This window comes from Pelmatolapia mariae, linkage group LG22 (genome assembly GCF_036321145.2).
Source record: "Pelmatolapia mariae isolate MD_Pm_ZW linkage group LG22, Pm_UMD_F_2, whole genome shotgun sequence".
Lineage (NCBI taxonomy): Eukaryota > Metazoa > Chordata > Actinopteri > Cichliformes > Cichlidae > Pelmatolapia > Pelmatolapia mariae.
In genome coordinates this window covers 3,810,481-3,882,569 of record NC_086245.2, presented here as the reverse complement: position 1 = coordinate 3,882,569, position 72,089 = coordinate 3,810,481, and the positions used below count along the sequence as shown (strand labels likewise).

General features: G+C 41.2%; 2 protein-coding genes across 2 annotated transcripts; both read left to right on the top strand.

Moving 5' to 3' along the window:
• Positions 1 to 30,879: 30,879 nt before the first annotated feature.
• LOC134619918 (CD209 antigen-like protein E) lies at positions 30,880 to 35,755 on the top strand. Its single transcript, XM_063465685.1, has 7 exons — positions 30,880 to 31,042; positions 31,368 to 31,484; positions 32,049 to 32,117; positions 32,198 to 32,302; positions 33,164 to 33,303; positions 34,800 to 34,906; positions 35,635 to 35,755. The coding sequence occupies exons 1-7, from the start codon at positions 30,880 to 30,882 to the stop codon at positions 35,753 to 35,755; spliced, it is 822 nt and encodes a 273-aa protein (XP_063321755.1).
• Positions 35,756 to 42,333: 6,578 nt separating this feature from the next.
• Positions 42,334 to 50,337, top strand: LOC134619917 (natural killer cells antigen CD94-like). The gene is made up of 6 exons (XM_063465684.1): positions 42,334 to 42,478; positions 43,807 to 43,920; positions 47,146 to 47,214; positions 48,769 to 48,908; positions 49,139 to 49,248; positions 49,978 to 50,337. The coding sequence occupies exons 1-6, from the start codon at positions 42,334 to 42,336 to the stop codon at positions 50,093 to 50,095; spliced, it is 696 nt and encodes a 231-aa protein (XP_063321754.1). The 3' UTR covers positions 50,096 to 50,337.
• The last annotated feature ends 21,752 nt before the right edge of the window (positions 50,338 to 72,089 follow it).

The following is a 72,089-nucleotide window of genomic DNA, read 5'->3' as shown; positions in this document are numbered from 1 at the left end:
TTTGGGTGCAGATAGTACAGGCTTTAACATATTCTCGGGCATCCTGGGCTAAAGATGGCCACCAGAAAGTGCGTTCCAGAAAGGCGATGGTGCGTTGGATTCCAGGGTGACATGAAAATCTTGCTGTGTGGGCCCATTGGAGCACCTGGGACCGTATGGACGAAGGGACATAGAGCCGCCCCGGGGGTCCTGTCCCTGGATCAGGTTCGGTACGCTGGGCCTGCCGCACCATCGACTCAATCTCCCAAGTGAGGCCTCCTATGACACAGCCCGGCGTCCTCCCGATCCCCCTCAGAGGATGAAAACTGATGTGATAAAGCATCTGGTTTGACATTTTGGGACCCAGACCCGTAAGTAATGGAGAAATTGAAACGGGTGAAGAAAAGCGCCCACCTGGCTTGACGTGCGTTGAGGCATTTTGCTGCCTGAAGGTAGGCGAGGTTCTTGTGGTCGGTCCACACAATGAAAGGCTGTGCCGTCCCCTCCAGCCAGTGCCGCCACTCCTCCAGTGCCAGTTTGATGGTGAGTAGCTCCCTGTCGCCAACATCGTAGTTTCGCTCTGCGGGTGAAAGCCGACGAGAGAAGTAAGTGCATGGATGGAGTTTACCTTCAGTCTTCTGAGAGAGGATGGCCCCCACTCCTGTATCTGAGGCATCCACCTCCACGATGAAGGGTTGGTTGAGATCCGGCTGGGAGAGGATGGGGGCGGAGGCAAAACGTTGTTTCAGATGATTGAACGCCTCCGTGGCTCCCTGTCCCCACTGGAACAGAACCTTAGGGGAAGTGAGGTAAGTAAGAGGTGAGACAATTTTGCTTAAGTCACGGATGAAACGATGATAGAAATTTGCAAACCCCAAAAAACGTTGAAGCTGTTTGTGGTTTGGGGGTGTGGGCCACTCCAAAACTGTTCTGACCTTTCCAGGGTCAATTATGAATCCAAGGAAAGAAACAGTGTTTACATGAAACTCACACTTCTCTGCTTTGACAAAAAGGCGGTTTTGCAACAATCTTTGTAATACCAGTTTGACATGTCTTTCATGCTCTGACACTGACCTGGAGAAGATGAGTGTATCGTCTAGGTAGACGAAAACAAAGTGGTTGATGAAGTCTGAGGATGTCATTCACGAGAGCTTGGAAGACTGCCGGGGCATTTGTTAATCCAAAAGGCATGACAAGATATTCAAAGTGTCCCAGGTGGGTGTTGAAGGCCGTCTTCCACTCATCCCCCTCCCTAATGCAAACCAAATGGTAAGCAGCTCAACAAAGAAAGCAATCTGGGCATCGTCGCTGGCATACGTTTTGTTCTGCTGGCGGAAAAACAGGGAGACTTGGGCAAGAAAACCCGAACATTTCTCCAGCTCACCTGTAAACGGCTCAGGACTTGGCATCATCCTCCCCGGGGCTTCTAGCCAAGCAGCGGGAGGGTCGGGGGGTGTAGCAGCGGCCTGGGGACTCGGAGATGGCGAGGGACTTACACGCAGAGATGGATTTACGCTTGGAGAGGGTGGGCTTACCAGGGGTGTGCGCTGGGCGAGAGCCTGTGTGAGGGTGGAGAGCTCTTTATTAATATGGTGGAGCATCTTCTTGTGCCGCTCCAGCAGGGCTTCCTGAGTGAGGAGAGCCCGTTGAACAGGGTCAGAATCCACTGAGTCCATAGTGGCTGGATTGTTCTGTCACAGATTATTAGGCAGAGGACTCACTCGCAGGACTCTGAAGTTTAGAGAGAAGGTGAGGGTTTATTTACAGTGTGGCACCAAGTGAGAATATCTACATATATACAGTGAGACAGATAACACGGGGCTCCAGGGGGTGGAGGGGGGTCCGAGGGGAAGGTCCAAGGCGGGGTACATACACAACTCACTCTGAATGTCCACTCCAAAATGCTCACGCTCACTCATACACATCCACAGAAATCCAGACGGCAGGGAAGACGGGCAGGGAATCTAGAAGGCCTGTACACAGAGAAAAACAACGTTAGGAGGAAACGCTAGGTGATCACAAGGAATACTTCCAAAGGCTAGGCTACACTGATGCTAGGTAGTGTGACGATCCAGCGAGGAAGCAGCCTCTCTTGCCATCTTAAGTAGTCTGCCAGGATCAGTGTGAATGAGCCACAGGTGTGTGTTCAGGGCGGGTTCAGAGGCGGGGTATCAAGGTCCATTTCCGCCCTGGTGGGAGAGGCGAAGACAAAAAACACACACCACGACCTTTCCAGATCTTGAGAACCATGACAATTTATGTCTCTTCTCAAACAGGAATTTGTCAATGAACTGAACATGAGAGGAGAGTCCTGGATTGGTCTGAGAGCCAAACAGACATCAGGAGGATCTAAATGGGAATGGGTGGACGGATCAGCGCTGACACAAAGGTGAGACATTAGTTTGTTTCTATTCCAGAGTTATTATTTAGAAGTGAAACATTGATGTTTTGGAAGATAGATCAGCAATACATGAGTTGAGCTATTTTCCAACAGCCCCACAAACTGAATGTAAAGAAAAGCAGAAATCCTTCTTTGAATGAACAGCTGTGCTTGAACTCTCTTCATCTGCAGTCTGTGATGACGTTCAGTTACAACAAGTCAGTTTGAAGAAATCAGGATTGAAAAATGTTCAAAGCAGCGACCGACACATTTCACTTTGTTCAATTTGTCTTCATGTTTTTTGTGCTGTAATGTTTCTTTTCTCACAGAACAAAAACTGTTTCAGAGAATTCCTGTCTCTTCTTCTTTGGTGTTTGTAAAACTTCAGAACATATGAAGGAAGAAGCTTCAGTAAATATGACCTGATAGACACACATTTCAAAGTGATGTCTGTAAACAGCTGACAAAACAGTTTCAAACAGCAGAAAGTCAGCTCTGACTTCTTTTTATTCTCCATTTTTACAGCAGGAAGATTTCATATTCATCAAAGCTTGAAAGCTGTTTTAGTGTGCATGATGATTCTCAGAGAAAAGTCTAAAGGAGGGAAAGTGGGCGAGAAACCTGGGAAAGAAATACAGCAAATATTGGAAATATTCCAAAAGAGACTCATATTTATATGAATGTGACAATAGTTATGAGTTTAGTCCAGTTTAATATCAGATTTGATCTCTCTGACAGGTTCTGGGCAGAAGGACATGAAATTCCTGGTTACGGTTACCATGGAGTCTGCTGTGACAGTGATGGGAAATGGACACAGTCACCTGGATATAATTTTGGTAATCATGTTTCTAAGACCTGGATGTGTGAGAAATGAGTTTGGTGCTTTGATGTAAATGTTTAAATAATCCAACCAAAGACACCTCACTATGAAATGTCCTGCATGAGCCTCAGACTCAGCTCACAGTTTTTACTTGTTCATTCTGCATCATATATTGATTACATATATTGTCCCTCTGTGCTCTGTGCTGTACAGTAAGGTTGGAAGTCATTCATCAGTCTGTTGTTCCTAAAACTACAGTAAATGTTCAGCAAAAAATATGTTTAATAAGAATTCTAAAGATTCTGATCAGTTGGAATATCAGAAGGACAGTTTTATACCTCTGTATATGTGAACATAAAGAAATGAAACCTAAATTTAATTGTGTTATGTGAGTCATTTATCCTAATGATAAATGACTCACATAACACAATTAAATTTAGATGTAATATTGCATTCAATATGGAAGTTGTCTTTCAATTTTTTTGTAAGATGCAAGATGGAAACCAAATGTTTCACATAAGGTTTTCTGTGTTGATGACTTTGTATAGTTGCTTTTGGACTACAGCATTAGGTCATCCCACAAGTGTGTTGTTCTTTTACAATAAACAGCAAAAATCAGAAAGTGTGTTTGGATTGACAACAATTGTGATGACACATTATAACCTGTTATAAAAGTTCTGCCCCTGCTTTGATCAAATGTGGGTTACTGCTGGTTAGTTAGTGTGACTTCATACAAACCTGTGTGTTACACCAGTGGAAGAAGCTTTTTCCTTCATCAGTCTTCTTGTTTCTTACTATAGGGGTGAACAGCTACACTAACACTCTCTGGCTCTATGCTGCCCCCCTGTGGTGACAGTTGTAGTCAGTGTTGGTATGAAATGTTTGAAAGCTTCAGCACCACAGACAGCTACAGGCAGCTCCACTCTCTCTGTACCATGTCTTTCTTAAACGGGAATAACAAAATAGAAACAATAGAATAAAATAATAAAAGGCCAATTCAAACATGAAATAGACACAGCGGTCTGCAGCATCAGAAGAAGTGACACAAACAGGTGCTGAGATGAAGTGAACATAGAGCAGCATCATTATTTTTCAGACTAGTGGATGTGAAATAATACATACAAATATTTAGATATTTATTTTACTGCATGTTCACCACACACACACACACACACACACACACACACACACACACACACACACACATACATACATACATACACATATATATATATATATATATATATATATATATATATATTTATAAATACACATTTGGATAGCGTAATGGCTAGACTACACGCCTCTGGAGCGGAGATCAAGTTCCATTCCTGCCTCCTGGGTTGTCTTTATCCAGTAAGGGTCCTAAGGCTAGACCTAAGCGAGCCTACCGCAGACATGAGCAAGACAGATACTTATGCTACCAGCAAGTAAACCTGGCGGAAGGGGTATGGGCTCAAATTGTGGTCATAAATATTTTGTACTTGTAAATCAGTTTTGTATGTGTAAAAATAATTTGTGTGTGTGTAAAAAAGATTTGTGTGTGGACTTAGCCAAAAAATACATGTGAATCTCTGCAAGTTACAAGTACGAATTTTGACCCTACTTTTCTTCCTTTGATCTGATTGGCCAATGCCATGTCAATCACAAATTTAACTATCCAATCAGAGAACAGATGGGTTTGGCTATTGGAGGGGTGCTTTATGGAGCTTCAGGTCCTTGAAGGGAATAAATGCCCTTTTACATGCCAGCCCAGCGTTTTCCTTCATCACCATGAAGGAAAACAGTCTGTGGTCGTCCGAGTTTGGTGATTTTTGTGTCACAGGTTTACGTGCTTAAGTCATACAGAATAGATATCAGAGCCTTAAATAGGCTGACTTCTTCTAAATGGGTCAAGCTGGGCAGAAAGTATACAAACACATAACATCCTTGTAAAATATGATGTACAGTGGTTCCTGTTATGTGACGACTGTGTGCAGGCAGGAAAAGGACCCAAAGTGAAGACTCCGGAGACAAAAGGTGAACTCAAAACAGCTTTAATGCTGAACTCCAAAAAGTAACAAAACTGAGACTCCAAGGTAAACTTATACAACCAGAACACACAGCTAGATAAGGGGAGATCGCGACACCGACAAACTGAAACACAGGGCTTAAATACACAGAGGGAGCACTCAGGGAATGGGCAACTGGAGGGAAACACAGCTGGGGCAAATCAGGCCTAACGAGACAAAGGAAGCACAACCAGACGCATTTACATGAGACACAGAATTTCAAAGTAAAACAGGAAACATAACACAGACTGAGCTTACAGACACAGACTCACAGGCAGGCACTACAGAGGGAACAGAGACGTGGGACCAGGGCAGACACAGACACTGACTGGACACGGGGATATAGCAACTAAGGATTACACAGAGACATAAACCATAAGACAGATCTCTAACAAAGAAACCAAAGACAAGAAATGATAAATAATATAATAAACTCAAAACCCTGGGTCAACAACCCAGGCATCCTAACAGTCCCTCGCTATAACGTGGTTCACCTTCCGCGGCCTCGCTGTTTCGTGGATAATTTTTTGCTGGGCTGTAGACCAGTGTCAATCAAATGCATTCAGCTTGTCAAATTTACACAAATCTTTGATCGCTAGCAGTGTGACTCTGAAGTGTTGCACAGTATATTTGTAATTTTTCTCCCCAACAATGTCGACGAAACATTTTGCACCATCAAAGGCAACCGTGGGTACTTTTGGTTTCATTCTATAGTACTGGACTTATTTTTCTACAAAGGTTTGAACTTTGAGAGTGTTTAAACAAGAGAGAAAAGTGTGAAAAGGTTCATGTCTGTCTGAGAAAAGTGTAATGAGTGAAGTGAGGGGTTTTACAGCCTTAAAACATCTATAATATTGTAAAAAATAAAGGTAGCTAAAGTTGGATTTCACTTATCGTGGGTTATTTTTTAGAATGTAACTAGTGCGATAAACACTGTAACACTATAGATCAACTTACCTCAGAATGTATAAAGCATATAAACAATTACAGCAATATGATGCAACAAACACAGCAGTACTACTAATCCAAAATACTCAAAGCTTCATAGAACTGAAACAAACATTTATTTTTAGCTCCATTCTGCTGCTGATACATACTTTAGGTTTCTGAATATTAAACTTGTTGCTGCCTTTCATAGTGTGTAACTTGAAGGCCCTGAGTACTTTCTCCCACACTGAAAACACTGGAATGATAACATTATTTGAACATTACCTAATAAGACTGATTCAGGAGAGACAATTAGTTATGTTAAACTTTCCTAGCAGTCCTTCACAAACAGGGAACAGTCTGTCTATTCTCTCCATCTGTCAGCTGCTGCTGGCTCTTCCTCCTCCTCTTCCTCACACACTGCTGAGTTTGTCCTGGTGGATCATCAGGGGTGCAAAGCCTCACAGATGATGTGCAGCAGTGGGTCCCTCAGTCTGTCCTCACTCTGGACACTTGCAGTTGTCACACAAGGAAATCAAATGTGTGATAAGCTGCAGGATTCAAACACAAGTGTAACTTATAAATACATGTTCATACTTTTATTCCACAATCAGAGAGAAAGAAAAAGAGAGAGAGTGCAGGACAGACAGACAGGTGACAGTCTCAGGTGTATACACTGCTACAAAACAGCACAAGAGAAGGAGGATTTAGTGTTTGTGTTATTACGAGTGCTAAACAAGAAGAGTTCCCAGATGGTGCAGTGGACACATGTGTGACTCCTGTGATTAAAGCATCTTTCTTTCAGCTTAACGAGTGAACCGTCAGCTCGTTCAAACACACGTTAAAGTCCGTTTGGCTCGACACCACCGAACAGAGGCAGCAATATAACATAGCTAAGATTAACAGTGCAGTGAATCCTGCTTGTGCCGTGATATTCAGGACTGCAAACCGAGCAGCATCACTGACTTTCAGCTTGTTGTGTTTGTGGATATATGACTGACTTTAATTATCCATAAAATCATCACATTCTCTGTAAGATTAAGGTCGACTATTGAACGGTGTATATTTTAAAGTAAAGGATTTAAAACCAAGCTGACGCTGAAAGTACAAAAATCACTAATGTCACATAACTTTGCCGACATGTGGCCAACAGTAATGTTTTAATGTTCTTCATTATTAAACATTCGCACATAAATAAGTGACATGATATTCAGTACTTACTTTTGACAGTTCACTCTTCGGCCGCTCCCTTCTGCCGTATTTTGCGGCAAAATTATCCACACCCACTGCCGCGCTATGAATTGTGGGATATATGGGACCACGAAGCGTGCACCGGACCACGCTTGATATTTGGGGAAATCGACGGCGCATTTGGAGTACGCATTTGGAGTACACTTCGGATTGGGACAGCCATCGTCACGTCGCTGTGACGTAATAGGTCTCAAAATGCGTACTGCGGAGCGTGCGGTCGCTGGATTGGACACAGCCATAGATGTACCTAATAAAACACTTCAGCCTCCCCCACCAACAAACTGGATGGAGAGGTGGTCAGAGACGAAGGAATGTCTTTGATCATGCTGCTTGAACTCAGACTTACAAATTTAAGCAACACAATGACAACATTTAACAATTTGACTCCAACAGCGCTGTAACTAAGTTTAAGAATATAATCCACCCACTGTTATCATCTTCAATGCCCTGTACCAACATAGAGCAGAGCAGCTATCTGAACGCTACTCCAACAGAGGTCGATTATCTTGTTAATAATTTTACCTCCTCACTACGTACGACTCTGGATACTGTAGCTCCGGTGAAAACTAAGGCCTCAAATCAGAAGTACCTGACTCCGTGGTATAATTCTCAAACACTTAGTTAAAGCAGATAACTCGTAAGCTGGAGAGGAAATGGCGTGTCACAAATTTAGAGGATCATCATTTAGCCTGGAGAAATAGTTTGCTGCTTTATAAGAAAGCCCTCCGCAAAGCCAGAACATCTTACTGATCGCCACTTTAATCTTAAATATGATCAACTCATCTCTAATAATCAGCTATGTACCACAGGCCTTCAAGGTGGCTGTAGTTAAACCCTTACTTAAAAAGCATCTCTAGACCCAGCTGTCTTAGCTAATTATAGGCCAATCTCCAACCTTCCTTTCATATCAAACATCCTTGAAAGAGTAGTTGTCAAACAGCTAACAGATCATCTGCAGAGGAATGGCTTATTTGAAGAGTTTCAGTCAGGTTTCAGAGCTCATCACAGCACAGAAACAGCTTTAGTGAAGGTTACAAATGATCTTCTTATGGCCTCTGACAGTGGACTCATCTCTGTGCTTGTCCTGCTAGACCTTTGATACTGTCGACCATAATATCCTATTAGAGCGATTAGAACATGCTGTAGGTATTACAGGTACTGCACTGCAGTGGTTTGTATCATATCTATCTAATAGACTCCAATTTGTGCATGCAAATGGAGAGTCCTCTTCACACACTCAGGTCAATTATGGTGTTCCACAGGGTTCAGTGCTAGGACCAATTCTGTTTACATTATACATGCTTCCCCTAGGCAGTATTAGTGCTGGGCGATATGATGATATATATCGTGTGGACAATAGAAAAGTGTCTATCGTGCCATTTGTCTTCTATCGTTTCTATCGTTTCTAACCTAATTTTATAAATTATTACATAAAATATACCATTAACCCTTTAAAACCGGTCGGCGCAGGCACACTCCGTTTTGCCTAACTATTTTTAAATCCCGGTAGAACTGCAACCACATAAGCTAGTGCAATAATTTTTTTGCATATGAAACCGGAGGAGTTGTACTTACATCTTATGCTATTAGCTTGTCCTAAGTCACGGTTTCCTTCCACATACAGCTTTGCAAAAACTGCATAAAAAGCGCTTGCAGCAACAAAAACTTAATATTCCAGAAGCACACTTTGCCGATCCAATCTGTCACGGTTCTGGGTCAATTTTGACCCAGCTTTTTCTGTTTCTATTTTGTTTTTCTAAACATATGATTTGTTGGGGTTTTGAGTTGTGCTTTTGTATTTAGGGTTATTCTTGGTTTTGTTCCTTTTACATTACTTGGTGTTCTGGCCTTTAGTTCAAGTCACTGTCGTCTCTGTTTCATGTGTTATATTCTTTCTGTCGGCCTTCTGGTGTGTAGTCTGCGTCTTTGTGATTTGTTTCTTGCTTCCTGTTTTATTTTGAAGGATTGTGTCTTATGTCAGTGTGTCCAGCTTTGCTCCTCCTGTCTCGTTAGTCCTATTTCTCCCAGCTGTGTCTCCCTCCTGTTGCCCATTCACTGATTACTACCCTGTGTATATTAGCCCTGTGTTTTCCTCTGCTCAGTGTCGCGTCGTACCCTCAGATTATGCCTGTGTGTTTTTGGTCTCAGTAGTCTATGTTCACTCCATGTTTTGTTTAGTCACCAGCAATAAAGCTGAGGTTTTTGAGTTTCAATTTAGTGTCTGAGTCCTGCATTTGGATCCACCTCTCCATCCGCCTGCACACAGATCCCTGACACAATCAGCTGTTCATAACACTTCCTACGTTGGAATAGACGTCAGCGCTGTCACTACCCGATCCGTACCGGAAACCCAATCGGTACCCCGCATGCGCGAAAGGTGTCTACTTACGGTCGAAGCGTTTTACGATAGTTACGGGTCAGAGTATCTGTTAAGATGTTAAGAATAATAAGTATCTCTTAAAATGTTTCCAATAATGAAACATTTCAATATAATGTAGACAAAAACGAAAAATAAAAAGATAGTTACGGATCAGGACTCCCCGATCCTTACTGCGCATGTGCAAAGATTGGAATAGTGATGATGATGTCCGCTATCACAGTCAGTAAACACTTCATCTGGCTGATGAATCTTCACGTGACATATTACAAAGTCTGTATTATTAACTCTGTAATTAGGGGCCATTCTTCTTATTTTATGGTGCTGTTGTTCAATCGGGGGACGCTCTCTGTTGAGGAGAAAAGCATGAATTTGTTTGTATACGGATTATCCATTGTTTAAATGTCCAGGTAGTCAAAAAGGAGGAAGAGCCATTGAGAAATGCTAGGAGCTAACTGGGTACTAAGTGATGTAAGATCTGCGCATGCGGGGTACCGATCGGGTTTCCGGTACGGATCGGGTAGCGACAAGCGCGAACGATCGCATGTCCGCCATTAGATGCCCGAAACCGGAAGTGACTTCATTTTCACGGAAAATGTAGGGTTTTTTTTTTTTTTTTACCTTCAGGGCCTTATAAGCCTATACTGGTGTTTTTAAAAGTTATGTTTGACTTTATGTTTTTCTGATAAGTTTCTGGGATGCATAGAACTCAAATTACAATGTTGGAAATAGTTTATTTTGATGCACATGCTGCTTTTTTGCAAATTTGAATTATAATATTTATTTTCATTTTTCCTGCAGTATATAAAAATTAGTGTATCTCAAAAATAAAACTATGAAGACACTCAAAATAAATTTCTCGTGGTTGGAAACTATTTTGTGCAACTTTTTTGTATTTACATTTTTGAGGGATAAGCCTCTTACATTTCTCTAACTAGAAATATATGTAAAAAACAAAACAAAAACGATTTTCAATTTTTTGTAGTTTATTGCACTTTTTTGTAATTTATGTAGTTCAGGAATTGAGGAGGTAGACCAAAATAATGACCACTGATCCGGCCGGGTGCAATTAGACGGCATTTTAATGAATACACGCAGCGTGGAGCCAACACTGTACAGATTCAGTGTTGAACTCTCTTACAACAAGAAGTCAAAGGCTTTATAGGGGGAAATAGTACAGCCCCCCTTCTGTTGCCAGGCAGAAACCAAACAAAGCATACGTCAACTCAAAACCACAATGACTTTTAACATAGTTTAAAAAGAACATCGTCTCGTCTCCATCCAGGTGCCTTCCTGTTGTCCCCGGACGCTCGCCTTCACTGTCGCTTGTCTCTAGAACATCCTGCACCTGCTTCTTCATCAAACAGTCACATATGCACGCACAATTTTTGCAGTTGCAAGCAAAACATAAGATTAACTTTTACCTATATAACTGAGTCTATCTACGATGTGTGTGTGTGTGTATGTGTCAGCCTCTGCTTGCACTTTGTTTCACCTCTCAGCTCCCCAGCTAGACCTTAACCTTTCCACTAGACAGAAGGCCAGCACAACTGAAACTATGTGTGTGCCGATCTTGACTTATATGTAAAATGTATAAAACAAATGTTCCAATCCAATACAACTACTTAAAGCTTAATCAGCGATAAATGCATAAAAAATAACCTGCTCTTAACTTGCACTTAGACTCTGGTTTCAGTTTCGCTTCTGCAGAAGCATGCCCTGCAGACGTGTTTCCTGTCAGCCTGCCACTCCGCCTGTCACCCACTGAAGACTATGTGTAAGAATATAAAAACATTCAAAAACCTTTAAATTATAGATTCAACTCAACAATTTAAAGTGGTTCTTCTTGGACCTAGAATAAAGACTTATATAATACCAATATATTTGAACATCTGAATGCATCTAAATGCAACATCACTATTAATAATGAAATGGTAATGATGATTATAAAAATAACAACAAATAATAGCAGTAAAATATTTCTCCTCTTGACAGTTTCTGGGATGCATAGAACTCAAATTACAATGTTGGAAATAGTTTATTTTGATGCACATGCTGCTTTTTTGCAAATTTGAATTATAATATTTATTTTCATTTTTCCTGCAGTATATATAAAAATTAGTGTATCTCAAAAATAAAACTATGAAGACACTCAAAATAAATTTCTCGTGGTTGGAAACTATTTTGTGCAACTTTTTTGTATTTACATTTTTGAGGGATAAGCCTCTTACATTTCTCTAACTAGAAATATATGTAAAAAACAAAACAAAAACGATTTTCAATTTTTTGTAGTTTATTGCACTTTTTTGTAATTTATGTAGTTACTATGAACTTAATGCATACATATGATTAAAATTTGGGCTATAACGGTTGTATTGATATATAGCAACTTGAAATGCTCCCACAAATGGCACTACAGCATGTAAAAATATAAAGATAAGCTCTGGCGGACTTGGTTCTATGGTAGGTCTTAAAGGGTTAAATTGCCCGTGGCAAATATATTAGTGTTGTCTTCTTACTATACATACTCTTAACTTTATGCAAGAGAAAATAAAGTATAAAAAAATTATATTTTTGCAAATAAATTCCGTCTTGTGGTTTTGCGACATGGTGCTGCTTTACGTGCACCCGGATTTGCAACATGCTTTACTGTAACTCAAAACGATGGACGTGCGACAGGTTGCAGTTTCATGCCTGGACATGCAACAGGCAGAGACAGCTACACAGGCAGCCCAAGAAGAAGCACTTTTACCGAAAAGAGGGGGTACGTCTGTGATTTGTTTGCATTTTGGGTTCAACAGCACCAACACGTAGCAGAAGACGCCCATTTGCAAGCTATGCTATAAAACTATTCCTGCACCCGATGGCAACACAACAAATCTCTTCTATCACCTACAGAAGGTCCACGAAAGAATACTCAAGACGGGAGCAAGTTGGAAAAAGGAAAACTATAGCCAGCTGAAGATACAGCAGTGTCTTTTCATGCCATATGAAAAAACGTCCCAGCGCCATAAACAAATCACAGGAGCCATCTCGCGTTACATTTATAAAGGCATGGCCCCTGCTTATGTAGTTGAGAAGGACAGCTTTCGTGACCTCGTCAAAGTCCTTGATCCGAGGTACGCTATGCCCGGTCGTAAGCACTTCAGTAAAGTCGAGTTGCCTCGCTTATATGACGCATGTCGGGCCAAAGTAGAGAAGGATGTTTGCAGTGTCGTGCATTATGCCTTGACGACTGACCTATGGACGAGCAGAGATATGCAGCCCTACATGAGCGTAACCATCCATTTCATTAACAAAGACTGCACCCTCTGCACTCTCTGTTTACAGACTGCGTACTTTCCAGATGACCACAGGTCAGGTGGTATATCGTGATATATATCGTTATCGTGATATAAAATAATTCATATTGTGATAAATATTTTTTCCATATCGCCCAGCACTAGGCAGTATCATCAAAAGACATAGCATACATTTTCACTGCTATGCAGATGACACGCAGCTCTATCTGTCCATGAAGCCAGGTAACACACACCAATTAGTTAAACTGCAGGAATGTCTTAAAGACATAAAGACCTGGATGGCCGCTAACTTTCTGCTTCTTAATTCAGATCAAACTGAGGTTATTGTACTCGGCCCTGAAAATCTTAGAAATATGGTATCTAACCAGATTCTTACTCTGGATGGTATTACCTTGGCCTCCAGTAACACGCCAAGAGTGATTTTTTACCAAGACATGTCCTTCACTGCACATAATAAACAAATATGTAAGACTGCTTTCTTCCATTTGCGCAACATCTCTAAAATTAGAAATATCCTGTCTCAGAGTGACGCTGAAAAACTAGTTCATGCATTTATTACTTCCAGGCTGGACTACTGTAATTCATTATTATCAGGAAGTCCTAAAAACTCGCTGAAAAGTCTTCAGTTAATCCAAAATGCTGCAGCAAGAGTCCTGACAGGGACTAGAAAGAGAGAGCAGATTTCTCCTGTATTGGCTTCCCTTCATTGGCTTCCTGTTAAATCCAGAATTCAAAATCCTGCTCCTCACATACAAGGTCTTAAATAATCAGACCCCATCTTATCTTAATGACCTTGTAGTACCATATCACCCTATTAGAGCACTTCACTCTCACACTGCAGGCTTACTTGTTGTTCCTAGAGTATTTAAAAGTAGAATGGGAGGCAGAGCCTTCAGTTTTCAGGCCCCTCTTCTGTGGAACCAGCTTCCAGTTTGGATTCAGGAGACAGACACTATCTCTACTTTCAAGATTAGGCTTCAAACTTTCCTTTTTGCTAAAGCATATAGTTAGGGCTGGACCAGGTGACCCTGAATCCTCTCTTAGTTATGCTGCAATAGACGTAGGCTGCCGGGGATTCCCATGATGCATTGAGTTTTTCCTTTCCAGTCACCTTTCTCACTCACTATGTGTTAATAGACCTCTCTGCATTGAATGATACTTATTCTTATTAATCTCTTATTAATTTCTGTCTCTCTTCCACAGCATGTCTTTATCCTGTCTTCCTTCTCTCACCCCAACCAATCACAGCAGATGGCCCCGCCCCTCCCTGAGCCTGGTTCTGCCGGAGGTTTCTTCCTGTTAAAAGGGAGTTTTTCCTTCCCACTGTCACCAAAGTGCTTGCTCATAGGGGGTCATATGATTGCTGGGATTTTCTCAGTATGCATTATTGTAGGGTCTACCTTACAATATAAAGCACCTTGAGGCAACTGTTGTTGTGATTTGGTGCTATATAAATAAAATTGAATTGAATTGAAAATTGAACAGTGTGATAGAGGCACTCGAGTAAGTGCTTGCAGTATTGTGTTAGTGTTCTTGTTCATAGTCACACTGTGTTTTCTTTTTAGTGGTTATATCCTGGTTCACGGCGTTTCTCAGGAGGATCTAAGTTATAGAATTATTCCCTGCATAGTTATTGAGTTTAGTGCTTGTCGCATTCCTGCTCACTTTGTGGATTCTCAGACTGTAATAAAGTTTTGCTTTGCTCATACTCTCTGTGTCTCCGAGTGGTTTCCGCATCTGAGTCCTTTCGCCTGTGTCTAGCTATCCGTTCGTGACACTGATGCCTTGATTTTTCTCAGGGTCTTCTCTATTACATTTCCCTATGTAGACCTGCAATTTCCATGCATAAGATGAAGAAGCATCACAGGCAGCCCAAATCTTTATACTATACTTGGCAGGCTTGGATGGTATATACTGCTGAAATGGGCAGCGGCCCTGAAATAGCATCAATTGCCCATCAACGGTCACATTGGGGCCAGGGTTGTAAAACAGTGGGAGACCATCCACCCACTTGTCTCACACTGTCCTGAAGGCAGCTACCTTGTCTCTTTTCCAGTGAGCTGGTCTATCATCATGAAAACGGATGGTCCTGGAAATTATTTCGAAAGTTTTCAGAGACATCGTTGACTGGAAAAGTTCTCCGCCAGTTTCCCACAGGCATTCTGTTAGGCTATGCCCTCGGTGGACCTGCAAAATGCCAGCAAGGACAGGAACCCTAAAGTAAGCATCCAAATAGGTTTTGTCCAAAACCTTACACGTCTTTCCAAAATCTGTGCTTCCCTCTAAATTGGTGCAATCGAGGATGATTTTCTTGATAGGGTATGGCATGAAAAGGTCAAAAGAAGACTTGATGTCTTGTGCATGAGTGACTGCCAAGTGTGTAGGTCCTAGGGTCATCCAAATCACATTGGCAGCCATGCGGGGGGGGGGGGGGGGGGGGGTTCATTTCTTGAGCAGGAAGACTATTCAATTTTTGCCTTCTTTTGACATCCATACAGTGTTATTTGCAAGCTGCTGAGAGTCTGGCCCTATAGCTGGGTGCTGGTAGGCTGGTCCTGAGGTTCGCTTGCGTTTTGAAGCTTGCTAACAGGCTGATCCTATGGCTGGCTGCTCACAGGCTGATCCTGAGGCTCTCTGTCTCTTCTAATATCAACTGTAACACAGTCTGAACAGAGAATCACTTTGCCATCTTGATCAGTTGTGGTATGGAACCACAATGACAGAGATATTTGTAGTTTCATGCCCCCAAGATTCGTTCCTGCAAGACAGAGGGTGAAATGTGTGGGAATGTGGGTGCAGTGTTGGTTGCTCCAATTTTACAGCAATGTTGTAACCTTGTGCAGGAACAGCACTGGTGGGTCAGACCTGGGTCAATTCACATGCTTTACTTTCTCCTTCTCTCTCTCTCTCTCTCTCTCACACACACACACACACACACACACACACACACACACACACACACACACACACATACAGGCCCAGAGATGAGGAAGGGAAAATGAGGGACCACAGGACCTGTGATTTTCACATTTTCACTAGCCACGGGTCCAGTGGACCTGAAGACCCTGTATGCGATACAAATGTGAAAGGAGGTGACACAGCGGGAGGTCAATGTGAACGTTTTCTGATTTATGTTCCTCACCGAAAATGAGTCACAGCCAATGAACTTCAATTTGAAAAAATAATTATTTTTATAATTTTTCTTAACCTTCCTCTTGTGTTAGCTTTTTGTTATCATCTCTTATGTTAACGGGTCGGTTTTGACCCGTGAATTAAATCAGCTATAAAATACACTAAAAACAATAAGTTATCATCCAATTTGTTTCTCATCTCTTGGTTATCTTGTTAGGCTTCCTTATCCATGAAAATGTTGGTTTTAATACTTTTGGTGTGGGCCTCTGGGTCTTTTTTGTCACTATACCCCTCAATTTCAGTTAAAAAAAATAGTAAAATTAACCTCAAGAGAATCATATTAATAAATAAAAGGTTTTTGTGTTACCTGACTATTACTGAGGGGTATAGGACACATCTCTTAAATAAATCTGTTTTATTGATTTTTTTCATTTTAAGCTTAATAACTAAAATGACATCTATGGTGTTACGGGTCAATTTCGACCCATAGATATTTACATCAAGAAAAGACAAAAAAATGTTTTTTTTTTCACCAGTAGACCTTTAATATAAACTGAAAAAAAGAAAAAGTCCACTCCTCCTTTGTTTTGGTTATAGTCGTGGGTAATTGTGGGCTTTTTATCACTTCCCAATGATACAGCTACACCTTTGTGAAGTTTCCTTTGTGAAGTTCTTGTCCGAGGTCATATCTGGTAAAAAATAAAATAAAATATCACAGCTGATATTGTGATCCTGCAGTCCAGTGGTCATATCGAGGACCACACATTTTCATTGGTTCTTCTCAGGGGTGCCACTCGCAGCTTTGACTGTGAAAATCTGTACATTCCGGGCATAGTTGGATTTTGCATCACAGGCTTCCCAGATTTTTCTGCTGTATTTCACTGGCTTACTGGGTATGTATTGCCGGAAGGGGCATTTTCCTCGAAAAGTGGACAAGACGTTCATCCACTGTCACCTCTGGCCCTGGGATGAACATCAGCAGAAGAAGCTGCACCCATCTCTCCCAGACATCCCTGATGGGAGCAAGCTTGTCAGACCTCGGTCTGGTCTCTCTGTTGTCAAATCTGAGGTCTCTTGAATCAAAATGATATCAAATGTGTGAAGCGACATCGTTGCCCAGAAAATATTTCTGCCTGTCGATGCGTCCCATAGACTATCAGTGGCCTCATTGCAGCATCTGTACACTCCAGGAAGAAGAAGAACACCAATGAAAGCATCCAGGTATTCCTCATCAATATCTTTCCACATGTCGCCATGGACTTTTTTTCCTTCAAGGTTTATCATAGTAATGATGATTATTTTTAGTGACAATGGCATAAATAGCTCAAAACATCTTGATGTCACTAACTTTGGTCAGAGCAAACCTTGTGATTCCAGGGGTCATTTTGATGACATGCTATGACTGCTATGTACATCATGAGGTACTGAGCTCCAAAAGATCTTACCCTTTTTGGACTTGAATCTTTCAGCAGAAGTAGCTTCAGCACCAGCGACCTCCTCCTCTGATCAGATGTATCTGTGTCTTCTGGATGATACTCCACATTGTCTTCCTCCTTAGAAACCTGCCCATCTGAATCGCTATGCTGCTCTGTGTCCTCTCCTTCATTTTCACCAAAAATATGATCCAGAACTTGGCTCACTGTGAATCTTCTTCTCATTTTTGTATGCTGCAAATTGTAAATGTGCACTCTGGAAGTCAAATGGCCACTCAAATGAGTGAATTCACCTCAAATGTCTTGACATGCCCATCTTTATTTTGTTTTGTTTTTGTGCAGGTATACTGCAAAAAACACGCAAAATAAGAATCCCCTGAAGCTCATGTGATTAGGAGAGGAGCTTGCTGTCAGTGTTTAGCTGACAGTGCACTTATGATTTCAGTTTTGGCTTTAATTATTGCTTTATACTCATAATATTATACCTGGGTGGAAACCGACCCTAACAACACAAAGGTCATAATTTCAACTAGGGCATTTTATAATTTAGTGAAAAGATTTTTTTTGTTTTATTTTGTAGAAATAGAGGTTCCTGACAAAGTCAAAAAGCCTTGATACAATAAACAAATGTATGTGATTTTGTTATGTATTTGAAATTTAAAATGGGTCGTTGCCGACCCTAACACGAGAGGAAGGTTAAGCTAAAAACCTCAAAACGTTTCATGTGGACCCAAAGGCCTTATAAGGGGTAAGTCAGACAGCTTTGAAGAGAAAACACAGAGGAAGTAAAACTAGAAGAGAGACAGTTCTTCTGACACATCACGATGTGTGAAACTGTCAGTTATGTACAAATGAAAATCTGATCTGAAGTTCAGTTACATGAATTTAAAACACTGAAATTAAACTGATACATTTATAATAACATAAAAATATAAATGACAGAAAGTTTATCAGCAGAAAGCAGAAATGACAGAAACAAACAGTTCATTAAAATACCTCCAGAAAGTTTCTATTTTTAATATTTTCTATCATATCACAGAGATAATAAGGTTTAACTCAGCAGCTGCAATATGTACATAATAACATGGCCTTGTTGTCATGTGTGGCTGTGTGGCAGGATGTAGGACCTGAACGCAAGACTCAAACATGGGAAGTTAACTGAAAACGGCTGCTTTATTCCTGGAAATAATTCTACACTTTTACAGAAAACCAAACTGAAATCAAGGAACTAGAAATGAGAAACTCAAACCAAAAAACAAAGGAACTAAGAAACTAAGGAACTAAGGAACTAAGGAGCGACATTGTTAAACAGAGAACTAGCACTTTACTAGGAGTATGGAGGTAACACACAGCAAAGAGGGTGTACACTGAAAAAAAGAACATGTTGGATTTACTTAATTCAGTAGTGGCCAGTATTTGCAGACAGATGTTTTGCATTGGCAGTTATTCCTATTCAATAAACCTGTGCATTTTGTGTTGATAAAATATGATTGAAACATGTTTAGATGAAGTAAGTTGAGCTCTTGGAATATGTTAACCCTTCAAAATTTTCTTTATTCCAACACTATACAATAACCTTTAACCCAAAACTGCTTGGTCACTTAAATACCACATGTTATATTCATATTACATAATGTTCAACAAAATCTGGAGTCTGGTTAACATACATTTTTAATTGGTTTACTATAACTTCCACTCCATCCATCCTCTTATCATTTTTAGGGGTGTGGGGGGGTGGGACCTATGCCAGATGTGATAGGAATAGAGGCAGGGCTATCACATTTGTGCTCACATTCACACATAGTTTAGAATCATCAGTTAACCTAACCCTAATAACTACATGACTTTAAATGTGGAAAGAAACCTGAGTACTAAGAGAGAACCCAGGGGATTGGAACCCAGGACCTTTTTGCTCAAAGGGAACAACATTAACCACTGCACCACCTCGCTGTCAACCCAGACTTACCAAAAGTAGGAAAGCTATGATTACAAGGCTTGATGCAGAATTTTCATTATGTTTTTGTCCTTGACAGGTTGAACCACAATAAACAGCAAATGCATACATGTGGTGTGTGTATAGTTGTCTGCCTCTTATAATTCCAGTGATTTTCCTTTGGAAAATCTCGTGTGACCTTGTAAATTTCGTGAGTCCAATCAACCAACCACTCTTGCAGGATTGTATAATGTCATCTCAACAAGAACAAATAAACTAAGTATGGGAGGCACAGGAGCAAAACCTAAGAACTCGAAAACACAAAACACTGAAGGACTTAGAGAGCTAGAAAATGCAAAAGATTGAAGGATTTAGAGAGCTAGAAAATGCAAAAGATTGAAGGACTTAGAGAGCTAGAAAATGCAAAAGACTAAGCCATGAAAAAAACCCGACTAAAATCACAGAATAGAAAATAATCAAAACATAAACATTGAATAACCAGACTCAGGACCATGATATTTGTTAGACGCTGCCTTCTACAAACTGTAAGTACAGAGAAGCAGCAGAGAGAAGAAGTGTTTGTGACACAGGAAATATATAGGAAAGGAAAGAGTTCCTTTTTTGGGTGGAGTGTTTCTGTGTAGAGGGTCATGGTCCTGGTCTGTGACCCAGCGTTTGTGTTTGACTTCTGATTCTGGTTTATTTCATGTTCTGAGGTGAAGTTTTGGTTATGATTGTTGTATCTCTGTTTGTGTCCCAGGTCTTAGTTTGTTATCTAGCCTCAGGTTTTCTGTTATCATCCCCCTCTGTGTCCCCGTCCTCTTGTGTCCAGTTTTCCTGTGTTAGTATCTCTCTGTGAAGTCAATCTTGTCTCCATGTTGATTGGCCTGTTTCCCAGTCATGTCTCTGTGTTTCTCTCACTCGCTCTCTCTTGTCTCTTGTCCTGTGTGCATCTTGTTCGGTTTTGCTTCCCAGTCTCATTAGTTAGATTATGTTCAGTGTGTTTGCATCTATGGCCTTTTCCCTCGTTCGCCCTTGCGTATATTTGTCTGCATTTTTCCTTGTGTTCTTTGTTGTGTTGCGGAGTACATGTACCAGCATTACATATTTAAAATACAAAATATGAGTAACTGTATTCCGTTACAGTTACCCTTGAAAAAAGTGAAATTCAGAGTACAGTTACTTTGTTGAAATAAATGGATTACGTGGCGGCCTTTCCCTGTTTCATGTTAGGCTATGCCCTCTCTATTTTTTGGTAATTCCACGCCGGTGGAAACACAAACAAAACACGCATTAGCAGGCTCTAATCCCTGGGTCTCAATCTTGCGGCCCATGTCACCCCTACTTGCAGCCCGCATAATGATATGAAGAAATATTTGTAACAATTATTATTAAAAAATGATTTAATATGAAGGCATAGCTCTAAAAATGTAGCCTCATGGGCAGTGTACTCCGTGCTGCAGGGAGAATGGACTGCCATTAGTGGTGTGCAATACTACATATTTTAGTATCGATCTGATACCAACTAAATATGGGCCAGTATCGCTGATACCGTTACCGATACTTTTCAGAAAATAAGGTGGATGCTCATTGAATTGCTAAATCTCAATTAATTTTCATGACCTTAAGTGTTTTTTGTGATGTTACTTTTTTTTATTATTAAATAGTTAAAAAAAACTCGTAGTCAAGCAGAGCACCTGGACTGTGCTCTGCTTGTGTTGTTGTTGTTGTTTTTGGTGGTAAAGTGTACGGCTGGGAGTGGGAGAGCTGCAGGCATTGAATGTACTGTTACAGCAACCCTGTGATTATTGTAAGGGTGGGTCGTCCAGCTGGAGACAGAGGTCGAGGTGTGTGGGGGTCCTACCACACCCGAGGGCGGCATGCTGAGGTAAGGGCCCGAGGAACCACCTCGTCACCAGCGCCGCTTGATGCGTGGGTGATCGCCAGAGTGGACACTTCCCTGGGTCGGAGCATGGGGCGCCGATGGTCCGGGTCGATTCTCTCGCCTGCTCGCAGAGTGGGGAGTAGGTTTGGCGGGATGGCTCCCCGGCCTCAGGCGGGCGATGTTGGTATGTGGGGAGTGTTCTGCGATGCCGCTGCAGGTGAGATGGATTCACCTGTACAGCATCTACAATCACGCTTTGCCGGCTTAAAACCTGTGCTCTGCTTGTGTTGTTGTTGTTTTTGGTAGTGATGTGTATGGCTGGCAGCGGAAGAACTGCAGCCATTCAATGTAAGGCAAGGCAAGGCAAGTTTATTTATATAGCACAATTCAACAACAAGGTGATTCAAAGTGCTTTACAGAGACATTAAAAGCAAAAACAAATAAAAAGCATGATTTAAAATTGATTAAGACAAGCAAACAAACAAACAAACAAACAAACAAAACAGTATTTAAAATCAAAAATCAAAACAGTAGATAAAATCAGAACAGTAGATAAAATCAGAACAGTAGATAAAATCAGAACAGTAGATAAAATCAGTAGTTAAAATGTAAGTTTTGAAATTTAAGCTTAAAAGTGTGGATTTGGTGCTTTATTCAAAAGCAGCTGAGAACAGGTGAGTCTTCAACCTGGATTTAAATAAACTGAGTGTTTCAGCTGATCTGAGGCTTTCTGAGAGTTTGTTCCAGATATAAGGAGCATAAAAGCTGAATGCAGCTTCTCCGTGTTTGGTTCTGACTCTGGGAACTGATAAAAAACCGGATCCAGATGACCTGAGGGATCTGGAAGGTTCATACTGGGTCAGGAGGTCACTGATGTATTTTGGTCCTAAACCATTCAGAGCTTTATAGACCAGCATCAGAACTTTAAAGTCTATCCTCTGACAGACAGGCAGCCAGTGTAAAGACCTCAGAGCTGGACTGATGTGGTCCACTTTTTTGGTCTTAGTGAGGACTCGAGCAGCAGAGTTCTGAATGAGCTGTAGTTGTCTGACTGATTTTTTAGGTAGACCTGTAAAGATGCTGTTACAGTAATCAAGCCTGCTAAAGATGAATGCATGGACTAGTTTTTCCAGGTCCTGTTGAGACATCAGATCTTTTATCCTTGAAATATTCTTGAGGTGATAGTAAGCTGATTTTGTTATTGTCTTAATGTGTTTTTCTAATTTTAGGTCTGCATCCATCACTACACCCAAATTTCTCGCCTGGTTGGTGGTTTTTAGGTGTATAGATTGAAGTTCTCTGGTGACCTGTAATCGTTTTTCTTTGGCACCAAAGACTATTACTTCAGTTTTGTTTTTGTTTAGCTGGAGAAAATTGTGGCACAACCAGTCATTAATTTCCTCAATGCATTTACCAAGAGCCTGTACAGGGCCTCGGTCTCCTGGTGACATTGTGATATATATTTGTGTGTCATCTGCGTAGCTATGATAGTTTATTTTGTTGTTCTTTATAATCTGTGCCAGTGGGAGCATGTAAATGTTAAACAGAAGGGGTCCCAAGATGGAACCTTGGGGAACTCCACATGTGATACTTGTCTGCTCAGATGTGAAGTTACCTATTGATACAAAGTATTTCCTGTTTTCTAAGTATGTTTTGAACCAGTTTAGTACAGTTCCTGAAAGACCTGCCCAGTTCTCCAGTCGTTTGAGTAATATGTTGTGGTCAACTGTATCAAATGCTGCACTGAGATCCAGTAAAACTAAGACTGACATTTTTCCACAGTCTGTATTCAGACATATGTCATTAAACACTTTGGTCAGAGCGGTTTCAGTGCTGTGGTTCTGTCTAAAACCTGACTGGAAGGCATCATAGCAGTTATTCTGTGTTAAGAAGTAATTGAGCTGTTGAGAAACTGCTTTTTCAATGATCTTACTTAAAAATGGGAGGTTTGAGATCGGCCTGTAGTTGTTCATTTGTGTCTTGTCAAGATTGTCCTTTTTCAGTATAGGTTTAATTACAGCAGTTTTTAGTGATTCTGGAAACACACCTGATATTAAAGAAAAGTTGACAATCTGTAACAGGTCTGACTCCAAAGTCTTTGAGACCTTTTTGAAAAAACTTGTTGGCAGGACATCTAAACAGCAAGAGGAGGAGTTCAGTTGGCCTAAGATGTCCTCCAGGTCTTTGCTGTTAATAGGGTGAAACTGTTTGATGGTGTTTAAACAGTTTTTTGGTGGACACAGTCCATATCCTGAATCTGCTGTTGATGTACCAATTGCTTGTCTAATCTTTTGGATTTTTTCTGTGAAGAATTTGGCAAAGTCATTGCAGGTCATGGTCGAATGAAGTTCAGCTGCCACTGACACAGGAGGGTTTGTTAGCCTGTCAACTGTAGAAAATAAGACCCGAGCATTATGACTGTTTTTGGTGATGATGTCAGAGAAGTAGGACCTCCTTGCACTCCTCAGTTGTAAATTATAATTGTGAAGTTTCTCTTTATAGATGTCATAATGAACCTGGCGGTTTGTTTTTCTCCATCTGCGCTCAGCTTTCCTACACTCTCTTTTTTCATTTTTCACCAGTGTGGAGTTTCTCCATGGAGACTTTTTCCTTCCAGAGATAACCTTCACCTTAATGGGAGCAATAGTGTCCATTACATTTAACATTTTAGCATTGAAGCTATTGACGAGCTCATTGACTGAACCTCTGGACAGGTCAGGTGTTAATGGGAAGACCTGGTTAAAGATCTCACTACTGTGTTCAGTTATACACCGTTTTGTGATCACTGCTGTTGATATATTTGTGTGGGCTGAGATTTTACTTTCAAAGAAAACACAGTAATGATCAGACAGGCCCACATCAGACACAGTAACCTTTGAAATGCTCAGGCCCTTGGAGATCAGTAGGTCAAGAGTGTGTCCTCTATTATGTGTGGCCTCTGTTACATGCTGAGTCAGCCCAAAGTTGCCCAGAGTGTTACTCAGGTCTTTAGTCCCTTTGTCCTGAGGGTTGTCCACATGGATGTTAAAATCCCCAACAATAATTACACAGTCGAAATCAACACAGATCACAGACAGCAGTTCACTGAGGTCATTAAAAAAGTCTGTGCAGTATTTGGGAGGCCTGTAAACATTAAGAAACACAACTTTGGATGGAGCCTTCAGCTGTAACGCCACATATTCAAAAGACTGAAAACTTCCAGGAGATAGCTGCTTACATTGAAATGATTCATTAAATAAGACGGCAACCCCTCCTCCTCTCCTGCTCACCCTGGCCTCACTGATAAAACTGTAGTTAGGAGGGGTCGTCTCGATGAGAACAGCTCCACTGTTACTTTGGTCCAACCAAGTTTTACAGCAAACACGTGATTATTATAAGAATAAATGATACTGCGAAGCATGAAAATGCCATCGAGTCTGCCGTGGTGGACCTGCCAAGCTGGAGACGGAGGTCGAGGTGCCTGCGACACCCGCAGGCGTGCTGTCCGGTCCGGCCTCTCTTTCAACAGAGGCTGGCACACTGCGTGGTCCTGCGTACCGGCCGCCTGCCCAGCTGCCTGTGAGCCCCGGCTCACTTCCACGCCTGCTGCGCCGCCGCTGCTTGCCACATGGGTGGCCACCGGACCAGCTCCTGGGCTGCCGTTGGAGACGAGGGCGGACCCCAGAACCACCTTGTCACCGGCTCTGCTTCTATTGTTGTTGTAGGTGGTCATGTATACAGCCCGCAGTGGGAGAGCTGCAGCGATTGAATGTACTTTTACAGCAACTGTCTGATTATTATAAGAATAAATGATGCTGCAAAGCATGAAAATGCCATTGGGTCTGCCTTGGTGGTTTATAGTTACCAATTTTTATTTATATATTTCCTTCTTTTTTTTTTTTTTTTGGAAAAATCTTACATAAAAAGTGCACAAAACAGTAAAAAATTTAAACAAACAAGTACTGTTAAGAAACTATAATACAGAAATTACAATTAAAATTCTCAACAACAAAAACAACAACTGGTGAAAATATAAATAATATGTAAACAGCTTAACAACCCCCAAAGCGTCTAAGTCACGTCACATCACGGCGCAACATCTAAACACAAGAGGGGGGAGGGGGAGCAAAGACACAGGAGCAGCGAGTCCAGCGACCTGGCTGTTTCGTCTTTGCTGGAACCACAGCATAGCAAGCAAGAGCGGAACTTAACCCTCCTGTTATGTTGGTGTCCAGGAACACCAATTATGTTCCTGGGTCAATTTGACCCGGGGCATGTTTACTCGTCTAAAAGTGTCAGAAACACTGGCATTGATTATTTTACAATTTTCTTGTATAATTTTGATTTTTTTTTTCGTTTTCTGAAGTTATGCAGATAACATGTGACATCTCTTCTGTTCTGGGTCAATCTGACCCACAACATAACAGGATGGTTAAAGTAAAGAATCGATCTCACCAGGCTAGTATCGATCCGATACCGATGCCGACTTGGTATCGATACGATCGATATTTGGATAAATTTGCCCAGCACTAGTTTTCGGCTACGAGCCCGACATGGAACCGACGTATTGGCCAGAGGTCCCTTTACTACGTTTCGGAGCCGCGGACCTGTTTTATATACGCGTGGAATAGTTTTCTATACGAGATCGCTGCAAAAAGTGCAGCCTTACCTAATGTCCACCTACTGTTACTCATTTAAATTAAGATGTAAACACCTAGTTGGTATTGGTATGGCGAGTAGCCTTCAGTAATAGTAATAAATCACACAGCAATAGTACATTCATGTAGTTGTAAAAAGAATGATAATATATTAAGTAATCCAAAGTATTCAGAATACGTTACTCTCATTGAGTAACGTAACAGAATACATTACAAAATACATTTTAGGGCAAGTAATCTGTAATCTGTAGTGGAATACATTTTAAAAGTAACCTTCACAACACCATTTGCCATTCACAGTTTTGTAAGTTTGAAATCTTTAGTTGTTGTGATAATTTAGTTTTAGAGTTATATTTGTTCCCCTAATGTTTCCTGTCTTATCTTCTTGTGTCAGTTCTCCAAGATGAAGTTCATTCATGTGTCTCCATTTTTATTTTTAGTGATGTTTCTAATTTCTTGTTTTAAATTGATAGTTACTAGTGTCTTGTGTGTAGTTTTACTTTCTCTCCAACCTCTTTGTCTTTGATTATTATCACTGAGGTCTTGTCTCCTGTTTCCAATCTTCTGATCACCGTCATGTGTATAAATTGTGCTATTGTCCCATCAGTCTTTGTCTCAATCTCTGTTTACCCGTCCTCCTTTGTTTCTGGTTATTTGAAGAAGGTTTTGTATTTTTTTGTGTTTTTTCCCAGTGGACTTTGTATTTTGGACTTTATTAGAATGATGCAAAAAATAAACTCCTGTGTTATGATTCAATGAAATGTTGTGGGCAAGTGATGACATGCTGTCTGTTTTGATGTGTGGTTCCTCCCATATTGGTTGTGTGATTATGTGTTTTTTGAATCTCCTCCCTCCAGGCTTAGTGTGTTTGAGTAATGGCTGGTGAAACAGGCTGGACTGCTGATTGGCTGATCCAAACAAGCTCCTGAACTACGGATTAGATGATTGACGGACAGCAGCCTTTTAAGATCCATCTGAAAGTTATCTGCGCTTGCTTTATCTCCTGTACACCCAACAAACAGCCAGCCGGTAATTTAGTAGGAGTGAGAAGCCTTTTTGTTGAAACCTTTTCCCATGTTATTCTTTTAGATAAGAGCCTAGGTTAGAGAATTGTCTTTTGTTTGCTTTTATTTTCTGATAGGGAAAATTAGGAACCATTAAGTTTGGTTGTTTTGTTCAGACATGAGCGGTGCCAAAACAAACTGCTGTTTAGCACCTTTAGTTACTGTGTTGCTAGCCTTTCTTGGCTGTAATTGAAACTGCAGGTCCGTCTTCACCTGCCCTCCTGAAATAACAAAGCCCACAAATGAAACAGTGGAGGTGTGAATCTTACACTTCTGTGCTTTGACATACAAACAGTTCTCCAGAAGCCGCTGTGGGACACTGCATACATTGGTCTGGTGCTCAGCTAGGGTTCTAGAGATTATCAGAACATCATCCAGGTACACAAAAATGAATAGGTTGAGGAAATCCTTTAAAACATCAGTGTTCTTTTACACTGTCTCCCTCTGCTGTCAATCAAGCACACCTCTGCCCTTACCCTCTCCTTTACACCTGGTAACATCAGCTAACTCCATATAATGTGTTTCCGGAAATTGTCATTAAACTTATTAAACACTGTTTTATCAGTAAGGATGTGGGATGTTGCACCGGTATCCATCATCAGGCGTTTGGTCCTGATGTCCTGTTGCTGTTCAGATTCCACCGAGTCATTGCTCATCCAGATGACACAGGTGTCGCCGCTCTCTCTGTTGCTTCTCTCTTTCAAATCTGTACGCTTTTCATCATTCTGTTGCCTCCTCCTGCAGGTCGACTCTCGATGCATGTTGCTTCTACAGTGATAAAGCAGACCGTGTGTACCATGTCTCTCCTGTGGTCACAAGCAGATGCTGCAGGTCTGGCAGTAGATTGCACAAGCGCCTTCATGATGTCATGCTCTTGTTCAATCAAGCGCATTTTCTCAGTGTCCTAGTAACTGCAGAGTTTTATTTTAAATTCTGGGAACATCTCAGGTGGCCCCAGGTGTGCTTCTGTAACCTGGCAGCTGGATGACCCCCTGTCTGGGGCTTTCCTTGGCTCTTTCCAGGAGAATGGCACGGCTGCCCCTCTAATGGTCTTCTTTGGGCTCTCATGCTCTGGGGGCCTCTAGATGTCTGGAGCCTGGAGCTCCTTCCATGCCTGCTTCATGTCCTGGGGGGCAGGGCTATGGCTCCCCACACCTACTATTAGACACTTACATGGAGAAACCTTATGAATACCACCGCTCTCTTACACACAGGCACACTGTCTTGGTTGGATGCTGCCTCCAAACATATCATGCGCTGTCTATCGTATGTACTGCTTAGTAAGATTCTGTATTTATTATTTACTGTTACCTATGCTTATGTTGGTTGTTCCTCTAATTTCCCTACTTTTCTTTTTGCTTTTTTTTTTAAGCAGGTTGTGAAGCAAATGTTCAGTGTCTTTTCTCCCTGTCCCTTTTCTCCTCTATTTTTATTTCCCTCTCCTTTAGTTAACTCTCTTCCCAACTTCTCTTTTCTGTTTAATTCTCTTTGCTGTTCCCGAGACAAAAATAAAAACAAAAAACTGTCCTCGCCCATTGGCCACTGGGTTCCCCTGCACGCTTACTCATGGTGCTAACTTAGCATGCTAGTCCTCACCAAGCAAGCTGTACTTTTCGACTTTTCTGGTAGCAAAGTTCTCCCTGGAGTAACTTCTGCATTTTACTGGGTCCATAACCTGTTAGCAGAATCTGCATGAAAACTGAAGATACTTATCATATTGACAGAGAAATAATACACGTGGGGCATCAGCCAACCTTGGAATATTCACCAATAGTCTTCTTTTTTTTATAAACTCTCGAGTATTCTCAGCAACTAGACAGGAAGTGTCCAAATAAAATCTTGACAGATGACAAATGAGAGCATACATATTAAATAACTCGACAAAAAATAGGGCTCATTATACTGGACTGAATTAACTCCTATATAAATGGCTCATACTGATAAAATTAGAAGCTAAACAAATCACCTTACACACTATGAGAACACATAGAGGCAGGGTGTTCCCGATCAAATGATAACACGAAGCCACGTTATACTGAGGCCTACATGAAAATGTTGGTGTGGAATTCGGCTGAATTCCGCAGATAAATTTGACTATTAGTTTCACTAATTCATAATTCGGTAGTGAAAAACTTAAAAGCCCTTAGCTGATAATTATTTCTGCGCAATGGCCCTATGCAGGTCTGGCTTTGGGAATACATGACTCTTAAAACTAAAAAGGACAGTTATTTGTGCAGTTAATTTAAAGCATGACCCTGCTAAAGATTTTTAAACAAATGGGTTGCGAGCGAATGCTGAGCACACACAGTTAATACATTATTGAAGAAGACCACTCTCCAGACGAGATAATGACTTTTATAACTGTGTCTAGATTTCGTTATGAGTAAATATCTGTAAGGTCTGAATAGCAAAGGGACTTGAGCCGGTTTCACCATTTTAGGCTGGTTACTCTAACAGAACACAATTTACTGCCAAATCTAAGGCTGCGCTGAAAGGAGGAACATTGCCTTCTGATTACAGGGGCCCGATGCAAATCATAAGAAAACAACTCACTTTAGATATATTGCTCCAGTGCTGCGAGCTTAGGAGAAGGAAGCTGCACAAGGTTAAATGCGATAGTTTTTGATAGAATTGATTTAGTCATATGGGATTAAATAGCACGCTTAAAATAATTAATTAACATGCATGACTGAATAACTGAGCTGCTGGAATATACGGGCTGAGAGATTAGACTGGGAATTTGAGCTTATGATGTGGAGTAGCTGAGAGAGGCAAGTATAAACTGATTTGAAATATACTGTGCCTGGATTTATTGTTAACTGGAGAAAATTCCAGGCACACTTAGATGACTGTTAAATAGCGAGAGAAAAAAGAATGACAGCCAGAGACAACTGAAATTGGATTTTACCCTGGCAATACTCTTCTACAAACATTAAAGACACATGGATGAATTTGTTTGCGCTGCTGTACGTGGCATGAATGCTGATTGGCCTGGAGAAGGCCAGGAAAATGTCATTGGACTAGAGCAGTGATAACACAAACAGCTTGACAGTGTGGGAAAGTGGAAGTGATAAAGCTTAGATTTAGTCAGCAGCACCTGGCAGTGGACAGATGTGAGGCCATAGATCTTCCTTATTGAACTTGAGCATAAGTTTCATTTTGATGTTAATTCATGGGCTGAGAAATGATCAAATACTTTAAAAACAACTTGGTAACTTTAGTCACATGAAATCTTAAACAGTTTAACAGTTTGTTTTCTATCAGGCAACAGAAAAACATGTTACTGACAAAGAGACATTTCCTGTTTTGTGCACATGAGGTGCACGTGTGTGAGCATGACGTATGTGTGTTTTTTTTCACCACAAGCTCACCTTTTGTTAAACAAAGAAAAATACATTTATTCCTGTTTCATGCAAATGTTTTCACATGTTTCTGAGTGGCTTTGCAAATATAAATACCATGAAATGTTCCATTTGTGTGTTCAAGCACACTCGAGGTTTTTATGCAATCAAATGAAAGTGTTGGTCTGTGGTCCTTTGCATGATGCCACTTCCTCAGAGTTTCTTCCTGTCTGAAAGCAGACAGAAGGCTGGACAAGAACAGTAGAGCATAACACCTTATCTACAAGGGTTAGTACTGCAGAACTGTTAAAGTATAGTTTAAACTCTGTAAGTGCAGCTTCTGCTCAGCTGTCTCAGTCCTCTTAAGATGTCCTCACATATTTATGCCAACCCAGATATATTAAAGAAGGTGAGATACAGCAGAAATGAGCAGGAGGACAGAGCAGAGTGGGAGCAGAGGGAGGTGGATACCTACGAGAGTGCAGAAGATATCAGAGATAGTTATCATCATTCTCAGTCACAGGAAGGAGGTAAGTAAAATCTACAAATAAATGTACTTCCAGTTTGTTACAGTCAGCTTTTAATGCCAAATAATTGCAGCTCATCAAACATCTGTTTCTCCATGTACTGTATGAATCTTTGTAGTTTACGTTTTTTTTCCCCACGTTGGTTTGTAGAGCTCTGTGAACAGCAAATTCATTCAGGCACTTTAGTCACAGCGCAGATGTTATATTTCCTTGTTTTTTGCCAACCGATTCTTATGAAGCTAAGCTGATACAACCACAACCACAGGTCTATTAAACACAGAGTGACAGGAAATAACCACAAACCAACATCCACACTGCTTTCTAACAGGACCACAGACTCAGAATCCTCCTTCAGTCCAGAAGGGCTCTTTCAGATGTGCTACACTGGGTCTAAGAGTGCTGTGCCTCCTGATGTTAGCTGGGATCATCATCCTGTCCATATGCTGTAAGATAAGATACAACCTCTGAACTTCTCCTGCAAATGAATGTATGACTGATACTGAATCCCAGCAGCCAACAAACATGCAGCTTCACAACCAGAACGTGTCCTTCTGCCACAGCAAATACAGGAAGTACCTGATCACATGGAAACACCTTTGATATGAGGAAGTGTTGAAGCCTCAGAGCAGCTTTGACTGAATGTAAAAAGACATATTTTCAGTGAGAACAGGCACATGTCACATGAGTCAGAATCTATTCTTTCAAAGCATATAGATAACATCTCTGACTACAGGTGTAAAAATGCTGTTTGATTCTTCACCTTCTTCCACCACACTGAAGCACAATTATTTTGAATCTTGTCAGTGGTTTTTGTTCACAGTTGATACGTATTTAGCTCATCAGATTTCCTGTAGTTCTAACACCTCCACCCACAGGACATGTTAAAGAACAATGGCTGCACAAGTTTCTGACTCTTATTGATATATTTGACAATGCAGAGGAAGAAGATTATTTCTGTTCAATGTTTCACTCATTTTATTTTTATTTTGGTTTCACTGAAATATTTCAGATGCTTTGAACAAGAGTGAATTCAACAAAATTAAGAACAGCCACAGTGAGCTCCAAAATGAACTTCAAGGTAAGCAAATACCAAGTTCTTATATCACAGATATATTTGTTGAAAATTTCAACTTAATTTTAACCTGTTTTTCTGTATAGACACAAAAACCAGCCTGACTCAGTTACAGAGCAGTTATGATAAACTGAGTAAAAACCACAGTCAGCTACAGGAAGAAGTGAAGAAGCTGAAGGAGAAGATAGAAGGTAATAAAGTTTGAATAACTAATAGAAAACATCAGTATTACACAGTGATAACCTGATTGTGTCTTTATTTTGAATCCTAAATGTTTGATGCTGTGTAACAGTTTTTCTGTATAAATGTAAGTTTCAGTTAATTATGAATAAGAGAGAAAACCTGAGTTTAATAATAATAAAAATAATAAAATTTTATTTATAAAGCACCTTTCTAGACTGAGTCACAAAGTGCTGCACATAAGATAACAAGTCATGAAAAGATTTTTTTAAAAAAGACAATATAAAACAGGCAAAAATTAACCAAAAGCAGTTTTAAAAAGGTGAGTCAGAGGTGTAGGCCGGTACCAGTCCGTGCACAGCTGTGTAAGTCAAGATCAGGATCTTAAAACGGACTCTAAATTCAACAGGAAGCCAGTGTAGCTGAACAACGGTGTCACATGTGAATACTAGGAAGGTTTTGTCAAAAGTCTATCTGCAGCATTTTGCAAAACCTGCAGACTGTCCACAGAACCTGTGCTTAGACATATAAACAGCGAGTTACAATAGTCCAAGCGTGAGGAAATAAATACATGTATAGCTATCTCCAGCTCAGAGCGAGATAAAATCGGGCTTAACTTAGCCACATTTCTTAAATGATAAAAACAAGACCAAACCAGAGATTTCACATGACCATCCAACGCGAGAGTCGAGTCAAAAGTGACACCTAAATTCCTGATAGAGGATTTAACATACACATACAGATAAATGAAGGATTTACAGGGAAAATGACAGGGAGCAGAGATTTTTGACTAAAAACTGAAATCAGAGATCTTATTAATGTGATACAACATGACACAAAGTCTGTCTTTAAAACATGTGTTTGACTTTAAGAGAAGTGTCCTGATCGATGGACGAGATTTGGAAGCAGCTGTTACTTTAAATCCACTGAGAGTAAAACTTGGTCTGACAGCAGGAGAGCCTGTCAGGATAAAGGAGCTGATCTGGTGATGATAAACAGCAAAGAGGAACAGGTGGGTGTGTTTGTTCATGTCTGTGTGATCTTTGATGGAACTGACAGTGATCTGTTACTTGTGTTTTTGACCTGCTGTCAGTCTGTGACCTGCTTCCTGTCTCCACTCTGATGGATTTCTTGGATTCTCCTTTTTTCTTACAGACATTCACATTCAAATGTAAAGTTTTTGCACATTTGACAAATTCGAAGCAAAAATTTAAATTACACAGAAATCGTATAAAATTAGAGCAATCTTCATAATCCAGATTTTTTTTCTGATTACCGTATTTTCCACACTATAAGCCGCACTTAAAATCCTTTAATTTTCTCCAAAATCGACAGTCCGCCTTATGTATGAATTCTGGTTGTGCTCACTGACCTCAAACCGATTTTATGTGGTACACGGCGTGCAGAAATCTGTCAAAACTGTTTTAGTATGACTTTGGTAAGCTATGAAGTTGCACCGCTTGATGGATTGTTGGAGCATTACGGCTGCCGTAGTCAGGAGCCTCGCGGAGTAATCTGGGTCCTAAACTCCATCTGCTTCAAGTCCCAAAGTCAAACTAACACTGCAGCATCACTGAGAGATACAAACTGTCTAAATTCTTTCATCTTTAATAAAATGATCAGTGTTGCTGCTTTACCAGGTGTAACAATTAAGTTTAACATCCAGGCATCCATGAAAACAGAATTTATTAAATTTAATGAAGTTAGAAGTTAGCAGGAAGTTAACTCGCTAGTTTCCACCTAAACATGATATAGCATGTTCTGACTGAGAGATTTCTGAAAAAATTCAAACGTACAGCTCTGCTATCACTTCCAACATAAATGAAGACAGAAAACTAAACAGCAGTGACGTTTGTAGGGTTACTGAAGTTGGACTAGCTGGTATATAATGATGTGCTACGTGTTTGCTAGCTACACAGCTATGTTAGCATAATATAAACACAGTGAAGCTGGAGGATGAACGCTAACTTTTTTCCACTGGATAAAAGTTAATGTGAGGGTTTCTGGTGGTTAGGGACAAATGCAATCGCATGGCAGGATGCTGTAAACGGACCAAACTTCAGTCAGGAGAACAACTGAGATAATCCATCCACAATACCAGGTTAGTCATTAATATACTGCAACAACATGGGAATAGAGCAGCTGCCAGAGAATTCAGCATTAATCAATGGTACAGAAGTGGAGGAAGCAAGAAGAATAAGTTGAGTAAAATATGACTTATCTGACTGTGTTGTTTTCACCTTATAATCGGGTGTGCCTTATGGTGCGAAAAATACGGTAAATCCAACTGAATCAAATGGTTTGTTAACACTGATTCCACTGCAACACTGACTGAGCTACAGGAGGAGCTGATATTCATTGATTCTTTGGCTCTTTCTGATTTCTGCACAATGGAAGAAAAGTTTCATCACATTTATTCTTCCTTCAGACATATTCACAAGATGATGTTACTACAACGGAAGTGCTGAATTATGACTGGAGACAATATTTTGGTCTCTTCTCAAACAGGAATTTGTCAGTAAATTTGGAGGATACTCTTGGATTGGTTTGAGATCCAAACAGTCATCAGGAGGATATAAATGGGAATGGGTGGACGGATCAGCGCTGAGAGAAACGTGAGACATTATTTGTTTCTATTCCAGAGTTATTATTTAGAAGTGAAACATTGATGTTTTGGAAGATAGATCAGCAATACATGAGTTGAGCTATTTTCCAACAGCCCCACAAACTGAATGTAAAGAAAAGCAGAAATCCTTCTTTGAATGAACAGCTGTGCTTGAACTCTCTTCATCTGCAGTCTGTGATGACGTTCAGTTACAACAAGTCAGTTTGAAGAAATCAGGATTGAAAAATGTTCAAAGCAGCGACCGACACATTTCACTTTGTTCAATTTGTCTTCATGTTTTTTGTGCTGTAATGTTTCTTTTCTCACAGAACAAAAACTGTTTCAGAGAATTCCTGTCTCTTCTTCTTTGGTGTTTGTAAAACTTCAGAACATATGAAGGAAGAAGCTTCAGTAAATATGACCTGATAGACACACATTTCAAAGTGATGTCTGTAAACAGCTGACAAAACAGTTTCAAACAGCAGAAAGTCAGCTCTGACTTCTTTTTATTCTCCATTTTTACAGCAGGAAGATTTCATATTCATCAAAGCTTGAAAGCTGTTTTAGTGTGCATGATGATTCTCAGAGAAAAGTCTAAAGGAGGGAAAGTGGGCGAGAAAGCTGGGAAAGAAATACAGCAAATATTGGAAATATTCCAAAAGAGACTCATATTTATATGAATGTGACAATAGTTATGAGTTTAGTCCAGTTTAATATCAGATTTGATCTCTCTGACAGGTTCTGGGCACCAGAATATGAGATTCCCAGTTATGGTTACTATGGAGTCTGCTGTGATGATTCTGGGAGATGGACACAGTCATATAATTCTGCCTCACATACCTTCATGTGTGAGAAATGAGTTTGGTGCTTTGATGTAAATGTTTAAATAATAATCCAACCAAAGACACCTCACTATGAAATGTCCTGCATGAGCCTCAGACTCAGCTTACAGTTGTTACTTGTTCATTCTGCATCATATATTGATTACATATATTGTCCCTCTGTGCTCTGTGCTGTACAGTAAGGTTGGAAGTCATCCACACAAAAACTTGAAGTACTTCATTACTCTGTAGTTCCAGCAAATTGTTCTAATAAAAGTCAAAGTGCAGCTTGTCTTTACTGTGGTTTACTTGGTTTATTCATCAGTCTGTTGGTCCTAAAACTTCAGTAAATGTCTTCTTGGTTTTCACTTAAATCACTAAACTTTAATGTCAAAGTGTGCCAGAATAACAAATGGACCCCAAAATCTTATTGCCCGTCAACACAGAAAGAAAAAACACTCACGTGCATCTGTGCACAGTCAACAGTGTCCCCTAAAAACAATATTTATATTCAGATTATATCTACAGAATTAATTTTCAAGATTTCTCTGTTATGAAACTCAATAAAAAATCAGACTTTGTAAACATTTTAGGTTTGCTTTTGTCTTAAATGTACTCAGTAAAAGGCCTCCTAACCACAATGTAAAGCACAAATGAAGTTAGCCCCCTTTGTCTTTGTGGTTTATTATGCTGCTGCTTCCTGTTTGATTAAATTTTGTTTGTCAGGCAATGTTTAATAAAAGCTCTGTGACCGAGAAAAACACTAAGTGAAACCCTTTTTTCTTGCCTGGGTCTACCTCACAATATAAAGTTCTTTGAGACAACTGTTGATGTGATTTGATTGCACTGGAGCAGTTTACAGCCAAGTGTGAAGTGGCTTGATGAGAATCTGCACCTCCAAGTCAGAGGCCATGGTCCTCAGCCAGAAAACTTGCTATCCCAAGGGGAGGAGTTTAAGTATCTTGGGGTCTTGTTCATGAGTGAGGGGAGAGGGGAGCAGAAGGTCGACAGACAGATATGTGCTGTGGCTACAGAGATATGGACACTGTACTAGTCTGTTGTGGTGAAGAGAAAGGTGAGCGTTAAAGCAACACTCTTGATTTACAGGTTGATCTACACCCCCAACCTTACACAGAGGGAGTACCAGCAATGTAGCATCATGATGCTAACGGAGTCGTGGCTAACACCGCTAACTCCGGACACGAGCGTGACACTACCGGGATTCCAGCTGCTGCGAGCGGACAGGACGAGAGAGAGCGGTAAGAGGAAAGGAGGGGGACTGGCAGTGTTTGTGAATGACAGATGGTGTAACCCTGGGCACATCACTGTGAAAGAACAACTCTGCAGCAGAGACATTGAGCTGTTAGCCGTTAGCATGCATCCGTACTACCTGCCCCGGGAATTCTCGCATGTTATCGCGATAACAGTGTATGTCCCCCCCTCGGCCAACGCGGATGCAGCCTGTGACACTCTCCACTCAGTGGTCAGCAGACTGCAAACACAATCTCCGAGAGCCCTCCTCATAATATCAGGGGACTTTAATCATGCCTCACTGGACTCCACACTGCCCACCTTCACCCAGTATGTGACCTGCCCAACCAGAGACAATAAAACACTGGACTTACTGTATGCCAATGCTGAAGAGGCATACAGTTCATCACCTCTCCCTCCCCTGGGCAGATCTGATCACAACCTGGTGCACCTTGTCCCTGTGTATGAGCCCTTAGTGCGCAGGGAGCCACCAGCCACCCGCACAGTGCAGAGATGGTCGCAGGAGAGCGAGGAGGCTCTTAAGGACTGTTTTGAGTCGACTGTGTGGGAGGTGATCTGTGACGACCACGGAGAGGACATCGACAGCCTTACTACATGTATTACGGACTATATTAATTTCTGTGTGGATAACACCGTACCTACCAGGACTGTACGGTGTTTCTCCAACAACAAACCTTGGATTACCCCGGAAATTAAAGCCATCCTCAAGCAGAAGAGGAGGGCCTTCAAATCCAAAGACAAAGAGGAGTTGAAAAGGGTGCAGAGAGAGCTGAGGGGACTGATAAGGAATGGGAAGGACAGCTACAGGCAGAAGATGGAGAACCAGCTTCAGCAAAATAACGTTGGTGAAGTCTGGAGAGGCCTCAGAACCATCTCAGGCCACAAACATCAGAACTCTCTGCCTGGGAGGGATGTGAGGTGGGCAAATGAACTGAATCATTTCTTCAACAGATTTGATTCAGCCATGAGGCAGTCTCCAACATCGGCTGCAGACTCACCCACCCCCACTGCTGCTGTTCCACCTCTGACACCTCAGACACCTCACACCTCCTCTATTCACCCTGCTCACTCCTCCCCACCCCCAACAACAGCATCCAATACACAATCAACACAAGGCTCCAGACTGTCTCTCTCAACCACCCAGGTTAGGAGGGAACTGAGGAGGATTAATGGCAAGAAGGCAGCGGGTCCAGATGGCATCAGCTCGAGGGTCGTCAGGTCCTGTGCGGACCAACTGTGTGGTGTGATGGAGCACCTCTTCAACCTGAGCCTGAGGCTGGGAAGAGTCCCACAGCTCTGGAAAACCTCCTGTGTTGTTCCAGTGCCAAAGACTTCACGCCCCAAGGACCTCAACAGCTACAGGCCGGTGGCTCTGACATCCCACCTGATGAAGACCCTGGAGCGGCTGGTCCTGGCTCAGCTTCGGCGCCTTGTGAGCTCATCACTGGATCCACTTAAGTTTGCCTACCAGCCTGGCATTGGAGCGGATGATGCCGTCATTCACCTCCTACATCGTTCCCTCACTCACCTGGAGACCGCTGGGAGCACTGTGAGAATCATGTTCTTTGATTTCTCCAGTGCCTTCAACACTATTCTTCCCACGGTCCTGAAGGACAAGCTGGAGAACTCTGGAGTGGACCATCACCTCACTACCTGGATTTTGGACTACCTCACCGACCGACCACAGTATGTGAGGACTCAGGGCTGCGTGTCGGACAGGGTCGTCTGCAGTACGGGGGCCCCACAGGGAACGGTTCTGGCTCCGTTCCTCTTCACCATCTACACTGCAGACTTCTCCCACAACTCCACCCAGTGCTTCCTGCAGAAGTTCTCTGATGACTCTGCTATAGTCGGCCTCATCACTGATGGGGACGACAAGGAGTACAGAGGACTGACTCAGGACTTTGTGGACTGGTGCCAGCTGAACTACCTCCAGATCAATGCCAGTAAAACCAAGGAGCTGGTGGTAGACTTCCGCAGGCACAAACATCCTCCACTGCAACCACTGAACATCCAAGGTATGGACATTGAGACTGTGGACAGTTACAGGTACCTTGGTGTTCATCTGAACAACAAACTGGACTGGACTCATAACTCAGACGCCCTCTACAGGAAAGGGCAGAGCAGGCTGTACCTGCTGCGGAGACTCAGGTCGTTTGGAGTGGAGGGCCCACTCCTGAAGACCTTCTATGACTCTGTGGTGGCCTCAGCCATCTTTTATGGTGTGGTCTGCTGGGGCGGCAGCATCTCTGCTGGGGACAGGAAGAGACTGAACAGGCTGATCCGAAGGGCCAGCTCTGTTCTAGGATGCCCTCTGGACCCAGTGGAGGTGGTGAGTGACAGGAGAATGGTGGCTAAGCTGTCATCCCTGCTGGACAACATCTCCCACCCCATGCATGAGACTGTGACAGCACTGAGCAGCTCCTTCAGTGGGAGACTGCGGCACCCACGGTGTGGGACGGAGAGATTTCGCAGGTCTTTCCTCCCCACTGCTGTCAGACTCCACAACAAAGACTTTAACTGATCAAACACACACATCCACACATGTGCAATAACACTAATGTGCAATAATCTTTCTGGCACCGTTGTATTTTTACTCAGTTGTATATAGCATTTGTATTCTATTTTTATCTTATTGCATATTTTATTCTATTTTATTCTACTGTATATAGTATTTTATTTTATTCTATTCTGTACAGTTGTGTACTGTATTTATTCTTATTGTATTTTATTCTAATTGTCCTTCATAACTTTTGCACTGTCCACTTCCTGCTGTGACAAAACAAATTTCCCACGTGTGGGACTAATAAAGGTTATCTTATCTTATCTTATCTTATCTTACTTGAGAGGGCTGGGACATAGGGCATCATATTTCTCAGATTGGCTGGGAATGCCTTGGTGTTCCCATGGACACGCTGGAGGAGGTAGCCAGGGACAGGAATGTCTGGGCTTCTCTGCTTGTTCTCTGCTGCTAATGTCATGGCCTGGCTGTCGTCACTGGACAACCTGCCCGTTGTGTCTGTGTGTTGCCTTTCTCCGTGTCCCTGTTATGTATGTTTGTTTGTGTGGAAGTTTGCACCTCCGGAAATTTGCACGGCAGCTGGCCATTCGACCTGGAAGTGTTCCTGTGCTGGAGTCATCCACAACTGCCGCCGGTCAGCTGCCGCCAGCTGCAGCTATTCACTGCCATTTTGAGCCTCCTATATGACAGTGTGATCATGCTTCAGTCAGCGCTGAGTTAACCTCATTAGTACAGCTGTGGAAAGTGTTTGAAAACCGCGTTTGTTTAAGGATTACCTAGTCATCGTGTGTGTGTTTTGTATCCACTAGGATTTGGTAGCAATGAGTGTTCCACAGGAGCGGAGCCATGGTTTTTGAATTGAAGTTTGGAGTTGTGGTTCCACTGTTAAGGACACAGGCACTGTGTGGGAAGAATGTTAAAGCTTGGTCAAACCAGGTCATGCAGAATCAACAGAATGGCTGAAAAAAAAAAAGAATCAAGATGTGGCAGTGGCCCAGTATGCAATGTGATATTGTTTTTCATCTCATATCTTTCTAATTCATCTTATCATATTTAACAAATTTTCAGATGTGCTGGGGACCAGATTATTGTTTATGAAGAGAGGGGAAATAATGAGAAATGTAGTAAAGGTGAACTGGAATGTGCAGAGGATTGGAACGGTGGAAGTGATGGAACCAAGGTTAAGCATCTTCAAAGTTAAAGTCAAGTTGCCTTCTTTTTTCACCATCTTAAAACCAGCAATAAAGAGGATGAAGAGCAGAAAAGCAGTTGGTTCAGGGCAGTGATCTCCATGGGAGACGCTGATGACAAGACACAGAGATGATACTGGGACTGACAAGAAACCAAGAATAAACTCAGATGCACTGGAGAATACTAAACTCAAGACTAACTAATAGAAATCTTTAATGTAAGCATTTCTTAAATCCAGAGGAGCAGTATTAGTTAGAACTGATAAAGTGTAAGTTGCCATGGTGATAAAAACCAGCAAGATGTGAACCACATGTGTAGTCCAGGAACCCAAAGCTAATCCTTTAGTAAAGTGGGTAAGACAAAACACTGCCCACTCTCATTGTCACTTCCACTGAACATTCTATGTGTAAACAGCTACATTAAAATGAAAATGTAATTGTAGAGTAATTCAGTAAACCAAAACATTCAGCCAAATCCAGTAAAACAAGTCTAAATATGTAATTTAACCAGTCAGTGTGGCTGTGATGCTGTGGCCTACTAAACCACGTCAAGTCACTTTATTTTTTACTTTGTGGCGATTGTGGCTCAAGAGTTGGGAGTTCGTCTTGTAATCGGAATGTTGCTGGTTCGAGCCCCGGCTTGGACAGTCTCGGTCGTTGTGTCCTTTGGCAAGACACTTCACCCTTTGCCTTCAGGTGGTGGTCAGAGGGCCCGGTGGCGCCAGTGTCCGGCAGCCTCGCCTCTGTCAGTGCGCCCCAGGGTGGCTGTGGCTACAACGTAGCTTACCATCACCAGTGTGTGAATGGGTGGATGACTGAATGTGTAAAGCGCTTTGGGGTCCTTAGGGACTACTAAAGTGCTATACAAGCCATTTACGATTTATATCTCAATTGTAAATAGTAAATTTGAGACTATTATTAACCCTTTTTACCTCAAACAGTATATTTACTCCCCTTACCTCAGTCTCAAAGTGTATATTTATTCGTACTTTTCCTACATTTATTGTTGGGGTTTTTTTTTGCACTGAATGGAACTGGAGCCTCGTCATCTCGTCTCTCTATCTACTGTACTGTATATAGCAGAGATGACAATAAAGATTACTTTGACTTTAACAGTGATTTCATGGGTATCTTTTTTTTTTAGACCATAGTGAGGTTTTTTTTATTTTGATTTGATCTGTGTGTTGCTGAGGGTGCTTATGAAAGACAGGAGGTGGATGAATCTCCTTTGTCTTTACAACCAACAATGTCTGTCAGAGTGAAACTCTGTTAGACATTTGAGGTTAACATCAGTGGTGCCCAGCATCACTTCCTGTGTCGGAAAAACTCAGTATGTACCAATTCAAGACAAAGGTATTCATGTTTGTATATGTATGTATTCATGTTATTTTCAATAGTTCCATGTTGCAATAGCTAGTAAAAATGAAAGAAAATAACTTTTTGGCTTTGCGTTTATTTGACATTTACTCTCACTCAAAGGTGTGCTAACCACATTGTAAAGTACAAATGAAGTTAGCCCCTCTGTGTTTGTGGTTTGGTCTGCTGCTACTTCCTGTTTGATGCTGATGATTAAAAACTGCCTGACTGACAGAAACAGACAATGAAACCTGCTCAAATAATTTCACCCACCAAGATGTCTGCAGACAGTCAGACTGCAGCAGATTTTAGAGTGAAATACAGCAGAAGGATCGACAGTGATGGACGAGAGCAAGAGCACAGTGAGGTTCAGATGCTAGATGATGAAGAACAACATCCTGATGTTGGGCTGCAGGCAGCTGGTAAGCAGGAAATAAAGTATTGAACTATTGTAGGGTCTTGACCTCACAATACAAAGTGCCTTGAGGTAACTGTTGTTATGATTAGGCGCTATACAAATAAAACTGAATAGAAGGGAATTTAAGTTTGTTTAATATTTTTAGAAACTTTTCAGTCTTTACAAGTTAAGAGAAAAGGAGAGATGTGCCACATGACTCTAAAGGCTTATCTGACAGATCAGTGGCAAAGGTAGAAATATTAAAAACAAGGAAGTCTTGTTAGACACCGTGTGGTGCAGGTAAAACCACAGGAAACAACTCAAGAGTGGTCTTCAGGGCTTCAGAGCGAGTTATTATGTTTTTAGCTTATTTTTCGGCCATACTGACAGATATACTGGACTTTTTTTTCTGGCCACTATGCTCTAAGTGTCACGGCGGGGTGTGCCGGTGTGTTGAAGAGGTAGACCCAAAAACAGACACGGTGGAGACAGAACTAAGTTTCCAAAAATAAAGCGAGCCTTTATTGTGGCTGATGGCATGAGAACAACACTAGAGACACACTGAATCTGGGAAAACTAAGGAGACTAAGAACACTGTGTAAACTAAAAGACTATGACACTGTGAAAGAACTATGAAAAACTATGAACACAGAGTAACTAGGAATGCTATGAAACACATTGAAACAATGAGGGAAAACTATGAAATCTGTGGCGAGGATAACAGACGGCCTGACAAAGAACAGTAAGAGACAAAGGACTTAAATATACACATGAGGTGATCAGGGGGAGTGGAGACACACGAGGAAACAGCTGACTAGGATGAACATAATGATGCACAGGAAATGTAAACCAAAAACACAAAGACATGAAAACTGGACTTTCAAAATAAACAGGAAAACATGACAAGATGCAGGCATGACACAAACTTGACAACATTAACCAGGCAGGCAAGAAACATGACTAATAACATCCAATAAACAGCAAGGGGAACTTTAACACAGGGGAAGATGACACGAAGAAATTAAGAAACAAAGGACTAACAGCAACCTAGAAATTGACTGGATGAGCTAAACTGAAACTAGAACATAAATGAATACAAAATTACACACTAACAACCCACATACTGGGTCATGTGACCCAGTATGTGGCACTAAAAATATTTCTCATTCTCAAACACTGTTTCTCTGTTTTCTATATGTTACACAATCTCCTGTAACTATGAGACTAACATGATGAACTTGTTCAGCTCATCCTCAAGATGAGTTGACAATGATGACTTCCATAAATGCTGCAAAAACCTGATTACAACATGTTTAGTATTTAAAATAATAAAATATCTCCATTTTGTCTTAGTCGAATTAAATACCCAGAAGAAAATTTCAGCTGTGAAAAGAAGATGTTTCAGAGCTTTCGAAGTGAATCTTGGGCTGCTGTATCTTTTGATTCTGGCTGGAATCACCACACGATGTGAGTAATTTTTATTAAAATATAGAATGGTGGATGTATTATTTTACACATTAGATGTTAATGTAAACCTGCTTTTGTTTTGTGCCTATTCTCAGTTGATATTTGAGTTAGAAACAGTCACCCGCTTCCCTCCTACATGTTACACTGCTGCTCAAATATGACCATAACTGCTGATTGTGTTCATTTTTTTTTCTATTTTTTATTCATTATTGTTTTTTATACTTTTCATTTTTATTAACACAAATGTTTGCATTAACAAGAATGAAAAGTGTTGTTAGCATTCAGTACTTCAAATAAATGTTTCAAATTTTTGTCAAGTGTCTTATTTTGTAAGGTAAAGACACTACAGGGTGGACCATTTATATGGATACACCGTAATAACATGGGAATGGTTGGTGATATTAAAATCCTGTTTGTGGCACGTTAGTATATGTGAGAGGGCAAACTCCTCAAGATGGGTGGTGACCATGGTGGCCATTTAGAAGTCGGCCATCTTGGATACAACTTTTGTTTTTTCAATAGAAAGAGGGCCATGTGACACATCAAACTTATTGGTAATGTCACAAGAAAAACAATGGTGTGCTTGGTTTCAACGTAACTTTATTCTTCAAGCAACTAGACACATACCAGAGGTTATTTCATGGCAGAATGCTGTGGTAGCTGTTTTGGTTCAGGGTGTCTTTCACTCTGTACAAGTCACCGACCCTGGATCCAGCAAAACAGCCCCAGACCACACTGCCTCCTCCGTGTTTGACAGTTGATGCCACACACTGTGGAACCATACTTTCGATTCCATGTGATGAACTGAAGATTTGACATTTTGATTCATCAGTCCATAATACTTCTTTCAGTCTTCAGTAGTCCAATGGCAGTGCTTAATGGCCCAGGCAAGCCTCTTTGTCTTATTCTAAGGTCTTAGCAATAGCTTTGTTGCTGCAACTCGTCCTGTCAAACCTTTCTTCTCGAAGTCTTCTCTTCACAGTTGAGCCTGAGACTTGATTACTGAGACCACTAAGTGGTGCATAAAGTTGTTGTCCTGTGAGCTGTCTATCACGCAAGCTGTTAACTTTCAGAAGCTTGTTCTCTGCTTCAGTTGTGGCTTCTCCTCTTCCTGTCAGAGTCTGCCCCAGTTTCTGAGTGCCTTTTGATAGTGAAGGACACTGTACTCACTGACACCTTGACTTTCTTTGCAATATCCCTATAGGAAAGACCCACATCTTTAATTGTCTGTCTTCCATTGTTAATTGCCTTGCAAGACACTACTTTCTGCAGTACAATACTGTTCAACTGATGCTCACAAGGGTATGGTACCACAGTGTGTTCCAACACTGCGTTATGCAGACAGAGGGGGCTGTAAGTAATTGTGAAGAGTTGGAACACCTGTAGGAATTAATAGCACCATTTTCAAGGCTTGATCAACCTCCATTGCTGCAGAACAGCTTTAAATTTGTTAACCCATTTTGTGTTCCCTGAAAAAGGCCTTTTTATATAATTCTAAAGCGTACATTATTATTCAGTTTTGGGTAACCTTACCTGGTTTTTACCTCTGGCAGTTCACCACTTACCTTTGTACCATTCCAAGGTATTCATTGGACTTGGACATCTTGAATGGCAATAAATAAGTGGAAAAGAATGGTGCGTTCTAAAACTTTTGGACATATCCTACTTCCTTTCTTAAACTTATTCACTATAGGGAGATGAGTCCTGCAACTTATTTTACTGAAGGTATATGTAATGAAAGTTATGAAGCAGTTTCTCTACTATGCAAAAAAGTGTAATTTATGAAGAGGCATTTCCAGGTTTTTATGCACCCATAGCATGAGGTGTGAATGTGTTTTCTTTCTCTCTTTAAGAGCACTAAATATATAACTATATAATATAACAGTGAGTGGTTTAACAATTTATAAAGACAATGAAATGCTACTGAAATGCACACTGGAGGTATTCACTCATAATAATCAAATGAATTTGTGGGTCTGTGTTTCCTTGCATGCTGCCACTTCTTCAGAATGTCTTCCTGTTTAACAACCATCAGAAGGTTGGATAAGAAACACTGAGAGCAGCATCAGTAAGAACAGCACTATATCTATCAGGGTCAGTACTGCAGAACTGTTTGAGTACAGTTTAAACTCCTGCTCAGCGTCTCAGTCCTCTTGAGATGTCCTCAGATATTTATGCCAAACCAGATCTATCAACGAAGGTGAGATACAGCAGAAAGGAGGACAGAGGAGAGTGGGAGCAGAAGGACCAACTTTTCCGGAGTTAAGTTAATACAACCACAACAACAGGTCTATTAAACACACAGTGACAGGAAATAAGCACAAACCAACATCCACACTGCTTTCTAACAGGACCACAGACTCCTTCAGTCCAGAAGGGCTCTTTCAGATGTGCTACACTGGGTCTAAGAGTGCTGTGCCTCCTGATGTTAGCTGGGATCATCATCCTGTCCATATGCTGTAAGATAAGATACAACCTCTGAACTTCTCCTGCAAATGAATGTATGACTGATACTGAATCCCAGCAGCCAACAAACATGCAGCTTCACAACCAGAACGTGTCCTTCTGCCACAGCAAATCAAGGAAGTACATGAAGCCAACACAGAAGCACCAAAAACTGCAGTTCCTTTAATGACCACTGGAGGCTGATGCTGAAAGTGAGTCAGTCCCCACAGACTCCCATGTTAAAATGAGCACCTTTCCAGCATTAAAAACATGTTTCCATTCAGGACTAAATGAGTTTTGGTCTCTAAGGATAGTTTCCCTCTTCATAAAAACTGTACGGTGGCATTTTAAATGGAATTCTCTGATCAATAATATGAGCTGCTGTGTGCTACAGCCTGACCAACAAGTTGGTTTTGCTGACTGAGCTTCTAGTATTTCATGAGTCTGTTACTTAGCACTGATTAGCAGGTGTGTGTCTGTGTGCATGATTCCTGGCTCATATCTTGTGTGTGTTGTGGAGGTGGAGTGAATGTTCTTGTTGTTCCTTCAAACTCTTCACTCAACACGGTGATTCTGTGATTATATCAACAAAGCAGACAGGCAGCAGAATCTGCTGCAGACTGATACAGGTGCAGTCACACTACGTTAGACAGTGGCTGTCTATGTAAGGTATACCCACAATAGTACATACTCATATCTGATGGGAGAATGAAAAACTTCCATCAGGGAAGGTGGAATGATTTAAAGTTTGAAATTCTGCTTTCTTGCATTTCTAACCAGGTATTTTAGTGACTTTGGAAAAGCAGCAGCTGCAGGAAGAAGTGAAGGAGCTGAAGGACAAGATGGAAGGTAAGAAACTATTAAGAAGATTTTGAGTTTGAGATGGATTTGAAAGTTAATTTTACATTTTAAACTATTTTCTTTAGCTATGGTAACTTGACAAACGAAATAAAATCAATCATAGCACCACCTCCCAAACTGACATAAACAAAAGGAAACTTTTCAAAGTCAAAGTCAACTAAACGCATTAAAGATCAGATTGTGTTGTGCAAGGCATGGTGGAAGATTGAGCACCCAAATAAATGCAGGATGTGGTAGCAGCTGGTTGAACCTAGACCTGAGTGTTTATCCAAAGAAAGTAAAGTTTGTCAGAATTAGGAAACAAAAGATCCATAAGGAAAACAGTACAGCATGTGAGATGACTAGACAAAGGATGAGGGAAACAGTGATAATCAAGGTAATGAGGGAAGATGACAGAAAACAGGAACACAACTGGACCTAATCAGAAAAATGGACAAGGGAAGAAAACCAAACACACCAGACACATGATATAAAAATAAAAAAGGCAATAACCAAAGATTTTACACAAAAGGACAGAAAATATATAAACCCAAAGGGGGGTTTATGTGTTCTTTTTAGAGTCCCTGGGCGGGGTGCTGGAAGGTGCTCCGCCTGAAGACACTGTCATCCTACTGGGAGACTTCAATGCTCATGTGGGTAACAATGGAGAGACCTGGAAAGGCGTGATTGGAAGGAATGGCCTTCCTATCTGAACCCAAGTGGTGTTTTGTTGTTGGACTTCTGTGCAAATCACAGTTTGGCCATAATGAACACCATGTTCAAACATAACACTGTCCATAAGTGCACGTGGCACCAGGACGCTCTAGGCCGCAGGTCAGTTTTATATTTGTATCACCAGAGCTGCAGCCACATGTTCTGGAAACTCGGGTAAAGAGAGGGCCTGAGCTGTCAATTGATCACCACCTGGTGGTGAGTTGGATCAGGTGGCGGGGGAGGACATTGGACAGACCTGGTGCGCCTAAACGTATAGTGAGGGTGTGCTGGGAACGCCTAGCAGAGGCCCCAATCTGCGAGATCTTCAACGCACACCTCCTGCAGAGCTTCAACAGCATTCCAAGGGAGAGTGGGGACATTGAGTCTGAATAAAGGTGGTTGGTGCCTGTCGTGGTGGTAACCCCTGAACCAAATGGTGGATACAGGATCGGTCCGCCAGGGTCTCTGCTCCTGGACACCGCCCAGCTCACAATGCACCCGGCCAATATGTCATCCTCCACAGGCCTGGGTCCAGGACGGGGTCCCGGTAACCGTATCCCAGGCAGGATGAACTGTTCCCTTGATGGTCTCATAGGGGTCCTCTGAATCGCTCTTTGTCTGGTCCGACATGCAGCACCAGTATTTTGAATCTTGTCAGTGGTTTTTGTTCACAGTTGATACGTATTTAGCTCATCAGATTTCCTGTAGTTCTAACACCTCCACCCACAGGACATGTTCAAGAACAATGGCTGCACAAGTTTCTGACTCTTATTGATATATTTGACAATGCAGAGGAAGGAGATTTTTTTTGTTCAGTGTTTCAGTCATCTCTTCTGTTTTATTTTTAAGAGAAGTGTCCTGATCGATGGACGAGATTTGGATGCAGCTGTTACTTTAAATCCACTGAGAGGAAAACTTGGTCTGAGAGCAGGAGAGACTGTCAGGATAAAGGAGCTGATCTGGTGATGATAAACAGCAAAGAGGAACAGGTGGGTGTGTTTGTTCATGTCTGTGTGATCTTTGATGGAACTGACAGTGATCTGTTACTTGTGTTTTTGACCTGCTGTCAGTCTGTGACCTGCTTCCTGTCTCCACTCTGATGGATTTCTTTGAATCTCCTGATGAATAATCCCCACAATGCTGATTATTTTTCTCATTAAATCCACCTGACTGAAATTATGTGTTAGCACTGATCAAACATTTTTCTGTTTTCAAATAGATATTTGTTAACAAACTGGGAGGAGAGTCCTGGATTGGTCTGAGACCAAGATATATATCAGAATGGAACTATGAATGGGAATGGGTGGACGGATCAGCGCTGACACAAACGTGAGACATTAGTTTGTTTCTATTCCAGAGTTATTATTTAGAAGTGAAACATTGATGTTTTGGAAGATAGATCAGCAATACATGAGTTGAGCTATTTTCCAACAGCCCCACAAACTGAATGTAAAGAAAAGCAGAAATCCTTCTTTGAATGAACAGCTGTGCTTGAACTCTCTTCATCTGCAGTCTGTGATGACGTTCAGTTACAACAAGTCAGTTTGAAGAAATCAGGATTGAAAAATGTTCAAAGCAGCGACCGACACATTTCACTTTCTTCAATTTGTCTTCATGTTTTTTGTGCTGTAATGTTTCTTTTCTCACAGAACAAAAACTGTTTCAGAGAATTCCTGTCTCTTCTTCTTTGGTGTTTGTAAAACTTCAGAACATATGAAGGAAGAAGCTTCAGTAAATATGACCTGATAGACACACATTTCAAAGTGATGTCTGTAAACAGCTGACAAAACAGTTTCAAACAGCAGAAAGTCAGCTCTGACTTCTTTTTATTCTCCATTTTTACAGCAGGAAGATTTCATATTCATCAAAGCTTGAAAGCTGTTTTAGTGTGCATGATGATTCTCAGAGAAAAGTCTAAAGGAGGGAAAGTGGGCGAGAAACCTGGGAAAGAAATACAGCAAATATTGGAAATATTCCAAAAGAGACTCATATTTATATGAATGTGACAATAGTTATGAGTTTAGTCCAGTTTAATATCAGATTTGATCTCTCTGACAGGTTCTGGGCAGCAGGATGGTCCCATCGCAATGGCTGGTATTATGCAGCATGTTGTGACAATAATGGCAGATGGACAGAATATTATTCTGGATTCAAGACCTTCATCTGTGAGAAATGAGTTTGGTGCTTTGATGTAAATGTTTGAATAATCCAACCAAAGACACCTCACTATGAAATGTCCTGCATGAGCCTCAGACTCAGCTCACAGTTGTTACTTGTTCATTCTGCATCATATATTGATTACATATATTGTCCCTCTGTGCTCTGTGCTGTACAGTAAGGTTGGAAGTCATCCACACAAAAACTTGAAGTACTTCATTACTCTGTAGTTCCAGCAAATTGTTCTAATAAAAGTCAAAGTGCAGCTTGTCTTTACTTTGCTTTACTTGGTTTATTCATCAGTCTGTTGGTCCTAAAACTTCAGTAAATGTCTTCTTCAGTTTCTCTCAAACACTTGAAGGTAGCTGCTTCTTTTTGTAGTTAAAAATTAGGACCTTTAAAATAGATTGAAATGAAGAATAAGCATGTTCGGCAAATTTCAAATGTGTGAATTAGTGAAGAATATTGATTTCTGATGCAGTAGTAAAGTAATCATGTTGAAATCTGGGCCTGCGCCCTCATGTAATACCACTTTGAACCACAAGATGGTACAGTAAGGCAGCATCTCGTCTGCACTGAGCTCAAATTTGTACTGTTGCTTTTGCACTACAGCAAACTCTCTGGTTGTATGCTGCCTGAACAGTTTTATGTAATATTGGCATGAAATATTAATACTGAAAGGAATGGAAGCAATGTCAGATTTAAAAAGCCTGAACTGTTAAATGTACCCCTACATTTAAAATAGATAATTGCCATTTTTATTGTATTATTTAACATAAATGGTATTTTATTGAGTCAAGTCTGTGTCTTAGATCAGTGGTTCTCAAACTTTTCACAATAAATACCACCTCATAAAATATATGGCTCTTGAAGTACCACCCTTATAACCGACATTAAAGTACAATAGTATAGGCCTATTTAACACCATATACAATTTACACCAGACAATTTTATTTCTTATAAGAATGTTATTCATTTTAACTGTCATAAACAGGATGTGACAAGTGATAATAATAACAACTGCATTAAAACATTCACAGCACGTGGGATGTCCGGTCTTTAAGTGATGACCTATGAACCCTGCTTCCGGGTCAAAACTACTCTGAATTTATCGAGGCTTTTTTTTGTTTTTGTTTTTTTTTAAAAACATATTTTAATGCTTTGTATCTTGTTTAATTTAATCTGAACAAGCCCCTAAAAACAGTCAGTGATCACTGTCAGCCTCTCGGTTTTTATTACCACCGTTCATTTTAAAGCTCAGTTTTTAAAACTCCAGCCCAGCCCATGCAGCAGTATATTAATGACTAACCTGGTATTGTGGATGGATTATCTCAGTTGTTCTCCTGACTGAAGTTTGGTCCGTTTACAGCATCCTGCCATGCGATTGCATTTGTCCCTAACCATCAGTTATCGGGTGGAAAAAAGTTAGTGTTTATCCTCCAGCTTCACTGTTTATATTATGCTAACATTGCTGTGTCGCTGGCCACTGTAGCCAATGTAGCACATCATTATATACCAGCTAGCCCAACTTCCGTAACCCTACAAACATCACTGCTGTTTAGTTTTCTGTCATTCATTTCAGAAGTGATAGCAGAAGTGTACATTCATCAGAACACAGTATATTATTTAATCTTAAACACTTGGAGACTTCCCACATACCACTAGAGGGAGCCCATGTATGGCCAGTGGTACATGTACAACAGTTTGAGCACCACTGTCTTAGATGATACAATGAACCCACTTCATTAGATCCACACTGCTTCAGGCTGGACACATGATGACCAGAATAAACTGGGCATGTATCTGTTACTTTCTAATGTGGGTGTAGTGATTTTTTGTCAATAATCTAAATCTAAATTCTTGATCAAATACAAAATGCACCAATAACAAGGAATGTACACAGAAAAGGTTAATTAGCAGCTTATCTGGGTTCAGATCTCAGAGATTGTCCTCTTCTTTCAGGTTACACAGAGGTGGTACCAAGCCAGCTCAGGATTTAGGTTACGTCCACACTAGCCCGGATAGATTTGAAAACTGCGCTTTTGTCTGAAAACGCTCGGCGTCCACAGTAGTGTTTTCAGTTGTTTTCACAGAGTTGTGCGTCCATATTGAAACAGCCCAAACCGCTTATGTTCCAGTCCTGCGCATGCGTGAGACACAAGAAGATTCGACCTGCCTCATTTCTGCCTGCCGTTTATTTACTTTCCGGCTCTTCGAAATGTCGCGGCAAAATTTTGAGGAAAAGCAGCGAGTTTTTTAAATGGACTAACAATGAGGTGGAGTTGTTGCTGCGAGTAACACAAAAGTACAAAGTTTCAAAAGTGAGTGAGAATTAAAGAGTTTAAAGAAAAGCCATCAGGAGCACGTACAGACTGATATTAATCGTTAACAGGGCTGTCAAAACAGAGAGCAAACAAAACAACTGCTGAACAATGCCCTCCGCTATCTTAACTTATTTGGTCACATGACTGCATCACATGACTAACATGTGTCATCGTTTTAGAAAGTCGGTGCTTTCGCCTTGCAGTGTGAACAGCGAAAACGCAGTTTTCAAATCTATGCGTTTTCGAGAGCGTTTTCAAAATGCTGCGTTTTCCATGTGTGAAACCGCCGTCTCAGTGTGGTGAGGAGGCCAAAACGGAGAGAAAATGATGCGTTTTCACATGAAAATGCATTAGAGTGGGCGTAGGCTCATTCTCTCTATTGAGTTCCTCACACCATCTCCAAATGGAAGCCCACCAATCTATGAAGGAAGCTCATTTCTGCCACATATATGCACAGTCTCATTCTTTCCGTCTGTTTGCTGATCTCCAGTTCAAATCACTCCTCATTCATGAGCAAAGTGACATTCTGTTCCTTTCAGCCCAATGTCGGCAAGTGGAGATTCGTCCACCAGGGCCTCCACCCAGTCAACATGGCTCCAAACAAGATTTCTGTGTTATGAACAACAATAAAAAAAATCTGAATTTATAAACCTCCTTTTAGTTTTGTTTTTATCTTAAATGTACTCTCAGTAAAAGGCCTCCTAATCATAATGTAAAGCACAAATGAAGCCCCCCTTTGTCTTTGTGGTTTGCTCTGCTGCTGCTTCCTGTTGGTTAAACATTGTTTCTGAGGCAGCATTTATTAAACACCACTTGACCCAGAAAAACACTGAGCGAAACCCTTTTTTCTTGCCCCTCGAGATGACTGGAAAAAGTTTCTAGGTTTTACAGAGAAATACAGCAGAGTGGTCCTCAATGACAAAAAGCATCCTTGTGTGTGGTTCCAAGAAACTGACAGCAGGAGGTATCAAAACAACAACAAAACATGCTCATTCAAAGTATTAGTGATCATTTTAATATGTTAAAACCTAACAAAAAAAAGAGTGTCGTGGAGCATGGTTCTCATGGTTTATGCTGCAGGAGGTTTTCTTCCTTTAGTGCAGGTAGAAGTTCATAAAAACAAGCTTGTCTATAAATTGATGATCAATTATTACAGAGATCCCCAACTTAAGTTCTCAACTTAATGAAATTGTTATTACTGTATTTTTCAGACTATAAGGCGCATTAAGTGAAACAAAATAGTCAGATAAGTCCAACTTTATTCAACTCATTCACAATAACTCTCAACATTGTTCAGCTGTGACACATAAAATACAGAACAATACACTCACTTTTTCACGTCATTCCTCTTCCACAAATTCATCAAATTCTTCATCTTCAGAGAATGTGCAGACCAGGGCCCTGTTTCAGAAAGCCGGTTTAGAAAACTCAGAGTTAAAAATGATACTCAGGGTTGAGTAACCCCGAACTGTCCAACTCGGAATATTCGGTTTCAGAAAGGCTGATAACAATTAGTTCAATCAACCCGGAGTTGCTTTAACCCCAAGTTAAGCACGCGCATAAAGCCCTGATTAGTGGAGCACAGATTAAGCGAGTCACCATGGAGACGGAGGGAAAGAAGGCGCGGTCAATGTATTTTACAGCGCTTGAGGCCGAAATTCTGATGGCAGCATATGCCGATAACATGCAAATTTTGCGGAAAAAAAGTAACACAGCCTCAGCTGCAAAAGAAAGGGAGCAGGCATGGCAAAACATAGCCGACAGAGTCAATGCGTGAGTGTTAATTTAAACATTGATCTAGGGATTTCCACCCATTTAACACGTTATTTTATTATATTTCATTTTTATGTTATACATTTTATTTTGTGATGTGATGTGAGCGCAGGTGCAACCCAACAGGCCCCAAACGTTCCTGGCAGCAAGTAAAAATGAAATATAAAAATATAGTCCAAACAGGTGTAATTGTATTATGAGCCATAGTGCTTGGTCTGTTTGTCCTATGTAAATCAATTGCAGTTAGAGGCTACATTAATTTTCTTTCTGTAAGCACTTATTGAAATTATCTGAGCACATTACAAGTACATATTTGCTTACTCAGTATGCTCAAATGTGACCCGTTATAGCCAACAGAAAAAAAGCGGAGGCCCGAAAAACAGGTGGGGGTCCTCCACCACCACCACTCACAGAGGCGGAGCAGTTGGCCCTCAGCCAAAACAGTGGGCGCCCTGTGGCTGAAGGCATCTCTGCGGGGACATCCTCTGAGTCAATAACCCCGCAAGACACAAGTGCCTACATAAGAGGTAAATTACTGTATTCCATTACTATAATGAAATAATTTGTTAGTTTGAAATACTACAGGGAACTATGTACCTGTACATTAATGCTGTGGAAAGACTTCCTGCTCACATAGTCTCCTTCATTTAGTGAAGGAGCAATGATTGGAATGTGAGTGCCATCTATACAGCCAATCACGCCTGGGAACCCTGAAAATAAATGTAAAATCTAAGTAGTAGTTCAAGTATCACCACATCATGAATTAAGTTTTGTTCATCCTGATACCTGCAATTTTGTGGAATCCCTCTTTGATAAATCGTGTGGGTCTATGACCGGGGAACACCACAAACGAGTACAGGAGACGTTTCAGTGCAACTGTCACATTCCTGACTGCCCGACAGACGGTAGCCTTGGAAACGTGCTCAGCGTCACCAGTATTATACAGAAAGCTCCCGTTTGCAAAAAAATGAAGTGCAATACAAATAATATGTACAGAACTGAGAGAATGTCCGCGATGTGTCACATGAGCAATATAAGGCCTGAGGATGTTATTCAAATAAATTATAGATTGTGCTGACAAACGGTAACGTTCACACAGAAAATCATCAGGAAATGATAAAATGTCCAAACGCGCTCTAATCACTCTCCCGGCGGAGAGCTCTGCGGAGAATTTGGGCTTCAACATCTACTGGCTCTTCAAGTAAGGGGCACGCAATGTCTGACACTTCCTACAGTCAGGTTTCCGACAAAGAGGGGGAGAAGGTCAGGGTTAGTTGAAGTAAACCTGCTAGGGGGCAGGTTAGCTTCACGGAGTGTGTCGTCATAGTAACTCACCCAGAATTAATCTAAACTCGCTTTGTGAAACCGAAAACCCAGAGTTTTCGTTAACTCAGGGTATACTTACTCAGAGTTTGCACTAAACCGGCTTTCTGAAACAGGGCCCAGCTAACAGATGTCATCATGGACATCTTCAACCTCTCGCCGAGCACTGCTGTCATTCCAACGTGCCTCAAGGCCACCACCATCATTCCTGTGCCAAAGAAGTCCCCAGTGTCCTGCCTCAACGACTCAATGACGCCTGGTCATGAAGCACATTAAGACCCTGCTGCCACCCACACTGGACCCACTGCAGTTTGCCTATCGCCCCAGCCGGTCAACAGATGACGCCATCGCCACCACCCTACAACTCGCCCTCACCCACCCTGGATAATAAGGACACATATGTACGAATGCTTTTCATAGACTTCAGTTCAGCATTCAACACAATCATTCCTCAGCACCTGACTGAAAAACTGAGCCTGCTGGGTCTGAACACCTCCCTCTGCAACTGGATCGTGGACTTTCTGACGGAGAGGCCTCAGACAGTCTGGATCGGCAACAGCATCTCCAGCACCACCACACTGAGCACTGGAGCCCCTCAGGGCTGTGTGCTCAGCGCACTGCTGTTCATTCTGCTGACTCATGACTGTGCAGCGATGCACAGTTTGAACCACATCATCAAGTTCGCCAATGACATGACTGTGGTGGATCTCATCAGCAAGAATAATGAGTCAGCATAGAGAGAGGAGGTGCAACAGCTAACAACCTGTTTCAGAATGTGGACAAAACAAAGAAATGATTGTTGACTTGAGGAGAGATCACTGCCCACTTAACATTGATGGATCTTCTGTGGAGGTTGTCAAGAGCACCAAAATTCCTTGGTGTCCACCTGGTGGAGAACCTTTCCTGGTCCCTCATCACCAGCTCCATAACTAACAAGGCCCAACAGCTTCTCTACTTCCTGCAGAAGCTGAGAAGAGCCCATCTCTCTCCACCCATTCTCATGATGTTCTATAGAGGTACTATCGAGAGTGTCCTGAGCAGCTGCATCACTGTCTCGTATGGAAACTGCACCGTATTGGATCGCGGTACCCTACAATGGATAGTGAGAGCAGCTGAGAAGATCATCGGAGCCTCTCTTCCCTCCATCGTTGGCACTTATAGCACCCGCTCCTCCAGCATTGTGAGGGATCCAACAATGCTGGTGGCATACTCGCACACACTTTCTACCCTGCTGCCTTCTGGCAAGAGGTACCGGAGCATTTGGGCCCTCACTACTAGAACAGTTCTTCCCCCAAGCCGTCAGACTCCGGAACACTCAGTGACTGGAATGACACACACACACACACACACACACACACACACACACACACCTTCAGACACCAAGTTACTTTTTGCACAACGCTCAGTATTTTGCACATTTCCTTTGCACTGTCTTGTGTCTGGATCGTCCTGTTCTGTCTGGTGTTGCACTGTCTTGTCTTGTCTTTTTGCAACTTTTGCACATTGCACTTTATGTAGTCCTGTGTTGATTGTCTGTTATATGTCATATGTAGCACCAGGGTCTCAGAGGAACGTTGTCTCTCTTCACTCTGTACTGTACCGCTGTACATGGTTGAAATTACAATAAAAGTCACTTGACTTAACTTTGATTTTGGCATCAAACGTGCCCGGATCCCTCTCGTCATTATCTGACTCAGCCTCATTGCCAGTGTTGGGAAGGTTACTTTTAAAATGTATTCCATTACAGAATACCGATTACATGCCCCAAAATGTATTCTGTAACGTATTCCGTTACGTTACTCAATGAGGGTAACGTATTCTGAATACTTTGGATTACTTAATATATTATCATGCTGTTTACAACTACGTGAATGTACTATTGCTGTGATTTATTACTGTTACTGAAGGTCCGCGGCTCCGAACCGTAGTAAAGGGACCTCTGGCTAATACGGCGGGTTAGTGTCGGGCTCGTAGCTGAAAACTAGCTTTACTTTGTTGTCTGGGTCAACTTTGCTTGCGAGAGACAGAGAGAGGCGTTGAAAGGCTGCTCCAATGGAACTTATTGTTTCCGGAGGAAAACACGAACACAGTGTACAGTTGAGTCTTAATAGCTTACTTACAGCTGGGCTCGTCAGGCACTCTTCTTGGCTGCAGTGGTTATTATTATATTTACATGCTTCCAGCTCCCGTTTTTGCTCCGTGACAGCTCGGACTTTTCCTTTCTCTCCCTCCCTTGCTCACAGACACATAACGGGTATGGTAGTCCATTCTCCCTGCAGCACGGACTACACTGCCCATGAGGCTACATTCTTTAGGGCCATGCCTGTAGCATTCTGCCTTTTAGCTTAGCACAACAACAACAACAACAAAGCGCTCTCTCACCCAGGAAACACGCAGAGAGAGAGCGCGTCACCCTGTAACCATGGCAACCGTAACGCTGCCGCCTGAACAACAGAGCGTAGCTGTCAAACAAACCCAAACAGTCCTGACCCGCAACAATATGAAACAGGAAAGTACCGCCGTGTAATCCATTTATTTCAACAAAGTAACTGTATTCTGAATACCACCTTTTTAAACGGTAACTGTAACGGAATACAGTTACTCATATTTTGTATTCTAAATGTGTAACGGCGGTACATGTATTCCGTTACTCCCCAACACTGCTCATTGCTGTTACTTAGCTGTTCAGTGATGATTCCAGCCTTCGTGAAAGCTTGGACGACACTTGAGACTGGTACTTTAGCCCAGGCATCCACGATCCATTGGCAAATAGTGGTGGAACTCGCCAGCTTCATAAGCATGTCTCTTAACAGGTGCCATTTTGGGGTCCTTATACATATGTCATAATATTATGCTGAAGCACAGTACGTATTACTCCACAAGATTCCTGACTACGGTAACCGTAATGCTCCGACAAGCCATCAAGAGGTGCGGCTTCCACACCTTACCAAAGTCATACTAAAACATTTTGACAGGTTTTTGAGCGCTGTGCACCACATCAAATTGGTTCAAGGTCAGTAGAATAGAATAGAATAGAATAATCCTTTAATTGTCCCACAAGGGGAAATTTGGTAAGCACAACCAGAATGAATACACAAGGCGCAGTGTTTATTTTTGAGAAAATATAAGGATTTTAAGTAACCAACTACATTAAAATAAAAAAAGTAATCATAGAGTAAGTCAGTAAACTAAAACATTCAGCTAAATCCAGCAAAACAAGTCTCAGTATGTAATTTTTTCATAACTGTCAGCCAGTCACTGTGGCTGTAATGCTGCCTTTATCTATATGATCATGCACTGTAACACTGCTCGATTTGATGTAAAAGCTCAAGTAGGAAAAGTGCCACATGATGACCTCTGGTTTTTGTGAAGAAAGTGAAATTTTTCAAACTGCATGACGACTCTCAGTGAAACAAAGTAAACACCAATGGCATGAAACACAGATTTAAAAGGAGTTGAGGGCTGGTGCTTGAGAGAGAACAGCCTGACAGCCAGGTACCAGCTGCCAGCATGGGTGAGAAAACACTGAGAATCCCCCTCACCTCTGCAGAAAAGCAATTTTCCTGCTTTATGACACATCTTTAAAAGATGCTGGTAAACAATTGTAAAGTTTCTGTATTCATCTTTCTCAGCCATGCATCATACAACAAAATAAGTTAGTCAAGACCTAGATAAGATTGATGATTTGTTGTTTGTTTTTGTTCATTTTGCTTTTTATTCAAGCCTTGAAAAAAGCTTATAATCAGTTGTTAAAGTTTTGTGATGTTTGACTGAAACGTTTCTAGAATTTTGCGATAACCTCTGATGTAAAAATACTGATCAAAAAAGCTCTTCTCTCAAAGTACAAGTATAATTATAGCTCAGCAATTATCCAGCAACTATGAAATCACAATAGAGCCGTCTTTAACAGTGATTTATGGGCGTTCTTCAGTTGGCCACTAGCTGAAAGAATCTCCTTTGTCTCACTGAAGCTCTGTTAGACGTGTGAGGTTAGCATCAGTGGTGCCGAGCATCATTTCCTGTGTCAGAAAAACTCAGAAATTGGTGTGCTTCTGTCTATTCACAGTATGTACTAATTTAAGACAAAGGTATTCATGTTTGTACATGTATGCATTTTTGTTAGTTTCAAAGTTTCGTGTTGCAACAGCCAGTAAAAATGACAGAAAATAAGTTTTTTTTATTTGACATGTGCTCTCACTCAAAGGTCTGCTAACCACATTGTAAAGTACAAATGAAGTTAGCCCCTCTGTGTTTGTGGTTTGGTCTGCTGCTACTTCCTGTTTGATGCTGATGATTAAAAACTGCCTGACTGACAGAAACAGACAGTGAAAGCTGCTCAAATACTTTCACCCACCAAGATGTCTGCAGACAGTCAGACTGCAGCAGATTTTAGAGTGAAATACAGCAGAAGGATCGACAGTGATGGACGAGAGCAAGAGCACAGTGAGGTTCAGATGCTAGATGATGAAGAACAACATCCTGATGTTGGGCTGCAGGCAGCTGGTAAGCAGGAAATTAATAAAGTATTGAACTATTGCAGGGTCTTTACCTCACAATACAAAGTGCCTTGAAGCAACTGTTGTTGTGATTCTGCACTATATAAGTAAAACTGAATATGAGGGAATTTAAGTTTGTTTAATATGTTTAAAAACTGTTCAGTCTTCAAAAAAGTTCCACAAAAGAGGGATGTTCCACATGACTCTAAATACTTATCTGACAGATCAGTGGCAAAGGTAGAAATATTAAAAACAAGGAAGTCTTCTTAGACACCGTGTGGTGCAAGTAAAACCACAGGAAACAGCTCAAGAGTGGTCTTCATGTCTTCAGAGCTAATTATATTTTTAAGCTTATTTTTCAGCCATACTGACAGATATACTGGCCTTTTTCTGGCCACCGTGCTCTAAGAATCACCTAAAAATATTTCTCATTCTCAAACACTGTTTCTCTGTTTTCTATATGTTACACAATCTCCTGTAAATATGACACTAACATGATGAACTTGTTCAGCTCATTCTCAAGATGAGTTCAGTCTGATTACAACGTATTTATTAATTAAAATAATAAAATCATTAAATCTCAATTTTGTCTCTGTAGAATTAAACATCCAGATGAAGCTTTTAGCTGTGAAAAGAAGATGGTTCAGAGCTTTTGAAGTGAATCTTGGGCTGCTGTATCTTTTGATTCTGGCTGGACTCACCACACGATGTGAGTAGTTTTATTAAAATATAGCATGGTGGATGTATCATTTTACACATTAGATGTTGATATAGACTTGCTTTTTTTTTTTTTTTAGCTCCTATTCTTAGTTCATATTTTAGTTAGAAACAGTCACCTGTTTCCCATCTACATGGGAAATGGGTGATATTTGACACTACTGGTCAAATATGACCAGTAGTGTTTTATTGTTTATTTATGTCTGTGAAGGTTCTCAGTCATCCAGGTCATCGTAGTCTAAGGAGCTGGGAAAGAAAAGCGTCTGGACTTCTTAACGTTGCTTGAAGACGTTTCACCTCTCATCCGAGAAGCTTCTTCAGTTCTAAGGTCAAATGGCCGAGAGTCCCAGATTTAAACCCAGTGGGAGTATCCCCCCAAAGAGGGACAAAGGACCCCCTGGTGATCCTCTAATCACATGAGCCAAGGTGTGAAAGCGGGTGTGGGAAAAAGAAGGAACACACACACGTAAAGGAAGCACTCAAAACATGCAGTTATCCCAACTGGGCGTTCATGAAGTCAGCAAAGATGCACAGAAAAGAAGATCAGACACCAGCGAGGGAGGATAAGAAAGACAGACGCAACAACGTTGTCATCCCCTATGTAGCCGGTGTATCAGAGAAACTCAGGAGAGTTTTCTCCAAGCACGACATCCCAGTGTACTTCAGACCCAGCAACACACTCAGACAGAAACTGGTTCACCCGAAAGACAAAACTCCAAAACACAGACTTAACAACGTGGTGTATGTTGTACAGTGCAGCGAGGAATGCCCAGACCTCTACATTGGAGAGACCAAACAGCCACTTCACAAGCGCATGGCACAACATAGAAGAGCCACCTCCACAGGACAAGACTCAGCAGTCCATCTGCATCTTAAGGATAAAGGTCACTCTTTCGAGGATGCCAACGTTCACATTTTGGACAGAGAGGACAGATGGTTTGAAAGAGGAGTGAAAGAGGCCATCTATGTCCACTGTGAGCGACCATCTTTGAACAGAGGCGGTGGTTTACGACACCAACTGTCTGCCATCTATAATCCAGTTTTGAGTTCCCTCCCCAGACGCCTTAATGCCCACTCACATCCTGGGCCATCTGACCTCAGGAAATCGAATGATAGCGTGGGGCCAGGTTTCACAATGAGCTCACCCGAAACCCTGGCTGATTAGGTCCCACACCCGCTTTCACACCTTGGCTCATGTGATTAGAGGATCACCAGGGGGTCCTTTGTCCCTCTTTGGGGGGATACTCCCACTGGGTTTAAATCTGGGACTCTCGGCCATTTGACCTTAGAACTGAAGAAGCTTCTCGGATGAGAGGTGAAACGTCTTCAAGCAACGTTAAGAAGTCCAGACGCTTTTCTTTCCAAGCTCCTTAGACATTGTTTATTTATTATTGTCTTTCTTTTCTTTTTATTGTTTTTAAATAGAAAGGTCTGCAAGAAGAAGGATGAAAAGAAAAGTTTTCAGCTTTCAGTAGTAAAGTAATCAATGCTGATCCCAGATTTAACTTTATTTAAGGTATATGTAATGAAAGTTATGACACAGTTTCTCTATAAGGCAAAAAAGTGTCGCCTCTAAAGAGGCATTTCCTGGTTTGTATGCACTGTGAGAGTGAGGTGTGAATGTGTTTTTTTTCTCTCTCTTTAAGAGCTCCTCTTTTGCTGAACAATGAAAAATAATTTATTCTTGCCTTGCAAATTGTTTGATAGATAGTCTAATGGGCTTTACAAATATAAAGAAAAGGGAATTCTCCGTCTAGTGTTCAGCACACTGGAGGTTATCACTCATATTAATCACATTAATTTATAGGCCTGTGTTTCTTGCTGTCACTTCCTCAAAGCCATTTCCTGTCTGAAACAGATAGAAGCCTGGAGAAGAAACAGAAAGCCAGCACAGAAGATCCAAAAACTTAATGACCACTAGAGGCTGATTCTGAAAGCGAGTCAGTCCCCACAGGCTCCCATGTTAAAATGAGCACCTTTCCAGCATTAAAAGCATGTTTCCATTCAGGACAAAATGATTAGTTTCCCTCTTCACAAATGGATTTTAGTTAATTCTATTTAAATGCATTTTAAATGGAATTCTCTGATCAATAATATGAGCTGCTGTGTGGTACAGCCTGACCAACAAGCTTGTTTTGGTGACTGAGCTTCTAGTATTTCATTAGTCTCTTACTTAGCACTGAATGCACTGGTTGATTGAGCGGTTAATAGATGGCCCAGTGTGTCTCTCTGTTGTTAGTCCTGTGCATCTTTCATCATGTCAACTTATCAGTAATCTATGATTGCCAAGCTCTCCTGGCCCTTCATCCATCTACCGCAAATTTCTGCACTGCCATAAAGAAAGACTTAATTTCTTACCCCTGCTCTTGGCTGGAGTACCAGCTTACCTTTGCCAAGAACCACAACTATCTCGCTGGAGAAGGCGCCACTGATGTCGTGGCGAGTGACTAGTGAGGATCCTAGACTTTTTACATCTTGGTGTTCCCTGGACCCTGTTGGAGCAGGTGCTCTGTCCCACTCGACCCACTCCCCTTCACCTGGTGTCAACCTTGGGAATCTGCGTCATCTTGCACAGATTTCACCTACTTCTCCCACTACTGCTTCTACAGACGTGGTACCCACTAGAATAGATCTGGTGAATTTAAGGTCCATCGTGAACAAAACTTTTATCCTTAAGGAATGTTTCATGTCCCAGAGTTTGGACCTTCTCAGCGTGACTGAAACACAGATCTCTCCGGGTGAGTCCAGTGTTTTTTCAGAATTATTGCCCCACTGTCACTCATACTTTAATACCCTGAGGTCCTTGGGTCATGGAGGAGGTTTGCCGACTGTTTTCTCCAGCTTTGAACCGGGCCTTTTATGAGTTGAGCCTCTTTCCTCCGCTGCTGTGCACAGTGATCTATTGGTCACCAAAGTATACAACAAAGATTTTTTGTGGGAATTTTCAGACTTCTTGGTTGAAATTATGTCAAAATATGAGCAAGTTTTAATTGTTAGGGGGCAGGGGTTAAAATGCATGTGCTACTCTGGGAAGCCTCTGGTAAAATACTTCTTAGACTTACTGGACTCCTTTGGCCTCACTCAGTCGGTGAACGGCCCAACCCATGAATGTACCCACACACTGGATCTTGTTTTATCTTAAGGTTTACCCATTTGTAATTTATTCAAACTATTAAACCCTTTGTTCTTGCTCGGTTAAAACCAAGCAATCAAAGCCCAGATGCCACCATATGGGAGTGCAGGAGAAATGAGCGAAAGTTGAAGATGGACAAACTGCAAGTCTCTTCTGAGAGACTGAGAGCTGGTGTTGTTTTCAAAGAGCTGTGAAAAGTGCAAGAGCAAAACATTTTCCCAACATCATTGCTGCTAATGCTCACAACCCCCGTGTCTTTTATAATACATTAACACTGCTTTTAATGCCCATGTCCCTCTGAAAGCTTACAGAGAACTCTCATAATTTTGTTAACACCGGAGCTTGTATTTCTCTGGCCTCCCATCATTGGTCCATCTTGCTCCCCTGCCTGGCTGTCTTTGATCACCTGGAGCTTATTCCCTTTCCTCTCTTGAGAAACTGGTTACCAGTATGAAACCAACTGGCTACCCCTGTGATGTCGTTCGTCCACATCTTCTTAAGGGTGTTACTACTGTTGGTCTTTTTATCCTTAAGGTCATTAACGGTAATTTGACCTCCAGCCATTTTAAACATGCTGTGGTGCAACCCGTGTTGAAGAAACCTGACCTTGACCCTTCTATCTGTTTAACTTTAGGCCGATCATCATTGGCTTTTTTTTCCAAAATCTTGGGAAAGATCATTTACACCCAGCTGAAGGCCTGCCTGGATGAATGTAAAATTTTGGAAGAGTTCCACTTTGGATTTAAAACAAACCACAGCACTGAATCTGCTCTTTTAAGGGTTTTTAATAACATATTTTTAGCAATGTTTTCTGGGAACAGAGTTTTCCTTGTGTTTTAAATTTACAGCTGATGACCATAACATTCTCATTTCCAGACTGGAGCAGTGGGTTCAGTTCTGCAATGGTTTAGGTCTGACCTCTCTGACAGGAGTTTCTGTGTCATGATGAATGATCTTACCTCTGGTTCTGCTGCCCTTCCCTGGGGGTACCTCAGAGTTCCTTTCTTTGTCCTCTACTGTTCTCTCTGTATTTGCTGCCACTTGGTGCTAGTTTTAGAAAGCACTGTGTTTCATTTATATGCTAATGACTGTCAAGTCTATTTCCCTTTCAAACACAGTGGTTCTCTTCAGCCTCTCCTTGATTATCTCAATGACATCAGGGGATGGATGGCACTGAATTTTCTTAATTTTAATGAAAAAAAGACCGAGGTCATGCTTATTAAATCCAGTGCCTCCAGCTGTATCCCTGCCTTTGACCTTTCCTCTTTGCCCCCACATGAAAAATCCAGAATCACCAATTTAGTTGTGAAAATGGACAGCAGCCTAAAACCTGACTGGCATGTCAATGCTGTGGTTAAGTCCTCCATCTTTCAGTTGAGACGGCTGCAAAAATTAAGCCATCCTGTCTAGATGCCACCTAGAGACGATGCTGCATGATTTTAACAAGAACATAACCATGGTTTTAGTGTACCTTCACTGGTTTACCGTTCAGTTTCAAATCCATTTTAACATTCCTTTATTTCTTTTTAAGCCTCTTATTGGTCTTAATAGTCTGTATGTGTGCATGATTCCTGGCTCATATCTTGTGTGTGTTGTGGAGGTGGAGTGAATGTTCTTGTTGTTCCTTCAAACTCTTCACTCAACACGGTGATTCTGTGATTATATCAACAAAGCAGACAGGCAGCAGCATCTGCTGCAGACTGATACAGGTGCAGTCACACTATGTTAGACAGTGGCTGTCTGTCATTGTGCCGACTAGTTAGTTCACTTGGTGTATTAAACAGCTAGCAGGTCAGCATGTGTTAGTTCCATTCATGTGATGGGAATAATAAAAACTTCATTGATAAAATGCTTTAAACTTTAAATCAGTTTCCTGTTTTGTTTCTAACCAGATATTTTAGTCACTTTGGAAAAAGAGCATCTCCAGGCTAATTGTTCAAGTAAGAAATATTTCAAAACAAATATAAATAAATATTCATAAACTAACTTTGCAGTCATTTTTCCTGTTTTATTCCTGTTTTATTATTATTTTATTATAATTATGTTTGTTCTCAACATGCAGCAAAAATAATTCAACTACAGCAAGAAATCAAGTTGCTAAAGGAGAAGATCAAAGGTAACAAGCTCTTAAAAACTAAAAATCTTTATTACACAACAAAAACTTGAAACTATATGTGACAAAGTGGAGGAGCAGTTGTAAAGCTCTCCATTTGTCCCATATGTGTTTACTTTATTTTTGCACATTGTACACATTATTCTGTTTCTATGTATTTGCTATGATTTGCTATTTGTCAAGTAACATTGCTTCACTCACTATCCCGGGTTTGTTTGTGTAAGCGTTCTGTTGCCGGCAAATCAAACATTCTGCAAATTAAGACAAATACTAAGTTATGTTTCTTTATATTTTATTATGTTACAGATTAAGTCATTTGTTCATACTTACTTTGTTTGTCTTTTCAGTTTTCATGAGGGTGAGGTGTGGGGAAACGCCCGCTTGGCATTTCCTCATTTTAAAATCCTGATGATGTCACACATGACATCAGTGGGTCAAACTAAGTGGAGGGATTTCTTTTACCATAGAGATGCTTCCTTTTGTTTGTGTTAAGGTTTAAAGGAATTTGTTGAATGTTTTTCCTTTTGTTAATATTGCTATTTAGTTGTGTAAATGTGCATATTAGAAGTTTGTAGAGGTTTTGTGTTTTAAATCATTTGTGTAGAGTTTTACATCCCTCAGTTGAGTGAGTGGTACTGGCTGGGCAATTGGAGGGAAATTGATGGCCCTATTTAAAGCCAGTCTCTACCAGGTGCAGGGGAGGAGAGGTGAGCTGTGTTACCAGAGCCATGTTATGTTGAGTTTTGTTAATTGAATTGATTTGGGGGGAAAGTTTTGTTAAGTTACATTATATTAAGTTCACTGTAAATAAATTGCTCACCTTGGAAATCTGAAATGCCTGCCTAGTCTGCTTCCCTACCACCTTCCTTGACGTTCGTGTCTGACTACTTCACACTATATAAATACTGTCTTTAAAACATGTGTTTGACTTTAAGAGAAGTGTCCTGATCGATGGACGAGATTTGGAAGCAGCTGTTACTTTAAATCCACTGAGGCAAAGCACTGGCAAGAGAGCAGGAGAGACTGTCAGGATAAAGGAGCTGATCTGGTGATGATAAACAGCAAAGAGGAACAGGTGGGTGTGTTTGTTCATGTCTGTGTGATCTTTGATGGAACTGACAGTGATCTGTTACTTGTGTTTTTGACCTGCTGTCAGTCTGTGACCTGCTTCCTGTTTCCACTCTGATGGATTTCTTTGATTCTCCTTTTATGTTAGAGACATTCACATTCAAATGCAAAATTTTTACACATTTTTGAAGCAAACATTTAAATTACACAGAAATGTTCCAAAATAAAAGCAATCCTCATAATCCTGGCTATGTTTCTTATTTAATAAAACCAAATCAAATATAATATTAACAGTGCAACAGTAACTGAGCTACAAATTCAAATTTAATTTGTCACACACACAACCATACACAGTACGGCATGTGGTGAAATGCTTATTGCTGTGCAATGCCCGACCATTAAATGACAGTAAGAATTGACAGATTTACAGATTACTACAAAATTGAAAGATTTTAAGTTATGAATTTACAGTAAAAGAATGTGCAAATAATGATTTCCGAAAGAAATTATGAATAAAAATAAATAATAAATTATAAGAAGTGTGCAAATAAACAGAGTGCTGTGGTGATGTATTGTGTGTGAGAGAGTCCAGTCCTACACCTGGTTCAGGGCCCGAATAGCCTGGGAGAAGAAGCTCTTCTTCATTCTCTCTGTTTTGGCCTTAAGGGAGCGGAAGTATAGTTGTTTTTGCACTACAGAAAAAGAGATGCTGGCATTAACAGCATCGTTAACAGTGTTAATGTGACAGGACGATGACGGGTTCCCGAGTACCGGAAGCTATCCCCTCTCTCCACTGGTGTGCCACTGATCATCTCATCATCATTCATCATCTGCTTTGTAGTGAAGTCCACAATCAGCTCCTTAGTCTTGCTGATGTTTAGGAGGAAGTTGTTCTCCTGGCACCAGGTCTCCAGGTTCCTAATCTCCTCCAGGTAGGCCTTCTTGATGTTGTCGGAGATCAGGCCCACAACAACAGTATCGTCAACAAACTTGACAATGAAGGTGGTGTCCGATGTGGCTACACAGTCATAAGTGTACAGTGAGTACAGCAGGGGGGCTTAAGACATAGCCCTGAGGCACTGCAGTGTTGAGTGAAATGGAGGGGGAGGCTTGTTTACCCACCCTCACAGATTGTAGTCTGTCTGTGATGAAGTTTAGAATCCACTGACACAGTGATGAGCTGAGTTCTAGATCCTTCAACTTGATGAAAAGCTTAGAGGGAATTATTGTGTTGAATGCTGAACTGTAGTCCATGAACAGCATCCTAACATAATTCCCTCTTCCAGTGTCCAGGTGTGGAGCAGATGAGCTATGGCATCATCTGTGGAACGATTAGTCCGGTAAGCAAACTGAAGTGGGTCGATGGTGGCAGGAAGTGAAGAAGTGATGTGACCTCTCATCAGTCTTTCAAAAGACTTCATCACAAGTGAAGTCAGTGCTACTGGGCGGTAACCATTGTGGCAAGTGGGCTGTTGTTTCTTTGGGACAGTGACAATGATGGACTATTTGAAGCTCGTGGGAACCACTGCTTGGGCCAGGGAGAGGTTGAAAATGAAAATGAACATGAACACTGGTGCTAGCAGGTCAACTCAGGCTCTCAGGACCCGACCAGGGATTGCATCTGAACCTGCAGCCTTCCTGGTGTTCACTCTCCTCAAAGCTTTCCTCACGGCACTCTCTGTGATTATGAAAGCGTTATCTTCACTGGTGCACTCTGTGCGCACGCAATTTGTTGTTTTAATTGCTGCAGCGTCGAAACGAGCATAAAATGTGTTCAGCTCAATAGCCAGTGAAGCATCGGCATTCATCATAGCATAGCATCTTTATTTAAAACGCGCTTTACATTCAACAATGTTGGCCAAAGTGCTACAAATATAAAACAAAGAGAAAACAGTTTAAATGACATATAGAATATCTTAAAATTAAAAATAATATAATTAATAAGAAACATATTAAGAGACATCAACAAGTCATCATTGAAGAAGCTGGTTGTTTATAGTCCATTATTGTCTGCAGTCTCTGTTGTAGCTGTGACTCTAGTTTCCTGTAGCTATCTAATGTCCTACTGCCCCTGGTGGGGCAGGTGATGTGCTGGTGAAGGTTGTCAAATGTGCATTTGAGATTTACTCTATTAAAATCTCCCAAAACAATGAGCACAGCATCCTGGTGAAGTGCTTGTAGTTGTGTGAGAGTCCGAGCCCCCGTGATGCGGAATATGAAACGTGCAGGCAATGACCACAGTGCATTCCTGAGGGAGATAGAAAGGGCGACATTTAATCATCAAAAGTTCCAGATTGGGCAAACAAAAGCGTGTGAGTGGGGAAATTCTTTGGGTCTTTCTGATTTCTTCACAATGGAAGAACTGAAAAGTTTCATCACATTTAGTTCCTCCTTTAGACATATTCACAAGATGATGTTGCTACAACAGAAATACTGAATTACAACTGCAGCAAATATTTGTCTCTTCCCAAATAGATATTTATTAATGAACTCAATATGAGAGGAGAGTCCTGGACTGGTCTGGCAGGCAAAAAGACACCAGGACGATATAAATGGGAATGGGTGGACGGATCAGCGCTGACACAAACGTGAGACATTTGTTTGTTTCTATTCCAGAGTTATTATTTAGAAGTGAAACATTGATGTTTTGGAAGATAGATCAGCAATACATGAGTTGAGCTATTTTCCAACAGCCCCACAAACTGAATGTAAAGAAAAGCAGAAATCCTTCTTTGAATGAACAGCTGTGCTTGAACTCTCTTCATCTGCAGTCTGTGATGACGTTCAGTTACAACAAGTCAGTTTGAAGAAATCAGGATTGAAAAATGTTCAAACCACTGAGTTTAGTCCAGTTTAATATCATATTTTATTTCTCTGACAGGTTGTGGGCACCAGCACAGCTGAGTACGAGTTATGATTCCTATGGAGTCTGCTGTGATGATAATGGGAACTTGAAACAGGCAGTTGAACATTATGTTGGTTACAGCTCAAAGACCTTCATCTGTGAGAAATGAGTTTGGTGCTTTGATGTAAATGTTTGAATAATCCAACCAAAGACACCTCACTATGAAATGTCCTGCATGAGCCTCAGACTCAGCTTACAGTTGTTACTTGTTCATTCTGCATCATATATTGATTACATATATTGTCCCTCTGTGCTCTGTGCTGTACAGTAAGGTTGGAAGTCATCCACACAAAAACTTGAAGTACTTCATTACTCTGTAGTTCCAGCAAATTGTTCTAATAAAAGTCAAAGTGCAGCTTGTCTTTACTTTGCTTTACTTGGTTTATTCATCAGTCTGTTGGTCCTAAAACTTCAGTAAATGTCTTCTTGGTTTTCTCTCAAACAGTTGAAAGTAGCTGCTTCTTACTTTTAGCTACAAATAGGCAATTTTGACAGGAGATTGAAATGAAGAAGAAAAGCAGATTTAACAATTTTCAAATGTGCAAATAAGTTATCAATACTCATTTATGCTGCACTTGTAAAGTAAGGATAGAGAAGTTTGGGCTAAATGGGATGTTGAATAAATTGTTGACTCTGGGAAACAGTTTATGTAGCTGAATGTAACCAGGTTCTTTCTCTTAATGTATTTTAGTTGTCCAACTTTAACCTGACATTATCAGAGCTACATTTATTAAAGGACTCTTAGTGACCTGTTATTCATGTTTTTGATCTGCTGTGTGATTTATTTCCTGACTTCATTCTGATGGATCATTTCTAAATATGGATCTATTTTTGTACTCAGAATTTTAATGTTTTTCCTTTTGTTTTCTAGATTATTTTATACTAGCAATCCACAAATGTCTCATTTCTAAAGGAAGAAGAAAATGTTTAAGAATTATATATATTCTGATCTAATATTAGAGGCCTTGAATAGGTAGAGGAGGATACAGAGGCAGGCTTATCTTCTTCAGTCCACAGTGCCAAGAGGGAGACAGTTAAGGTGTCGGCTGACCACAGTGATGAAGAGGGGCTCGTCTGTGGCTGCAGCGTTCTTCTTTCAAGTTCTGCCTGTGTGGCAGGCAATTTATTCAATTTAGGAGCCAAATGCAGGACTTGCAGAGTATTGTGCAAGAAATTGAAACTGCTAATTGCTGAAAACTTGCAACAATATAATAAAATATAAGCCAGGAACACACACAGTTACAAGGAAAATGTAACAAAGAACAGAGAGAGGCTCAGAGATTACATACATGAACAATGAACAATATCTAACTAAGGGTCAAAATATAAGTCTTGAATATAAATACAATCACAAATCCAAAAGAATACATCATGAATACACACAAGTCAAAAGTGACCATGACAAATACTTTCAGATTCAGTAAAAGGACTAGATGTTACAATCCCTGATAATGCATTGCTTTAAATGGAGAAAGCAGATTTCGCCTGTAGCACAGATGTGGCCGGGGTCCACTTCCTCCCCGTTGCTAGGGTGGAAGCAGTGCCTCTCACTATGGGGTTCCCGGGAGTCTGTGAGTGACATCTCAAGCCTCACTTTTTGCACATTTAAACTCTTCTACCAGGCTAGGAATAGGCAATGACAATATCCTGTCGCTATATAGTCTGACGCTGCTGAGGCATTTGGGAGGTCAGAGCCACTTCTTAACGTAGGAGCTCACTAGCCTCTCTACTCGATTGGCGTGATTGAGTGAGACCTCGTACATTGTCAACGGCCACAGTAGCCTAGGTTATAACCCAAACTGGAAGCACCAGAGCTCCAGTTTCCCTGGGAGTGCAGTGTTGTTAATCCGCCTGAGGTCATTAGTTCTAGACAAGTTCTGCCTTAGTTGTTCTAGTTGCCACGTATCATTGAGGTCTGCATTATACCACCGTCCCAGGCTCTTTTTGAGCTTTTCTAAGACTGTTTGAATCGGTTCTTCACTGATATAGAATTGCTCGACGATGGAGATGCTGCGAGATTTACTTGGCTTAAACTCCATCCTTGCCCATTCCACGTTTTCCTGGGGCTTCTGTAGCAATCGCCTAGACCATGGTTTTGTTGTTGTAATGATGGTCATGTCATCCATGTAGGCTCTAATGGGAGGAAGACGAAGGTCACTCG

Coding starts and splice junctions, on each gene's coding strand:
- LOC134619918 (XM_063465685.1), top strand. CDS start 30,880: ATGTCCTCACATATTTATGCCAACCCAGATATATTAAAGAAGGTGAGA. Junction 31,485..32,048: donor CATCATCCTGTCCATATGCT/GTAAGATAAGAT, acceptor GAAATATTTCAG/ATGCTTTGAACAAGAGTGAA. Junction 32,118..32,197: donor GCTCCAAAATGAACTTCAAG/GTAAGCAAATAC, acceptor TTTTCTGTATAG/ACACAAAAACCAGCCTGACT.
- LOC134619917 (XM_063465684.1), top strand. CDS start 42,334: ATGTCTGCAGACAGTCAGACTGCAGCAGATTTTAGAGTGAAATACAGC. Junction 43,921..47,145: donor GGCTGGAATCACCACACGAT/GTGAGTAATTTT, acceptor ATTTCTAACCAG/GTATTTTAGTGACTTTGGAA. Junction 47,215..48,768: donor GCTGAAGGACAAGATGGAAG/GTAAGAAACTAT, acceptor TTTATTTTTAAG/AGAAGTGTCCTGATCGATGG.